This window comes from Populus euphratica, unplaced genomic scaffold, assembly GCF_000495115.2.
Source record: "Populus euphratica unplaced genomic scaffold, PopEup_1.0 scaffold379.1, whole genome shotgun sequence".
Lineage (NCBI taxonomy): Eukaryota > Viridiplantae > Streptophyta > Magnoliopsida > Malpighiales > Salicaceae > Populus > Populus euphratica.
Genome location: NW_011500147.1, coordinates 200594 through 266486, shown reverse-complemented (window position 1 = coordinate 266486; position 65893 = coordinate 200594). Strand labels below are relative to the sequence as shown.

Genomic DNA, 65893 nt, shown 5'->3' with positions numbered 1-65893 from the left:
TACCATGCAAAACCAAAACCCAATCGGCGCTTCGCAGATCAACTTCCTAGACTATCACCATTCGAAATGGACTTTAACACATTCAATATAAGAAAGTACTCACGTTACTTTTTTTTTTCATTTTTCTGGAATTTACATGCTTTTTTCAAGGTTATCTTTTATTTTTATATTTTTTTTAAAATTTTTTTATTATTTTTTTTTAATATTGAATTAATTGAAAATTTAATTCTGTATGTTTTTTTATAGATTATTATAATATTTCTTTACATGGTTTTTTTTATGAATTTTCTTCTTATGAATTTTCTTTTTTTTCCTTCTAAAATAGTTTTTGTTGATTTTTTTTTTATATATTTAACTAGTTGAGAATTTTATTTTGGAGTTTTTTTTAAAAAAAATATTCTAAATTATTACAATATTTCCTTAAATGATTTTTGTTTTGCTATAGTGTTTCCTCACATGTTTTTTTTTCAAAATTATCTTTGTTGATTTTTTTTAATATTGAGTTAGTTAAGAATTTAACTTTAACCTCCCCCACATCTTTTAGTTTCCTTTTTCCCCTTTTTTCCCCAAAATTATCTTCTTCTTTTTTCATTTTTTTTGTTTTTTTTCATAGATGTTTTGTCAAATTTATTTTTTTAATATTGAGCTGGTTGAGAATTTAGCTTTATAATTTTTTTCTTTAAAACACAATGAATTGTTACAGTATTTCCCCACATGATTTATTTTTTTATGTTTTTTTTTTAAATTATCTTTATAGATTTTATTATTTTTATTATTGAGCTGGTTGAGAATTACAACTATAGATTTCCTCATGAAACATTATAAATTGCTACGGTATTTCCCTGCATGGTTTTTTTTCCTTTTGTTTTTTTTGTTATATTTTTTCCAAAATTATCTTTGTTGATTTTAGTTTTTTTTTTTAATATTACACAGGTTGGGAATTTAGTTTTGTATTTTTTTCCTTGAAAATATTGTGGATTGCAATAATTTTTTTCCATATATTTTTTTTTTATTTTTTTATGATTTTTTCCAAACTCAAAGCAACGCATAAACATGCCACAAGCCCGTGGTATCGCAGGGGCATGACATCTAGTACTGTTGGCGCATAGTAAATGTTTTACTATCGAGGCATTATTTACTATTTTTTTATATAAATTTAACGAGAAAATATATAAGGTGAATATTGTATCGTTACACTGTTCACTTGCTTATGTTTTACTATAAACAATATTGTTTATTTTTTTAGCTTTATTATAAATTTAAGGGGAAAAATATTAAACTCCATTAAGTTGATAGATCGGGTTCACTCTAAAAAAACTAAAGAAAATTTAAAGGGAAAATAAAAAATTATTTTAATTAAAAAATTTAGCAAACATAACCACGTAAATGTTACGTCTTATGAATTTAACTATCATGATCTATACCTATCTTTTGATTTTTTTTTAGTTTTATTTTTAGTCATTATTTATGATTTGTTTTTACTTATTAACATACATAATTCTTAATTTGTTTGATTACATGTATAAGTTTTTTAATTCAAAAACATGTTAAAAGTTAAAAAAAGTCTATATATAATTTTTTTGTTAAGAAAAAAAATATCTAACCCATGGCAAAACACGAGTCAAATATTTAGTGAAAGCTAAGAATTGAAATCAAAATGGTAATCTTTTATGGGTTTTAAAAAAATTAAAAAGAGTGAATTAGAAGTGGTAAACTACTTTGCTTTTTTTTTTTTGTTAGGTTTTTTAATATTTTAATTAAACATAATTAAACAATTTCATAAATTGTGTCATATCCCAAAGGGTGGCAAAAAAATGAAGGGATTGTGGAAATCCCATAGGCGTAGCATGTCTACATTTGCACAAGTTTCTAGTACTACAAGAAAAACCCATTTGGGATTTTTGACGTAGATCCTTCAAGGATTGCTTGGTCAGAGGTTCTTTGTTCGTACCCACAAGTTACGGGTCAGTTGACCGGAGGGGGGGCGGGTAATTGGTTAGTGAAGTGCAATGATGCTGGTGTTAGGGTTTTGAGAGCAAAAGTTGAGGCCACCATGGATGAATGGCTAAGATCAGCTGATGATTCCAAGATAAAAGATTTAAAATAGTTTATATGTTTTGGATTGTTTTAATGTGTTGGTATTAAAAATAATTTTTATAAAATAAAAAAATATTATTAATATATATTTTAATATTAAAAAATTATTTAAGAAACAACCATTATCGTATTTTTAAATATATCCTTAACATTTTGAGAGGAAATTACCTAGGAACCTAGTACATGGTCACCCTTTCGAATTCGGGTTTTTTTTTCCCTGTGATTTTCTTACTTGCTGAAGTTTTCACTTGGGTTGCTCCGTTTCCGTGCCATGTCTCATTCGAATCTAAAAACCATGTTCTATGTAGGAATTGATGAACATTGTTTTTAAGGAAAAACAAATCTAAACACTTAGGCATGTGCTTGTTGATTTTTCACATACAATAACCTTTTACTTTTTTATAAATATAAAGTCATTCGATTTGATTAAATTAATCTAAATTATTAATTATTAAAATGATATTATTTTAAAAAAATTATTTGAGTTTTGATCTAGTTGTGAGTTAATTATCATTTAATTTTAAATTTTATTTGATATTGTGATGGTGATATTTTTTATAATATTTAATTTTAATTTTAGAAATGTATTAAAATAATATTTTTTTTAGATTTATTTTTGATATTAGAACATAAAAACGACTCAAAAATATTAAAAAAATAATTTTTTAAAAATAATTTTTTTGAAATGAAAAATAAAAAAGGAAAAAACTCTTAATCTACCGACAGTTGTAAAACAACTCAAGATTGGATTAACCTGCAACTTCTGCTAAGCTAGGTTATCTTCCTGGTTCTTGTTCGGATTTAGCATGCTGTCCTCCTTGAAAAATTATTAAATGAAACTGGTCCATTTAATTAGTTCATGCATTAATTATTGGTTAATGTAGAAGTAAATTCATACAACGTATGAGTCTGGTTTACATGAACAAGATACGTCAAATATATAGTTTAATTCTCCTATTTTTCACGTTTGATTTCATGTATATCTGCTTACCTCCAACTCTGGAGATGGCTTAAACTAATTTCTCACCTATGGATCTCCAGGTAAACGAATTTGAAGGAGGAGGTGTAGCTTTTGGGCTAAGTTGTTCACACATGAATCCAGACCCAACTTCCATAACTATACTCTTCAAATCCTGGATTGAGAGTCACCGCCAGGAGCCCATTGAGCACCCACCCCTGTTCAGCTCAACCACCCTCCATCACCAACAAGATCCTAATAATAGCACCAAACCACACAATTACTATGCAACTAAGGGCAGTGCAGAAACTCCCTCGGTGAAAATGGTCACAGACACGTTCAAGTTATCTGATTCAGCAATCAAGAAATGGCTTGACGAAGTGCATGATCAATGTGCTAAAGCTACTCCTTTTGAATTGCTAGCTGCACTTTATGGGACACGGGCTGCACATGGCTCCCTTTCTTTTTTTTTGTTTAATGATAAATTGTCCATGGCCATCTAAGATAGGATAGAGGAGTGAGTGAAAACACAGAAAAATCAATTATATTAAAAAAACCAGAAAAAAATAATTAAAAAATTAAACCATAAAAAAAAAATTTTAATTAATTTTTTTAAACTACACACCAGTTTGATTTTAATTTTATAAACCTAAAATAAAAATAATTAAACCAAACCCAACCTAAATCAGAAAAAACCAAGCCAAACAATTTAAACCAGTTTTTTTTCAATATAACTGAACCAAAACCGGTCACTTTAAATAGTTTTGATATTTTTATTTTGAAAAACCAATTTGGTTACTTTTTTTATAAAAACCAAACTGAAAATAATCACCTCCATGTCCTACATATTCAAACATTTCAGGTATGTCTGGGCAAGACAGAAATTTGCTGTCATTGAACCACCAACACTGGGCCATTATGAATACATATTGACTAAATACGGTGTGCCCATATGGCAAAGAATTGTGTGATTGCTTGCCTCCATGGACAAATATTTACTACCAAGTAAGTTATACAATAGCATCAAAGTCTGGAACAGAGTGTCAGCACATTGGAATCTCTCTTATACAACTTAATTGCTGCTTGCATACAGATCTATGCTACCCAATTGTAGGCGTGAATTTGATTGAACGTCTCTGGCAGCCAGAAATTGGAATCTGTCATGTTATAACTTGTTAGATCAACGATCACGAGGAACTAAAATGTGGAGTGCATGTAAATTGGTTTGGATCAACAGGATTTACCTGAAAGCGTTGCATGGGACACTATCTGAATTAATCTTAAATGATTTACGCTGAAAACGATCTTTGAACATCTGAGAAGTTTGTTTATCCAGAATACGCCAGCTAGAACCACCATCATGACTACCCTCGACAACCCTGTTAAGAAAACAACCAGAAATCATGAAAGCGAATAACATATAAATTTGCGACAAACATGTAGTTGTGAGAACTATGAAATAAATGCAGAGAGAAATCGTTCACATGGCGCCAGATGGTTGTTAATAGAATATTACCAGTCCATAGGGTCTCTCTCTGGGGCATCATTAGCTGACATTATATCATATGCCACTAGTTTGTGCATCTGGTTGTCTGATAGTTTATAAACAATCCAGCAACCTACGAGAGGCATTGTTAAAATACATCAGATATGTTCAACAGGATCATCAACATTAATCCAACATTTGTTTCATGCCAAGTACAAAGAAACAACTGAGAAATGCAAGAAAATTTAACTTGGGCATCTAGATTCCAGGCTTGATTTTTCAGATTCGTTCAACAGACCAAATCTGCAACCATGGTTACTCTGGCTTAAAGTCTATGATCGCCAACAAAACACGTGCCATTTTCATATTTTTTCAATTCAACAAGACAACACCAAGCACAGTACATTGAGAGCACAGAATGGAAGGATCTGTATCAAACATTAATAGTTCAACATCACAAGATTTTCTAATATGATGTACATTACCTCTCGCTCCATCTGGTTCTTCCCATTTAGACGTGCGAAGTCCATCAAATGCTGATGTGGCCTGAAATTGTGTTAAAAGTGGAATGATAAAGGAACTTTTGGGAGAATTCCTACATATGAGCAACGAAAGTAAACTTATGTATGACAATTAGAGAAACAGGATACTACTCACAATTCCAAAAGGAAGTTCCTCGCCACTTGCAAGAACAGAACCTGAATGGATCCTATTCAACTTTATTAGTGGCCAGGAAAGAGAAACTTTGCTTATGTTGTCAAAGTTGTTAAGAACATTGATCAAATCATCCAATGCATCCAACACAACAGGCAGTCCTAAACAGGTGGTGACAGGGTCAGCAGCCAAACAGATGTCCACTTTTCCATCAGTGTCAATCTCGCTCTTCAATGACAGAGCATTTATTAACTCCTCAAAATATGGCAGCAAATGAAGTATAAAAGGGTTTATGGAAGTTCGCCTGGTTTTATAGGACGAATTCCCAAGTTCGACCAAAATTCCTTTGAATATCTTCAGTATTTCAATAATTCTTGATTTGGGAAGAGATTGGTCAACACAAGAAGAAAGGAGAGGGGAAAATGCATTGTAGGTCTTTGTCACATGCTCATCTACGCATACACGAATGGGACATGAAGTATGACTCAAAGAACAATTATCATGAAAACCAATTTCTGATCTTGCAATGCGCCATTCCTTGTTCCCACTTTGTCTACCAGGCAAAGAGACTGAAGAATCATTAGTGGAACATAAAGATCTCTCAAGCTCTTCAGATTCAATCTTATCACGCTCTTCAAGTACAGAAAGAATTTGAGTTGTAAAGCTTCTTCTGCATTCTCGAGTCATGCTATGGAGAGTAGCCAACAAATCAGGCTCTGTGGTAATGTTTCGTCGGGATAGAACCTGCAAATTTAGAAATTCTTTTGGTCAAGAACTCAACATAAGAGAACATAACATTGTGCATGAAGAAATGGAAAAACCAACATGAAAGAATGGCATTTCAATAGTTAAAATTACCTCAACCCACTTCCTTGTGTAACGCTTAGTGACGTCATAAACTCCATCTTTTGCAATAGCAATGACATAGTTCAATTTCTTTTTCCACCTACGAGGAAAGAATGAAATCAGATGTATACAAAGTATGTTCCGAGCCAGAATAGACTAGTGAAGATCCTGAAGCAGGGCAGAAGAAAAATCATTCAGTAGGCACCCATGTGCATATATGTAGATCACATAGATTAAGTAAAAAATTACCCCTTCTCATATCGTAATGGTCTGTCAAACACTGGTGCACAAGGGTCAAGATGCATCCATCTGTATAATAACATCACAGAGTACATGTAAATGACGGTTACCATGACAAAGAGCCTGGTTTAGCTTAATCATTACTCTTCTGGTATGCTTCTGAAGAAAATAGAAGACATCATTTTTTTTTTAATGAAGCTTACCTGCCTAGTAATTCAGAAAAGCACTCGGTCCAAACATGATCAGTGAAATCCAGGATCTGATCAAACACAATATGGGAAATGGTCATATACTGACTTTCATCATGGCCAACTTCTTTCATAAAACAAAATTTGAAGCCCCCACAAATTCTTCCACATTATTACTGTGCATGAACACAAGCATGCCCATTAGAGGACTTCCAGAAAACAAGAGATTCCCAATAAAGGGGAACAACCTTTTCAAAGTATTTCATTTTAGTTCACGTTTCACAAGGTATTGTATGGGAAGCCATGATTTTGAGCCCAAATACATTCCAAGACACAAAAGGTAGTTTAGCTATCTTATAGTCCATTGAAAATGGATCAAGTTTTCACAGAATTTCTTTACTACATTCAGAACACGTTGAAAACAGACAAAGGTAGTGTCCCTATATTAAGCTACTTCAGATTTGTAATAATATAGAAAATAACAGAGAACTTTATTGTTCTTCACAGAACCCAGGTAGAACAAAGGTAGTGCTAATCTACTTTGGATTTGTAATAATATAGAAAAATAACAGAGAACTTTATTGTTCTTCACAGAACCCAGGTAGACTTCTATCATTGCGTTCAGTCTTTACATCAGAAAATATTGATCTAACAGAACATAGTCTGTCCAAAGTGAGATCGTGCCATTTGGGTGTTGTATTTGAATTACAGAAACTGACTTACCAGACGAGATTCATAGCCAAAAGCACGACAATAAAGAGTAAAGCAATTGGCCAGCCATTGGCACATATATGCAGTGTACATAAAAAGCACCAAACTTAACGATGCAAAAGATTCCAACCAACTTAAAAAATATATAGAGAGAGAGCTTTCTTTGGAAAATAAACAAAAAAGCGTCGAGCAAGAACAGCAACCATCCACTGCTTTCTTACTACTGAAAGCCTTCTCTTTTATAAGAAGTAAACTTTGTTGCAGAACCACTAAATACTTCCAAAAACTTCATATTTTGGAATCATTGATGCTTGTTTCCTCCTTGCTGAATACATCCTAAACTTCTAGCAAAAAAAGTCCATGGCCAAGAAATTAAGATCTTATCAATTTAATTAGACTTTCCTGACATCCTAAAGCAAACAAAGCAAATTCTATGTTTGCTCAAGAGTTTGTTGCATCAACAAGGCACCATCCTTTGGTGCTCCTCATAACATGACATATCTAGTCCTAAAAATGATCTTCCTATGAAAATAGTGTCATTCTATAAACATAACATACAAAAGAAAACAGTCTATTTACACAGAGTATAGTTCCTTACTCGGAGTGCTTACTTGTAAGTTGTGCAAGTATTTATTGCTGGGATATGTGACTATTTATTAAGCAGTATTTTGTTAATTTTAAGGGCAAATCCAACATAAAAACAGAAAAGGAATGAAAAACACCTGAATGATTGTTTGAACCAGAAAAGCAGCTGCAGCAGGAAAGCATGGTCTTGTTCGGTTTTTGATGGTTTAAAGTTCCCCTCCTAAAACAAATTTATAAAATTACCAATTACCATGGCATAGTAGCAGAGCAAACCCTAGAGGTGAAATTATTAAAACACCTTAAACCAGTTTGATCAACATGAACCACCTTTCTTATTTATTCCAATTATGACGTGGTTGCAATTCACATTGAAATACAAGAGCAGATAAGAAATTGCAGTTGAAAATAAAAAAATATATAAGAGGATAAAACTCGAATCAGCATTGCAAGACAATCATAAAACTAGCCAAGGTCTCCAAGTTCTCCATCCAACAAACTTGTCAATAAAAAACTACAACCACTAATATACTGCTGCCAATAGTTCTACTGAGCATCAAGATAACCACAAAGATGCGAGAAATCCTTTAAATATTATTTCCATTGCAGTCGGCCGCCCACCATGATTGATGCGTGTGAGAGAATTTTTTTTAATATACCATATTTATACCAAACTTCTGTCAAACTTAATTTGTTCTGTTCAACTGTAGTTCAACACAGGTCCAAATAGCTGTTCTAAATTGTTGTAATACAAAGATAGCACAATTAATCAAGTTCAGAGCCTACAGATTGTATTTGAGGTGTATTGGATTGGTAGTTAATGCATCTAATAATTAAATGTGAGATAAACTACACTGAGAATTTTGTTATGCTAAAAGCTGTCCAAGGGTATTTTAGTGATTTAATCAAACAGTGAAGGGTTTTATGTCAACTAACTGTTTTGACACCCTAATGCACTTTTATATATAATATTATAGATTAAGAAGTTGATGACATTAAGGTGAGTCTGAGTTCAGGTCCGCAAACAATATTCTATAACGGGAAAAAAAAACACAAGTGGTCACAACCAAAATAGTGGGACTTTAGCTGCATGATTATTATATAAAAGAGACTGAGCCTCTAATAAACGAGACTGAGCCTCTACAAGCAATGAGGGGACAAAAAAGATAGAGAACGAAAAAAAACCTCTACACTCATTGTGACACGTCTATCAAATTCCATTAGCATAATTTTTTTTTCCAAGTTGACCTTTTGTTGCTCATTATTCTGCATTTATTCTATAGCCAATGACTCAAATGTTTATTTTCCTCATCACTATAAAAATAAAAACAAAATCAAAAAGCCATTACCTTTGCCAGAGAAACCAAAGCTTTCTCCTCGAGCTCTTCTCTAGGAACCGTCTTCCGTGCTGCCTCCTGCCTCACTGGGTCTTCATACTATATCAATAACAGGCCAAGTACTAAATAAATACTCTCTTGGAAATTATCCCTATCTAGCGTGCGAGTGATTTAACAATCGATCATAAACAAAACAAAACAAAAAAAAATAGATTGCACATTATTTTCCTGTTGAATGAACAGATTGAAGAGAACACCTTTTTTACTTTTATTGGGAAGAACAAAATGAAACATTTTTAAACTCAAATCTCTTTTTCAGTAACCAAACAAATGAAGAAAAACAAAAAAGATAAACCTCAAAATTTGAAATTACCATTTGAACTTGACTGATATAGGGCCGTATTTGCCGCCCAAACTCTTCACTTTGTTCACTCACTGCAAACTCTTGCAACATAAGCGCTTCCTCCTCTGCCTAAACACAAACAGACCCTATAAACATAATGTTTAAATCACTCTCACAAACCGAAAATTGAAACACAAGCACAAAAAATTATAAAAAAACCTGTAACATGTGCGCAAGCTCCTCATCCGATTTCATCAGATCGGCAACAGTTAATTCTTTGAGTTCATTCGAAACATGAACGACATCAGAATCATCCGACACGTCATCTCCTCCAAGAATCTACACAACAAACCGTTTCAATACACAAATGCATAACAACAGCAGCCGCAGCAGCAAAATTCTGAATTAATTGCATAAAGAAAAAAAATTATAAGAAAAAAAACCCGGCACATCACGAATTGATTCCTCTTCATTTTGCCGCCCAACAACAGCAGCAATTAATTCTTGTACCTTGACTTCCTTCTCTTCCTCGTTGATTTTTATCAATTTGAGTTTGTTAGAAATGCCAGTGAGATCAGAATCGTCCGATACGACTCGATCATCATCTTCTCCGGTGATCTACAAAAAAAACACCAATAAAAAGAAATGCACACACACATGCAAGTGTTGATGACGAAGCAAACAAAACCACAAAAACCTGCTGGAGATGAGGAGGGATTGAAGTGAGAGAGATAAGCTGGATCTTAAGAACCTGCAATATTCGTCATAACAATGAAACAAACACTACTGTTGATAAAAATCGAGAGAATTGTGTTTTAGAGAGTGCGAGACTGACTTCGAGGCCGTCGTCGGTGTCATAATCGACGTCGAAGATGGAGTCATTGTGGCTGATGATGAATTTGCGGGCTACCATCTTTACTCTTTTTTTTTTCCTGTCTTTTCCCTTAGAGAGAGATTGAGAATTAAGAATTTTGTTTCGGTTTATTGAATTAATGTGATTTTTATTTTGCTTATTTCGGAGGGAAGGTACTGGATTCTTTTTTTACCGTACCGGTTGGACACAAGTCCTGCGTCATATTAGTTTAATTTGAATTATAAATAAATAAAAAACAAATTATCGTTCTCTTTTGGTATAAAGTATTACCTGTAATGTAAACGCGTGAAAAACGTGGGATGAACAGTGTCCAGCTGTATGTCACTATTGACGCGTAGTAAACGTTTTACGTTTTACTATTGAAGCATTATTTACTATTTTTTTTATATAAATTGAAGGAGAGAATGTGTAAAGTGAATATTGTATCATTATAGTGTTGTCTTGGTTATGTTTTACTTTAAACAATATTGATTATGTATATTATCTATCTCCGATATTATTTATTTTAAGTCTAAGTTTTCATGAATTTTTTTGATTTGAATTGACATATAGATATTATTGAAGAGACAAACTTGATTTTAAATTATTTTTAAAAAAGATTGTTTTTAATGAAATAAAATAAAATGAATAAAAGAAAATCGAGCAAATATTTTTGCACGGAGATCTTGAATGATAAAATATTATTAGTTTCAATTAATTACATCTTCATAAATGAAGATTAAAAAGATGTTTAAAGAGATTAATATTTTAGTTGAGAAACCTCAACAGTTGATTTTCTTATAAAAGTTTTTGTTTTGGAGTAACCAAAAAATACTTATTACCATACTAGTAAAACATGTTTCAATTAATGAACCAATCATTTTTATATATTTATATCAATTTGAGAAAATTATTTAAACAATTACAACAAATTAACACTACGAAAATATATATTTTATTCTCATTACAAATTTAATTTGCATATCTTAAATGACTGTAATCTTAGGGATGTGAGCTATCTTAGACCATAACTCCAGTTTTCTTCTTTTTCTTACAATAACTCCAGCAGCCAAAACTCTCCACCAACATCGCCATCAGCCTTTCTTTTTTTATGATCAGATCACCTCCAACCTCATTTCAGACTAGTGATAACATCTTCTTCTCCTCCATAAGGTTGCCTCTCACTTCATTCCACTGTTTGCGACTGTAAAGTTGCATGCAGTACGTAAACTTATTGTTTATGTTCTACAAATAATTCACTCACTTAGGCAAGCCTAGTTCTAAGTTAGCCTAAATAGCAAAGTCAGGTCCAGTCCGACTAAAAAAAATAAAACTAAATTCAAAAATCATTTAAAAAAATTATGATTTTCTTAGATATTTTTTTATTCATTTTGCATAATATCAAGATGTATTTTTACACTCTAAAATATAAATATGATATTAAAATACCCAATTTTCTCTAAAATATTTTTAAAAAAATTCAAAATATTTAAAAAAATCTCAAAAAAACTTTTAAATTAATTTTCCTTTTCAAAAAAAAAATATTTTGTTTTCATGCATACGACCAAATCCTAAAATATTTTCAAATATGTTTTCATTAAAAAAATTGCAACTTTCTTATATTTTGAAAATTCAAAAAATAGATATTATAACTAGTTTATAATTATCAATTAGGCTAAAATGTCAAAAATCTTTTTTCAATATTTGTTCTAGGGTCTAAATATAGACTTTAATATATGTGGGGTGTAAAATTATACAATAAAATACACACTTAGATATTAAAGATATAAGATGTATAAGTACGATGCTGAAATTTATACTTTAGAATGATTAAAATTTAACTTAATAAGATATAAGATATAGCAAATAAAGGCCATATCCAAGAAATTAAGATCCTATCAATTTAATCACACTTTCCTGCCATCATAAAGCAAAAAAAGCAAATTCCATGTTTGCTCAAGAGTTTGTTACATCAACGAGGAACCATCCTCTGGTGCTACTCATAACATGAGATATCTAGTCCTAAAAATGATCTTCCTATGAAAATAGTGTCATTCTATAAACATAACATACACAAGAAAACAGTCTATTTACACAGAGTATAGTTCCTTACTCGGAGTACTTACTTGTAAGTTGTGCAAGTAATTATTGCTGGGAGATGTGACTATTTATTAAGCAGTATTTTGTTAATTTTAAGGGCAAATCCAACGTAAAAACAGAAAAGGAATGAAAAACACCTGAATGATTGTTGGAACCAGAAAAGCAGCTGCAGCAGGAAAGCATGGTCTTGTTCGGTTTTTGATGGTTTAAAGTTCCCCTCCTAAAACAAATTTATAAAATTACCAATTACCATGGCATATTAGCAGAGCAAACTCTAGAGGTGAAATTATTAAAACAGCTTAAACCAGTTTGATCAACATGAACCACCTTTCTTATTTATTCCAATTATGACGTGGTTGCAATTCACATTGAAATATAAGAGTAGATAAGAAATTGCAGTTGAAAACAAAAAAAAAAATACGAGGATAAAACACGAGTCAGCATTGCAAGACAATCATAAAACTAGCCAAGGTCTCCAAGTTTTCCATCCAACAAACCTGTAAATAAAAAACTACGACCACTAATATACTGCTCCCAATAGTTCTACTGAGCATCAAGATAACCACAACGATGCGAGAAATCCTTTAAATATTATTTCCATTGCAGTCGGCCGCCCACCATGAGTGATGCGTGTGAGAGAATGTTTTTGAATATACCATATTTATACCAAACTTCTGTCCAACTTAATTTGTTCTGTTCAACTGTAGTTCAACACAGGTCCAAATAGCTGTTCTAAATTGTTTTGATACTAAGATAGCACAATTAATCAAGTTTACAGCCTATAGATTGTATTTGAGGTGTATTTGATTGGATAGTTAATGCATGTAATAATGAAATGTGAGACAAACTACACTGAGAATTTTATTATGCTAAAAGCTGTCCAAGGGTATTTTAATGATTTAATCAAACAGTGAAGGGTTTTATGTCAACTAACTGTTTTGACACCCTAATGCACTTTTATATATAATATTATAGGTTAAGAAGGTGATGAAATCAAGGTGAGTCTGAGTTCAGGTTCATAAATAATATTTTATAATAGAAAAAACAAAATATAAAAAACACAAGTGGTCGACAACCAAAACAGAGGGATTGTTAAGGTTCTAGGCGTGGGGATGCGCCAATGAAAGCATATTGTCTAGAATTCAGCAGCGATGGACAGTGACAGCCTTGCATAGGCAAAAACAAATTCGGCAAGCAGCATGCAATGATCTATGCGAGTCGTTGAGCTTGCGACTTGGTATGGACGTGAGGGCTTAGATGATGGACCTTCTAAGTTAGCAGCTGACGCAGTAGAATAGGCAGGTGAGACTGCCATGCGGATAGGCAGAATATGGCTGTATCATGGGGGCAAAATGTGAGGAAGTGACAGCTGAGTGGGGAAGGAAGTGCTCCACTATGTAAGCCACTAAGTTAATGGGAGAGCAAGTGCTCCACTATGCCTCGAAAATGAGGGATCATGGAGATCATGGGAAGTAAGTGCCCCATTATGGCCTGAAAAATAGGGATTATGGGTGAGCCTAACAACTCATACTTGTCTATAAATAGGCTGTCAAGTCTCTGCTATGTAGCATGCGATTTTGTGCATAGCACACACACTTGTATTGTGTAATCCTTTGTTAATGAAATAAATAAAGGTTGAAAGGTATTTTTGTAAACTTGCATGCTTGCTTGTGTTTGTTCCTTTTATACGACTTGGTAATTATGAGAATTTTGTTGGGTGAGCGAAACACATAATTGTAGGAAACACGAGCGAAAAGAGAAGACAAGGCTAAGTTTAGTTGGAACTAAATTAGAACATTAAGTTGAATTTTATTGTAAAAAATTTAACCCCGTGACAGGGACTTTAGCTGCATGATTATTATATAAAAGAGACTGAGCCTATAATAAAAGAGACTGAGCCTCGACAAGCAATGAGGGACCAAAAAGATAGAGAACGAAACAAAACCTCTACACTCATTGTGACATGTCTATCAAATGCCATTAGCATTATTCTGCATTTATTCTATAGCCAATGACTCAAATGTTTAGCTTCCTCATCACTATAAAAATAAAAACAAAAACAAAAAGCCATACAAAATAAAAAAACCTTTGCCAGAGAAACCAAAGCTTTCTCCTAGAGCTCTTCTCTAGGAACCGTCTTCCGTGCTGCCTCCTGCCTCACTGGGTCTTCATACTGTATCAACAACAGGCCAAGTACTAAATAAATACTCTCTCTTGGAAATTATCCCTATCTAGTGTGCGAGTGATTTAACAATCGATCATAAACAAACAAATAAATAAAAATAGATTGCACGCTATTTTCCTGTTGAATGAACAGATTGAAAAAAATACCTTTTTTAATTTTATTGGGAAGAATAAAATGAAACATTTTGAAACTCAAATCTCTTTTTCAGTAACCAAACAAATGAAGAAAAACAAAAAGATAAACCTCAAAATTTGAAATTACCATTTGAACTCGACTGATATAGGGCCGTATTTTCCGCCCAAACTCTTCACTTTGTCTACTAACTGCAAGCTCTTGTACCTTGACTTCCTTCTCTTCCTCGTTGATTTTTATCAATTTGAGTTTGTTAGAAATGCCAGTGAGATCAGAATCGTCCGATACGACCCGATCATCATCCTCTCCGGTGATCTGCAAAAAAAAACACCAATAAAAAGAAAAGCACACACACGCAAGTGTTGATGACGACGCAAACAAAAGAACAAAAACCTTCTGGAGATGAGGAGGGATTGAAGTGAGATAGAAAAGCTGCTTCTTAAAATCCTGCAATATTAGTCATAACAATCAAACAAACACTACTGTTGATTTAAATTGAGAGAATTGTGTTTTCGAGAGTGAGAGACTGACTTCAAGGCCGTCGTCGGTGTCATAATCGACGTCGAAGATGGAGTCGTTGTGGCTGATGATGAATTGGCGAGCTACCATCTTTACTGTTTTTTTTTTCCGCTCACTTTTCTCTTTGAGAGAGGGATTAAGAATTAAGAATTTTGTATCGGTTTATTGAATTAATGGGTTTTTTTTTTTGTTTACTTCGGAGGGAAGGTACTAGATTCTTTTTTCACCGTACCGGTTCGACACAACTAATAATACGATCGATGAAGAAGCTTTCTCCGGCAAGGAAAAAGAAGTTCGATTCAAAAGCAGACTTTAGACTAGCATGTGCTGTCTCGTGCTTAGTCTCGCTCAGGAGGTACACGCTTATTTGGATTGAAAGTGACTAATCAAAAGCATAGCATCTGTAACTGAGGTACATGAGGGCCTATTCTCATTCTGATCAGTGAAACGAAGGACCCAAGGAAGGGGGTCCTGAAAGCATAGCTAGGAATAAAAAAAAGAGGTTCTATTCGTAGAAAAGGAAAAGCAGCAAGAGCTAGCCTACTAGTAAAGGGCTTTTTAGGAAGAAAGAAGTAGAAGCAACCCTTCTGCTAATGACAACCTAAATAAAGAACCATTGGTGCGTAAGGAATTGGAATCCTAAAGAAGAAGGAAGCGACAAGAACCAATCCTAGAAGTAGTGCTTTAGCAGGACGAAGAAGAGTTCGCGGAGCAACTCTCTTTAACCAAGGACCAAACCTTAACACCACACCGGTTGAACATCTAGCAGAGAAAGAAGACTGAGATCCTGGATGAACTAAGAGAAGGTCGCGAGAAGTGAGGTGAAGGTAGAAAAAAAATACGACTTAAAGTTAGTGTTCCACTTGTTAAGAAGTATTAAACAATCCCTGGCTTCGACTTAGTAAGAGAAGAGGAGTATTTATCAGGAAAGCCTAGGGCCAGTTGTTGAGAGGCAGCACTCAAGGTAAGTATAGGATTGAGCTTCAGAACAATCCAATCCCGCCCGGATTCCATATTCCATTCTCTTTGCTTTCGTTCCTTTCAGTCGAGCTCAATTACATCGACCCTCTAGGAAGTCCTCGATTGAGTTGAGGAAGGAAACTTCTCTTGTAGTTCTAGACTAGGAATCCGGAAACTTAGGAAGAGAAAAGTAAAATGATAAGATGCCAGTTTAAAAGGTCCGTTATTTCGTGCCCCATTTTTGGATCAGTGAAGAATGTATTAGAAATTCGGTGTCCAAGTGAAGTGAAACGACGCCATCAGAAGCACAACAATGATCTCTCGAGTCGGGATGATGGCTATTCATTGAGATAATCTGATGCAGACTGGCAGATTTAATGGAGCTAGCGGTAGTAAGATTTGGTATATTTATTGGCTTTAGTAGGCGCAGGAATTACATGATCTACAGATACAGAGTTTGCTTCATCTGATGGCATTTCAACAATTGGCACTGCCTCATATTCAAGGAGTATGCGCGGGAGTAGACATATAGAAATCGACATTGAAAGTCAACGGGTACTCGTCAGGTAGTATTCCCAAACCTCGCATTGGAAGCTCAGATTGGGTTCAGGAAGCTAGGCAGGAGCCCGGCGCCATCTCAAACGCCTTCTCTCCATCCTCAGAAGGAAAGTCAACTCCCAGGAGCGACGGGTACATCTGAAATAGGTTATGATGAGAGAGGGGGTGAGCGATGGATAGCTTTCATTGAAGATACCGGTTCTTTATTCCTAGATGGCGAGAATCAGCCCTTTTCAGCGCTCTGGGTATAGCATATATGTTGGTGAGAGAATGGATTTTAGAATCAGAATTCTCTATTTCTAAGTAAAGAAATCCAGCACTCGAACTAAAGAGATGCATGAATACATTTCTTTCTCGATGCGGATCACGGCCTGGTTTCGTAGCCCGGGAGGGCCGAATAGAAGTCTTCCTCCTCACGCTTTCTACTAGTCGGATAGGTAGCTTCTGCCTATAGGATAGGATAGGCCCGCCTTTAAGTTTAGGCTGGATACATTCCTTTCAAAACAAAGCCATTGATTTAAATTATAGAAAGCCCTTGGTATGACCTTATCTTCTCCTGGTGCAACCTCTCTCTTTCTTCGGCATAGCGATCCCTATTCTCCATTGAGTGTTTCGTACTTACCATTGGAACCCGCACTTGCGACTTCTTCAAAGTGATTGTATTCGGCGGCATAATTGTATTGATAACGACTTTCTCACTTAAAAGATTGGATTTTAGCCCAGAAGCTGCACGAGGAGATAACGGATTTTTGGATCCACGATTTTGCTTTAATTTAAGGATTTCTTGTCATCAAAAAGGCATGATTCTCTTTCTTGGTAATAGGCGGAAGTCAGCCAGGGAAGAAGGGCATTCGATAGCAGCTACTTTTGTGCTTCACATCTTTCCCGTTCGTATCTTAAGAATTTCATTGCCTTCCCCATTCTTTCACTAGGCTCAGTCCGAGTACGGGAAGGGTATCCATTTTATTTTAAGAGAGTATACAAGGGTAGACCTCTTTGGTAACGGTATCAAGTGATACATGATTTGATTGGATTTTTTTTCCGTGGAGAGATATTTTCCTCACTTCATGCTTGCAGGGAGGGGTTAGGACCTGACCTGCTCTTTTAGAATCGCTTCTCCGTTCCAGGGCTCGCCTTCGCTTTGATTATTATGCTACCTAACTATAGCGGTGGAGCCACTACGGGATCCTTTCCATAGTCAGGTTCCCCAGGCGCTGCTTTCCTTGTTTTTACCTTCCTGGTTGTTTTGAGTTGGAATGTAAGTCCCTGGGATTTCTTCAGTCTTCCCTGCGGTTCACGTGGAAGTCTCAGTAGTTGCATTACCGTTGCTTCACGATCCAGTGGGAGAGCCCTTTCTTTACAGTTGGAATTTCCTTTTAGCCAATTGCAGCTCTAATCTAAGGCAAGCAAGAGGAGAGGTTCGAGGCCTCTAGCCAAGAGTACCTTTTAAGCGCAAGCAGCGGGCTATAAAAGCAAGTGGAGTTGCGGTGATAAGCTAACCCCATGGACCAGTTAGACTTGTGTCACACAAGTCTTCCGTCGTATTATTTTAATTTGAATTAAAAATAAATAAAAAAACAAATTATCATCTTCTTTTGGTATAAAGGATTACCTGTTATCAACGCTGTTAAAATTATGAGTTTATTTTTAAAATTATATGATTTTACAGGTTAATATATATATATATATATATATATATATATATTAAATCAAGTCAAAATTCAGTTAAATTTGATAAAATTTAATTAAAATCAAACTAATTTTACAAGTTTAACTGATTTCAAATGTTAATCCACAAAAATTAAAACATTATTATGAAAGGATCGAAACCATGAAAAGACAGAGATAAATAATGAGGAATCAAAAAAATATAATATAATAAAAGATAAAAATACTTATATAGAGAGGAATACTGTGTTTTAAACTAACCATTCGTTAACTATAAAGAGAGACAAAGAAAGACGACAAGGATTCATAGAGAACTTGAAATACATGTCTTGCTTGATGGGATATTTGTACATTATTTCTAGGATTTGTTACTAACATGAAAAAGGTGGAAGGTGAGGTGGCATGAAATTAAATTGATGTTATTTTGTATGTTTTTGCTCTCATTGTCACGGGTTTACTGTATTGGTCTTTATTAATTTCTTTTTGAAGTTGGTGACATACCTTAGAATGTTGTATTATCTTACTAGTTGCATGCAGTATGTTTCAGGACTTGTCCTTAATAAAATGTTCTCAAACTCTATCAACAAAATATATTTGTTTAATTTTTTTTTTGCTTTTTGTATTTTTAAGTTATTTAAACCATGTATAAATTTTTATTTGAATTATATATTTTAAGGTGTTTGGACATTTGTATTAATTATTTCACTTTTATTTTAATTGTATTATATTATTATTTACTACTTGACTGAAATTGTCAATATATAAATAGTTCAAATATTTTTTTTGTAATTTTATAATCCAAATTTATATTATATATTTCATGTTGTGTCAAAAAAGTATTTTTAACAACCTTGCCTGTAATAATGTAAATGTGTGGAAAAATTTGGAATGAATATTGTCCAGCTGTGTTGCACTATTGACACATAATAAACATTTCACTATTAAGGTGTTATTTATTATTTTTTTATATATAAATTTAATGAGAAATTATGTTTTACTATAAACAATATTGTTTTTTTTTAGCTTTGTTATAAATTTCAGGGGATATTAAACTCCATTAAATTCATATATTGAGTTAACTCTGAAACAACTAAAGCATGTACAGTGAATACCAGGGTTGATCATTTTCGGTTTGGTTCAGTTTTTATTAGAAAAATAACCAAACTAAATTTTAAAAAAAAAACAACCAAAACCAGGTCAAACCGACCGGTTTTGGTTCGATTTGTTTTTCAAGGCAAAAACCAGTTCAAACTGGTTTGGCTCGATTTTTTTCGATTTTGGTTCGGTTTGGTTTTTTTAGTTTTTTGCTTATAAAATCAAAACTGAACCGACTTGACCAGTTTTTTCAAAACAATTTTAATCGGTTTAATTAGTTTTTTTGTTTGATTTTTTCCATTATTTTTTTTCAGTTTTCTCAATTTAATCGATTTTTCAGTTTTTTTACTCACCCCTACTGAATACTATACAAACATATTGTTAACTCTTTTATATTTTATTGTTGACTATATTACCCATGGGAAAGTACTGTAGCTTTTTCTATTTTTTTTTTGGATTTTACATTTTTTTTCTCAAGATTGTCTTTTTCTTTTTTTATTCTTTTTTTGTTTTTGTGTTTTTTTATTTAATTGGTTTAGAATTTAATTCTGTAGTTTTTTATTTCTTTAAAACATTATGGATTACAAAAATGTTTCTCTACAAGGTTTTTTTTTATGAATTTTTTTTTCTAAAATGATCTTTGTCGATTTTATTTTTTTCATATTAAACTGGTTGAGAATTTTACTTTGTAATTTTTTCAAAAAAAATACCGTGAATTGTTACAATGTTTTCCCTATTTTTTTTAAAAAAAATATTCTAAATTATTACAATATTTCCTTAAATGATTTTTGTTTTGCTATAGTGTTTCCTCACATGTTTTTTTTTCAAAATTATCTTTGTTGATTTTTTTTAATATTGAGTTAGTTAAGAATTTAACTTTAACCTCCCCCACATCTTTTAGTTTCCTTTTTCCCCTTTTTTCCCCAAAATTATCTTCTTCTTTTTTCATTTTTTTTGTTTTTTTTCATAAATGTTTTGTCAAATTTTTTTTTTTAATATTGAGCTGGTTGAGAATTTAGCTTTATAATTTTTTTCTTTAAAACACAATGGATTGTTACAGTATTTCCCCACATGATTTATTTTTTTATGATTTTTTTTTAAATTATCTTTATAGATTTTATTATTTTTAATATTGAGCTGGTTGAGAATTACAACTATAGATTTCCTCATGAAACATTATAAATTGCTACGGTATTTCCCTGCATGGTTTTTTTTCCTTTTGTTTTTTTTGTTATATTTTTTCCAAAATTATCTTTGTTGATTTTAGTTTTTTTTTTTAATATTACACAGGTTGGGAATTTAGTTTTGTATTTTTTTCCTTGAAAATATTGTGGATTGCAATAATTTTTTTCCATATATTTTTTTTTTATTTTTTTATGATTTTTTCCACAAACTCACAGCAACGCATAAACATGCCACAAGCCCGTGGTATCGCAGGGGCATGACATCTAGTACTGTTGGCGCATAGTAAATGTTTTACTATCGAGGCATTATTTACTATTTTTTTATATAAATTTAACGAGAAAATATATAAGGTGAATATTGTATCGTTACACTGTTCACTTGCTTATGTTTTACTATAAACAATATTGTTTATTTTTTTAGCTTTATTATAAATTTAAGGGGAAAAATATTAAACTCCATTAAGTTGATAGATCGGGTTCACTCTAAAAAAACTAAAGAAAATTTAAAGGGAAAATAAAAAATTATTTTAATTAAAAAATTTAGCAAACATAACCACGTAAATGTTACGTCTTATGAATTTAACTATCATGATCTATACCTATCTTTTGATTTTTTTTTAGTTTTATTTTTAGTCATTATTTATGATTTGTTTTTACTTATTAACATACATAATTCTTAATTTGTTTGATTACATGTATAAGTTTTTTAATTCAAAAACATGTTAAAAGTTAAAAAAAGTCTATATATAATTTTTTTGTTAAGAAAAAAAATATCTAACCCATGGCAAAACACGAGTCAAATATTTAGTGAAAAACTAAGAATTGAAATCAAAATGGTAATCTTTTATGGGTTTTAAAAAAATTAAAAAGAGTGAATTAGAAGTGGTAAACTACTTTGCTTTTTTTTTTGTTAGGTTTTTTAATGTTTTAATTAAACATAATTAAACAATTTCATATATTGTGTCATATCCCAAAGGGTGGCAAAAAAATGAAGGGATTGTGGAAATCACATAGGCGTAGCATGTCTACATTTGCACAAGCTTCTAGTACTACAAGAAAAACCCATTTGGGATTTTTGACGTAGATCCTTCAAGGATTGCTTGGTCAGAGGTTCTTTGTTCGTACCCACAAGTTACGGGTCAGTTGACCGGAGGGGGGGCGGGTAATTGGTTAGTGAAGTGCAATGATGCTGGTGTTAGAGTTTTGAGAGCAAAAGTTGAGGCCACCATGGATGAATGGCTGAGATCAGCTGATGATTCCGAAGAAAAAGATTTAATATGATTTATATGTTTGGATCAATGGCTGAGATCAGCTGATGATTCAAAATTTTTTTTTTAATATGATTTATATGTTTTGGATTGTTTTGATATGTTGATGTTAAAAATAATTTTTAAAAAATAAAAAAATATTATTAATAAATATTTTAATATAAAAAATTATTTATTATTTTATTTTTAAATATATCCTTAACATTTAACATTTTGAGAGGAAATTACCTAGGAACCTAGTACATGGTCACCCTTTCGAATTCGGGTTTTTTTTTCCCTGTGATTTTCTTACTTGCTGAAGTTTTCACTTGGGTTGCTCCGTTTCCGTGCCATGTCTCATTCGAATCTAAAAACCATGTTCTATGTAGGAATTGATGAACATTGTTTTTAAGGAAAAACAAATCTAAACACTTAGGCATGTGCTTGTTGATTTTTCACATACAATAACCTTTTACTTTTTTATAAATATAAAGTCATTCGATTTGATTAAATTAATCTAAATTATTAATTATTAAAATGATATTATTTTAAAAAAATTATTTGAGTTTTGATCTAGTTGTGAGTTAATTATCATTTAATTTTAAATTTTATTTGATATTGTGATGGTGATATTTTTTATAATATTTAATTTTAATTTTAGAAATGTATTAAAATAATATTTTTTTTAGATTTATTTTTGATATTAGAACATAAAAACGACTCAAAAATATTAAAAAAATAATTTTTAAAAAAAATATTTTTGAAATGAAAAATAAAAAAGGAAAAAACTCTTAATCTACCGACAGTTGTAAAACAACTCAAGATTGGATTAACCTGCAACTTCTGCTAAGCTAGGTTATCTTCCTGGTTCTTGTTCGGATTTAGCATGCTGTCCTCCTTGAAAAATTATTAAATGAAACTGGTCCATTTAATTAGTTCATGCATTAATTATTGGTTAATGTAGAAGTAAATTCATACAACGTATGAGTCTGGTTTACATGAACAAGATACGTCAAATATATAGTTTAATTCTCCTATTTTTCACGTTTGATTTCATGTATATCTGCTTACCTCCAACTCTGGAGATGGCTTAAACTAATTTCTCACCTATGGATCTCCAGGTAAACGAATTTGAAGGAGGAGGTGTAGCTTTTGGGCTAAGTTGTTCACACATGAATCCAGACCCAACTTCCATAACTATACTCTTCAAATCCTGGATTGAGAGTCACCGCCAGGAGCCCATTGAGCACCCACCCCTGTTCAGCTCAACCACCCTCCATCACCAACAAGATCCTAATAATAGCACCAAACCACACAATTACTATGCAACTAAGGGCAGTGCAGAAACTCCCTCGGTGAAAATGGTCACAGACACGTTCAAGTTATCTGATTCAGCAATCAAGAAATGGCTTGACGAAGTGCATGATCAATGAGCTAAAGCTACTCCTTTTGAATTGCTAGCTGCACTTTATGGGACACGGGCTGCACATGGCTCCCTTTCTTTTTTTTTGTTTAATGATAAATTGTCCATGGCCATCTAAGATAGGATAGAGGAGTGAGTGAAAACACAGAAAAATCAATTATATTAAAAAAACCAGAAAAAAATAATTAAAAAATCAAACCATAAAAAAAAAATTTTAATTAAATTTTTTAAACTACACACCAGTTTGATTTTAATTTTATAAACCTAAAATAAAAATAATTAAACCAAACCCAACCTAAATCAGAAAAAACCAAGCCAAACAATTTAAACCAGTTTTTTTTCAATATAACTGAACCAAAACCGGTCACTTTAAATAATTTTGATATTTTTATTTTGAAAAACCACTTTGGTTACTTTTTTTATAAAAACCAAACTGAAAATAATCACCTCCATATCCTACATATTCAAACATTTCAGGTATGTCTGGGCAAGACAGAAATTTGCTGTCATTGAACCACCAACACTGGGCCATTATGAATACATATTGACTAAATACGGTGTGCCCATATGGCAAAGAATTGTGTGATTGCTTGCCTCCATGGACAAATATTTACTACCAAGTAAGTTATACAATAGCATCAAAGTCTGGAACAGAGCGTCAGCACATTGGAATCTCTCTTATACAACTTAATTGCTGCTTGCATACAGATCTATGCTACCCAATTGTAGGCGTGAATTTGATTGAACGTCTCTGGCAGCCAGAAATTGGAATCTGTCATGTTATAACTTGTTAGATCAACGATCACGAGGAACTAAAATGTGGAGTGCATGTAAATTGGTTTGGATCAACAGGATTTACCTGAAAGCGTTGCATGGGACACTATCTGAATTAATCTTAAATGATTTACGCTGAAAACGATCTTTGAACATCTGAGAAGTTTGTTTATCCAGAATACGCCAGCTAGAACCACCATCATGACTACCCTCGACAACCCTGTTAAGAAAACAACCAGAAATCATGAAAGCGAATAACATATAAATTTGCGACAAACATGTAGTTGTGAGAACTATGAAATAAATGCAGAGAGAAATCGTTCACATGGCGCCAGATGGTTGTTAATAGAATATTACCAGTCCATAGGGTCTCTCTCTGGGGCATCATTAGCTGACATTATATCATATGCCACTAGTTTGTGCATCTGCTTGTCTGATAGTTTATAAACAATCCAGCAACCTACGAGAGGCATTGTTAAAATACATCAGATATGTTCAACAGGATCATCAACATTAATCCAACATTTGTTTCATGCCAAGTACAAAGAAACAACTGAGAAATGCAAGAAAATTTAACTTAGGCGTCTATATTCCAAGCTTGATTTTTCAGAAGCGTTCAACAGACCAAATCTGCAACCATGGTTACTCGGGCTTAAAGTCTATGATCACCAACAAAACACGTGCCATTTTCATATTTTTTCAATTCAACAAGACAACACCAAGCACAGTACATTGAGAGCACAGAATGGAAGGATCTGTATCAAACATTAATAGTTCAACATCACAAGATTTTCTAATATAATGTACATTACCTCTCGCTCCATCTGGTTCTTCCCATTTAGACGTGCGAAGTCCATCAAATGCTGATGTGGCCTGAAATTGTGTTAAAAGTGGAATGATAAAGGAACTTTTGGGAGAATTCCTACATATGAGCAACGAAAGTAAACTTATGTATGACAATTAGAGAAACAGGATACTACTCACAATTCCAAAAGGAAGTTCCTCGCCACTTGCAAGAACAGAACCTGAATGGATCCTATTCAACTTTATTAGTGGCCAGGAAAGAGAAACTTTGCTTATGTTGTCAAAGTTGTTAAGAACATTGATCAAATCATCCAATGCATCCAACACAACAGGCAGTCCTAAACAGGTGGTGACAGGGTCAGCAGCCAAACAGATGTCCACTTTTCCATCAGTGTCAATCTCGCTCTTCAATGACAGAGCATTTATTAACTCCTCAAAATATGGCAGCAAATGAAGTATAAAAGGGTTTATGGAAGTTCGCCTGGTTTTATAGGACGAATTCCCAAGTTCGACCAAAATTCCTTTGAATATCTTCAGTATTTCAACAATTCTTGATTTGGGAAGAGAGTGGTCAACACAACGAGAAAGGAGAGGGGAAAATGCATTGTAAGTCTTTGTCACATGCTCATCTACGCATACACGAATGGGACATGAAGTATGACTCAAAGAACAATTATCATGAAAACCAATTTCTGATCTTGCAATGCGCCATTCCTTGTTCCCACTTTGTCTACCAGGCAAAGAGACTGAAGAATCATTAGTGGAACATAAAGATCTCTCAAGCTCTTCAGATTCAATCTTATCACGCTCTTCAAGTACAGAAAGAATTTGAGTTGTAAAGCTTCTTCTGCATTCTCGAGTCATGCTATGGAGAGTAGCCAACAAATCAGGCTCTGTGGTAATGTTTCGTCGGGATAGAACCTGCAAATTTAGAAATTCTTTTGGTCAAGAACTCAACATAAGAGAACATAACATTGTGCATGAAGAAATGGAAAAACCAACATGAAAGAATGGCATTTCAATAGTTAAAATTACCTCAACCCACTTCCTTGTGTAACGCTTAGTGACGTCATAAACTCCATCTTTTGCAATAGCAATGACATAGTTCAATTTCTTTTTCCACCTACGAGGAAAGAATGAAATCAGATGTATACAAAGTATGTTCCGAGCCAGAATAGACTAGTGAAGATCCTGAAGCAGGGCAGAAGAAAAATCATTCAGTAGGCACCCATGTGCATATATGTAGATCACATAGATTAAGTAAAAAATTACCCCTTCTCATATAGTAATGGTCTGTCAAACACTCCTTCACAAGGGTCAAGATGCATCCATCTGCATAATAACATCACAGAGTACATGTAAATGACGGTTACCATGACAAAGAGCCTGGTTTAGCTTAATCATTACTCTTCTGGTATGCTTCTGAAGAAAATAGAAGACATCATTTTTTTTTTAATGAAGCTTACCTGCCTAGTAATTCAGAAAAGCACTCGGTCCAAACATGATCAGTGAAATCCAGGATCTGATCAAACACAAAATGGGAAATGGTCATATACTGACTTTCATCATGGCCAAGTTCTTTCATAAAACAAAATTTGAAGCCCCCTCAAATTCTTCCACATTATTACTGTGCATGAACACAAGCATGCCCATTAGAGGACTTCCAGAAAACAAGAGATTCCCAATAAAGGGGAACAACCTTTTCAAAGTATTTCATTTTAGTTCACCTTTCACAAGGTATTGTATGGGAAGCCATGATTTTGAGCCCAAATACATTCCAAGACACAAAAGGTAGTTTAGCTATCTTATAGTCCATTGAAAATGGATCAAGTTTTCACAGAATTTCTTTACTACATTCAGAACACGTTGAAAACAGACAAAGGTAGTGTCCCTATATTAAGCTACTTCAGATTTGTAATAATATAGAAAATAACAGAGAACTTTATTGTTCTTCACAGAACCCAGGTAGAACAAAGGTAGTGCTAATCTACTTTGGATTTGTAATAATATAGAAAAATAACAGAGAACTTTATTGTTCTTCACAGAACCCAGGTAGACTTCTATCATTGCGTTCAGTCTTTACATCAGAAAATATTGATCTAACAGAACATAGTCTGTCCAAAGTAAGATTGTGTCATTTGGCGGTTGTATTTGAATTAAAGAAACTGACTTACCAGACGAGATTCATAGCCAAAAGCACGACAATAAAGAGTAAAGCAATTGGCCCATTCCCCACAGCGACCCCTTCGAGTTTCCACGAGCTACATGGTTAAAGAGGAGAAAGAAGAATAAGACAACAGCGAAGCAGATTATGAAATATAAACTTGTCAATTGGCTTAAGTAAAAATACCTTTAATGGATCATTGTAGCGTGGGAAACGGGTAATTCTTGAACAAGAATTGCAGCTGAGATATTCCCATGACAGAAAAAAAAAAAAGTGAGGGGTGATGAACATGAGAACATATGCTTCTGTGCAGAGAAGGAAACGAAAACCAAATAATCATGCCAAACCAATCTACCCATGACTGCTATTCATCATCAGAACAAAGATGTGTGTTGCACACACTTCTCTGTTTAGTATCACACATCTCAGCTAGCTATTTAGTTTCGATTTTATTCCAGAATCAATAAAGCAGATTGGACCACCAGATCCTCACTAGAACACTATTTACAAAATATGAGCAAGAAGGGGGGAAATCTTTTCAAATAAAAAACAGCCATATATCATGTGACCATGTTGATACAGGTAGGGATGGGACCGAGTTTAATTTTCTGGTCAATTATAAACAATGGGTGAGGGGGCAAAAAGAAGAAGAAAGGTCTGGCCAAAGTGCAGACTTTCCCCTTGATATGCAACATCAATTTCGAGAGCTGTACCGTTTAAAATTTTTGAAATTCCCATATATGAATGACTACCATATAAACTGTTATCAATACACACAGCACCGATCAAGTAAACAGCTGGCTATAAAAGTGAGTAACTTGTCATGAGATCATTTGATACAATAAATATCACTAAGAATAAAATACATGTTCAAACTTACAAACCAAAGGTATGAAATACAAGACCTGAAGATTAAAAAGAAAACAAAATCAAATTCCAAAAAATATGAAAAAACCCAAAAATAACGAAAAATATAGACGTGGTGCATACCGGTAAAGTTCAACTCGAGCTGCTCCATATTGAGTTTCTGAAGGAAGCGCAGCATCCATTCCTTGATTAACGGTATCATTGCCACAGCCATCACAAGGAGGTTCATTAACCCACCTACAATATCAGAAGAAGACAATCATACATTGGCAACATTTTTAATTCTGCTGGCAACCTGTTGTAAGAAACAAGAAAAGAAAAATTTTTGATTGAAAATTAAACACTAATTATTCAGTTTGTGGTCGGAAAACAAATACATTCACATAACTATTCCATGGAAACATTTTAAAACCTTTAGATGAGGAAAGCATCTCTGGTACTTACTGTGGTTCAAAACCATTTTGGAAAACTTGGAGAGAGAATCAAGATTTCTAGACATATAAAGCCACTGGCACATATATGCAGTGTACATAACAAGCACCAAACTTAACGATGCAAAAGATTCCAACCAACTTAAAAAATATATAGAGAGAGAGCTTTCTTTGGAAAATAAACAAAAAAGTGTCGAGCAAGAACAGCAACCATCCACTGCTTTCTTACTCCTGAAAGCCTTCTCTTTTATAAGAAGTAAACTTTGTTGCAGAACTTTGAAGCAGAACCACTAAATACTTCCAAAAACTTCATATTTTGGAATCATTGATGCTTGTTTCCTCCTTGCTGAATACATCCTAAACTTCTAGCAAATAAAGGCCATGTCCAAGAAATTAAGATCCTATCAATTTAATCACACTTTCCTGACATCATAAAGCAAAAAAAGCAAATTAACTTCTAGCAAATAAAGGCCATGGCCAAGAAATTAAGATCTTATCAATTTAATTAGACTTTCCTGACATCCTAAAGCAAAAAAAGCAAATTCTATGTTTGCTCAAGAGTTTGTTGCATCAACGAGGCACCATCCTTTGGTGCCACTCATAACATGACATATCTAGTCCTAAAAATGATCTTCCTATGAAAATAGTGTCATTCTATAAACATAACATACAAAAGAAAACAGTCTATTTACACAGAGTATAGTTCCTTACTCGGAGTACTTACTTGTAAGTTGTGCAAGTAATTATTGCTGGGATATGTGACTATTTATTAAGCAGTATTTTGTTAATTTTAAGGGCAAATCCAACATAAAAACAGAAAAGGAATGAAAAACACCTGAATGATTGTTTGAACCAGAAAAGCAGCTGCAGCAGGAAAGCATGGTCTTGTTCGGTTTTTGATGGTTTAAAGTTCCCCTCCTAAAACAAATTTATAAAATTACCAATTACCATGGTATAGTAGCAGAGCAAACCCTAGAGGTGAAATTATTAAAACACCTTAAACCAGTTTGATCAACATGAACCACCTTTCTTATTTATTCCAATTATGACGTGGTTGCAATTCACATTGAAATACAAGAGCAGATAAGAAATTGCAGTTGAAAATAAAAAAATATATAAGAGGATAAAACTCGAATCAGCATTGCAAGACAATCATAAAACTAGCCAAGGTCTCGAAGTTCTCCATCCAACAAACCTGCCAATAAAAAACTACAACCACTAATATACTGCTGCCAATAGTTCTACTGAGCATCAAGATAACCACAAAGATGCGAGAAATCCTTTAAATATTATTTCCATTGCAGTCGGCCGCCCACCATGATTGATGCGTGTGAGAGAATTTTTTTTAATATACCATATTCATACCAAACTTCTGTCAAACTTAATTTGTTCTGTTCAACTGTAGTTCAACACAGGTCCAAATAGCTGTTCTAAATTGTTGTAATACAAAGATAGCACAATTAATCAAGTTCAGAGCCTACAGATTGTATTTGAGGTGTATTGGATTGGTAGTTAATGCATCTAATAATTAAATGTGAGATAAACTACACTGAGAATTTTGTTATGCTAAAAGCTGTCCAAGGGTATTTTAGTGATTTAATCAAACAGTGAAGGGTTTTATGTCAACTAACTGTTTTGACACCCTAATGCACTTTTATATATAATATTATAGATTAAGAAGTTGATGACATTAAGGTGAGTCTGAGTTCAGGTCCATAAACAATATTCTATAACGGGAAAAAAAAACATAAAAAACACAAGTGGTCACAACCAAAATAGTAGGACTTTAGCTGCATGATTATTATATAAAAGAGACTGAGCCTATAATAAAAGAGACTGAGCCTCTACAAGCATAAGGGGACAAAAAAGATAGAGAACGAAAAAAAACCTCTACACTCATTGTGACACGTCTATCAAATTCCATTAGCATAATTTTTTTTTCCAAGTTGACCTTTTGTTGCTCATTATTCTGCATTTATTCTATAGCCAATGACTCAAATGTTTATTTTCCTCATCACTATAAAAATAAAAACAAAATCAAAAAGCCATTACCTTTGCCAGAGAAACCAAAGCTTTCTCCTCAAGCTCTTCTCTAGGAACCGTCTTCCGTGCTGCCTCCTGCCTCACGGGGTCTTCATACTATATCAATAACAGGCCAAGTACAAAATAAATACTCTCTTGGAAATTATCCCTATCTAGCGTGCGAGTGATTTAACAATCGATCATAAACAAAACAAAAAAAAAAATAGATTGCACATTATTTTCCTGTTGAATGAACAGATTGAAGAAAACACCTTTTTTACTTTTATTGGGAAGAACAAAATGAAACATTTTGAAACTCAAATCTCTTTTTCAGTAACCAAACAAATGAAGAAAAACAAAAAAGATAAACCTCAAAATTTGAAATTACCATTTGAACTTGACTGATATAGGGCCGTATTTTCTGCCCAAACTCTTCACTTTGTTCTCTAACTGCAAACTCTTGCAACATAAGCGCTTCCTCCTCTGCCTAAACACAAACAGACCCTATAAACATAATGTTTAAATCACTCTCACAAACCGAAAATTGAAACACAAGCACAAAAAATTATAAAAAAACCTGTAACATCTGCGCAAGCTCCTCATCCGATTTCATCAGATCGGCAACAGTTAATTCTTTGAGTTCATTCGAAACATGAACGACATCAGAATCATCCGACACGTCATCTCCTCCAAGAATCTACACAACAAACCGTTTTAATACACAAATGCATAACAACAGCAGCAGCAGCAGCAGCAAAATTCTGAATTAATTGCATAAAGAAATAAAATTATAAGTAAAAAACCCGGCACATCACGAATTGATTCCTCTTCATTTTGCTGCACAACAACAGCGGCAATTGATTCTTGTACCTTGACTTCCTTCTCTTCCTCGTTGATTTTTATCAATTTGAGTTTGTTAGAAATGCCAGTGAGATTAGAATCGTCCGATACGACTCGATCATCATCTTCTCCGGTGATCTACAAAAAAAACACCAATAAAAAGAAATGCACACACACACGCAAGTGTTGATGACGAAGCAAACAAAATAACAAAAACCTGCTGGAGATGAGGAGGGATTGAAGTGAGAGAGAAAAGCTGGATCTTAAGAACCTGCAATATTAGTCATAACAATCAAACAAACACTACTGTTGATAAAAATCGAGAGAATTGTGTTTTAGAGAGTGCGAGACTGACTTCGAGGCCGTCGTCGGTGTCATAATCGACGTCGAAGATGGAGTCATTGTGGCTGATTATGAATTTGCGGGCTACCATCTTTACTTTTTCTTTTTCTTTTTTTCCTGTCTTTTCTCTTTGAGAGAGAGATTGAGAATTAAGAAGTTTGTTTCGGTTTATTGAATTAATGTGGTTTTTATTTTGCTTATTTCCGAGGGAAGGTACTGGATTCTTTTTTTACCGTACCGGTTGGGCACAAGTCCTGCGTCATATTATTTTAATTTGAATTATAAATAAATAAAAAAACAAATTATCATTTTCTTTTGGTATAAAGTTATTACCTGTAATGTAAACGCGTGGAAAAACGTGGGATGAATAGTGTGCAGCTGTATGTCACTATTGACTCATAGTAAACGTTTTACTATTGAAGCATTATTTACTATTTTTTTATATAAATTCAAGGAGAGAATGTGTAAAGTGAATATTGTATCATTATAGTGTTCTCTTGCTTATGTTTTACTATAAACAATATTGGCTCTTTTTTTTTTGTTATAAATTTTAGGGGAATATTAAACTCTATTAAGTTTATCCATCGGATTCACTTTAAAAAAATTAAAGTGTGTGCAGTACTATACAAATATATTGCTAACTTCTTTATATTTTATTATTGATTATATTATGTATGCAAAAAATACTATAATCTTTTTTTACATGTATTTTTTTTAAGATTTTTTTATGTTATTTATTGAATTGATTGAAAATCTAGTTCAATAGTTTTTTTAAAAAAAAATATTATGAATTACTATAATATTTCTCTACATGGTTTTTTTATTTTTTATGAATTTTTTTTTCAAAATGGTATTTGTTAATTTTATTTTTTTATATTAAACTAATTAAAAAATTTTCTTCGTAGTTTAAAAAAATTGTGTATTGCTATAATGTTTTTCCATATTGTTTTTATTTTGCTGCAGTGTTTCCTCGCATGTTTTTTTTAATTTTCATTTTACTACAGTGTTTGCTCACATGTTTTTTTTCAAAATTATCTTTGTTAATTTTTTTTAATATTGAGCTGGTTAATAATTTAGTTTTAACTTTTTTCCACGTGTTTTAGTTCCCAGTTTCTGCTTCTCTTTCAAAATTATATTCCTTTTTTTCATTTTTTTGTTTTTTCAGAATTTTTTTGTTGATTTTATTTTTTTAATATTGAGCTGGTTGAGAATTTAGATTTGTAGTTTTTTCTTTAAAAAAATATGGATTGCTTAGTATTTTTCTATATGATTTTTTTCAAAATTATCTTCATCGATTTTATTATTTTTAATATTGAGCTGGTTGAGAATTACAACTTTAGTTTTCCTCATGAAACAATATTGCTATAGTGTTTCCCTATATTTTTTTTCCTTTTTTTATATTTTTTTCAAAATTATCTTTGTCAATTTTAGTTTTTTTAATATTAAGCAAGTTGAGAATTTAGTTTTGTAGTTTTTTCTTTGAAAATATTATGGATTGTAACTGTTTCTCTTCATATATATTTTTTTATTTTTTTATGATTTTTTTCACAAACTCACGACAATATGCAAGCATGCTTTACTATCAAGGCATTATTTACTATTTTTTTATATATAAATTTAAGGAGAAAATGTGTAAGGTGAATATTGTATCGTTACACTATTCACTTGCTTATGTTTTACTATAAACAATATTGTTTATTTTTTTAGCTTTTTTTACCTTCTTTTCGAGTGCATCTTTAAACCCTTGACCCCCTCAGACAGTGTGTTTTGTAACATTATCTCTTTTCAAGTGTATCTTTGAGCCCTCAACCACTTTAGATAATGTGTTTTTTAACTCTACCTCCTTTTAAGTGTGCCTTTGAGCCCTTAACCGCTTTAGGTAATGCGTTTTCTAATCCTACCTCCTTTTAAGTGTGTCTTTGAGCTCTCATCTTTAGTGTAGTTTGTTTTCTAACCCTATCTCTTTTTGAATGTGTCTTTCAATCATCGCTCCCCTTTAGATCCTATCTCTTTCCGAACACTCATTTGAGCTCCCATCTCTTGAATAGTGCACTTTCGAGTCCTATCATGTCATCTCTTTAAGATAGTTTATTTTTTCGCTTGGGTAGGTCACCCATCACAATAAGACCTTTTTGAAAACTCATTTTCATCGTTCATTTAGAGCGGTTGCCCATTATAATGAAATCATTCTAAGAAAACTTCATAATGCTCACCACTTTAAAAAATCTTGGTATTTTTCACCACTTTGAAAAATATTTATATTTTTCAAAACCTTCAAAACCTTTTACCTTGACAGGCCGTCCATTATAACAAGACTATTTTGAAAATCTCTGCATTTTACGCCACTTCGAAAAATCTCTGTATTTTTTACCTCTTTGAAAAATCTTTGTATTTTTCATTTGGGTAGGTCACCTTTGACAATTCAACTATTTTAAAATTTCTGAATTTTTAAAAGAAAAATCTTTAAGTTTTTACTCTGAGTATGCTTTCTAGTCCTCAAAAGGATTCATCATTTCTTAATATGATGAATCCATCATCTCTAATTCTTCTTTTTCTTCTTTACAATGCTTACTACCTAAAATTTCTTACGAGACTTTCTAGCATAAGCATAGTAAAAAGGGGGTAACTGTCATAACTCAATTCTGGTTATTCCTAAAAAATCAATTTTTTAAAATAAAAATCAAAAAATAATAATAAAGGCTAGCAACGTGGAGAAAGCAAACCAGGGAATCAATGTGCAATTTTGAAGGAAATTCAAGGCCTAATTGTACTCTATTATGCCCAAAAATAGAGAAAAAATGCAAATTCAAGGTTAAATTAAATGATTATTGGATGAATTTGCATAAAAATTAAGTTTGATGACATAATTAAATTTCTAATAGGCCAACTTATTTTAATTATGAGCCAAATTAAATTTTAATTATGTTTAAGAATTAATTTGGATCTAATTGAAGGATCTAATTATGTGTAAAGACTTAATTATACTTTAAAATAGTAAAATTAATTTTATTTGAGGCTTAATTGGTGGAAAATTAAGTTTAGGAGCCTAATTTAGGCTTAAATAAGAAGATTGAAATTTTAAGAGATCAAATTTAATTTTTACCATGTTAATTGATTAAAATTAGAGGCCAAATTGTAAGAAAATTGAAAGTTTAATGATCAATGAGGGGTTAAATTGCATAAATCCGAGACCAAGGACTATAATGTAAGAGGCACGTAAATTCGAGGCTTAAACAGTAATTCATTAGGGGTTTAATTGCAAAAGTTTAGGGTTAATTAGAGATTCTATTGAAAACAATTGAAAAATAAAGGACTGAAATGAACTTTAGCTAAAAAAACTAAGAAATGTTCATTATCTTCTTTATTTTTTTCTAAAAAAGTTGATCCGGTTATCTACTTTGCAGCAGCATTTAATGTACCAAGCGTCTATCAAATTTACCAAAACTGATACGAAACTAATCACCAAACATCCCTCTACATCAGGGTATGGTCATCACTGGCTCACTAACAAATAAATTGATATGGTACCACCCCAAAAAGGCCAACTCAAGCAATCTGCAGCTGCAAATTTGATAGTGCACCATGCCTACTTTGAACCAGTGGTTAAGATCCTTCTCAACTGAATCCAGGACTGAAATTTTTATCAAGTATAGACAAGATTATCCTCTTTCACCTTCTATAAATAGAGGTGGATTTCAGGCTCTTAGGGAGGAGAAAAAGGGGTCCAAAGTTAGCCAAAAAATTAGCTTTTCCGATTTCTGCATATTTTTTCTCTTTTTCTCTCCACGTGTCTTCAGCCGTTAAATAACCCATAGAAACCTTTCTTCTCCACTAACAAACGGCTGCTCAACCTCCCCACAAACCCAAATCCTCACCAGCAATAGGGGCAGCCACCGCGAGATGCTCCCTCTCCCCGTTGTAGATTTTGTTCTTTTACTTCTTTTTTTTTCTTTCTCCATCACAGGAAACCAACACTGTCACTATTTTTTCTTCCATTTTTGTCTTGAGCAACCAGCACTACCAACTTCACCACAGGAAGCCACTAAACGACCACCAAGAGCCACTGTGAACCTTTCTCTCTCCTCTGGAAACCGGTTTCTTCTTTCTCCTATAGCAACTCCAGCAGTCAAAACTCTCCACCAACGTCGCCATTCGCCTCTCTTTTTCCACGACCAAACCACCTCCAACATCACTCCAGGCTAGTGATTGCGGCTTCTTCTTCTCTGCAAGGTTGCCTCCCACTTCACTCCACTTCACTTACCGTTCACGTTCTGCAAATAATTCACTCATTTGGGCAAGCCCAATTTTGGGCTAGCCTAAATGGCAGGGTCGGGTCTGGCCCGGTTCAAAAAAAAATAAAACTAATTTCAAAAATCATTTAAAAAATTATGATTTTCTCAAATATTTTTCTATCCATTTTGCATAATATCAGGTTGTATATTTACACTCTAAAATAATAATATGATATTAAAATACCCAATTTTCTGTGAAATATTTCAATAAAAAGTCAAAACATTTAAAAAACTCTAAAAAAACTTTTAAATTAATTTCCCTTTTCAAAACAAAATATATTTTGTTTTCATGCATACGATCAAATCCTAAAATATTTTCAAGTATGTTTTCATTAAAAAAATTGCAACTTTCTCATATTTTGAAAATCCAAAAAATTGATATCATAACTAATTTATAATTATCTGTTAGGATTTGGCTAAAATAAAAAAATATTTTTCCAACATTTTTCTAGGATCCAAATATAGACTTTAATATCTGTGGGGTGTAAAATTATACAATAAAATACACACTCAGGTATTAAAGATACAAGATGTATAAGTGCGATGCTGAAATTCATACTTTAGAATGGTTAGGATTTAACCTAATAAGATAAAGACTCCTTTATGAACAAATATTTGTCTTGAATCTTAGAAAAGACCAATAGATAGAAACCTGACATAAAAAATCAATCAAACAACAATGTAACTTACCTTAGGTAGGGTGCACTGAGGGTGATATGTCTTTACCTTGCACAATCAGTCCCTTATTCAAATTCTCGCAGACCATAGGTTCCTAGTGACCATAATATTAGATAATAACTTCTAAACATTAATCATAATTTTATGATTAAATCCGGAAACTCTTTCCAACACACAACACCTCATACAAGAGGCACGATAAAAAGTCTTTGCCACACCAGATGACATTGTGTCAACCCACTCCCTACAACATGTGAGGTAAACACTATACAACCATACTATTCACCCTCTCATATTTTACCATGAACAATATTTTTTTAGGCTGGATGATTATTTTTAATTATATAATTAACTTTTGAGGAGGTTCTTCTAATTAATTTATATTTATTAAAATCTTTTGTATAGATGAACTTTATTTTTTAAAAATAAAAATAAATTTAGTTTTAAATAATATTTCTAATATATACAGCCTTACATATTATTTTTTCTATTTATTTTATTTAATCAAATTAATACATATCTAATTTTATTATCATTTGTTTAAATAAAAAAATTATTTTAATTAAAAAATTTAGCAAGCATAACCGCGTAAATGTCATATCTTATGAATTTAAATATCATGATCTACACCTATTTTTATTTTTATTTTTAGTTATCGTTTATGATTCGTTTTGACTTATTAATAGACACAATTCTCAATTTGTTTGATTACATGTATATATAATTTTTTTATTTTTTACTTAGGGGTTTTTTAACTTAAAAACATGTTGAAAACAAGTGTGTGTATAATATAAAAAAAAATATCTAAATCGGGATGAAATGCGAGTTTAAATATACAGTGAAAAACTAAAAATTGAAATCAAAATGGTAATCTTTTCATGGGTGTTTTTCATTATTAAAAAGAGTGAATTAGAAGTGGCAAAGTTTTTTTTTGTTAGGTTTTTTAATATTTTAATTAAACATGATTAAACAAATTCATAATTTGTGTTGGTAAAATTAAAATTTTAATAACAAAATTAAACATAACACTATCAATTATGTTTTTCAAGAAAATGCATAGGAACCTTTTTGAAGATTGCTGAGAGTAGCAAAATTATTTGATTACGTGAGATTCTTGTAGACAAATGAAACGAGTGAATTCTAGATGGTGGCTAGAGTTTCAAATGTGATAAAGAGGAGAAGAGTTCTTTTAGTGGAGATTTTGTTATTTTAAAGCACTAGAGATTTTTTACTCATTAAATTAAGTACAATAACAAACTTATAAATAATTTAATATTTTCAGTTGTTTTTGTTATCATGTATGGTATTATAAACTTATAAAATACAAGATGTTTATGTATTTTAACTCATGATGGATGCAAAACATAAAATAGAAAATGCTAAAAAGGATAATTTCATTCTAGTTAGTTGACAATATGAATTATTAATTAATGAAGTCTTGGTTTAGTAATTAAAACACTCCTATATCTTTATAAAAATGAAATTATAAGTTTGATTTTTAAAAAGTACATTTATTGAAAAGGACAATTATAAACCCTAAATAAAACTAATCTTATCCTTTAAAAAGAATATAAAAATATCCAAAAAAAAAATTACAACTTCCTCAACATTTCTCAATTTCTACCGTAACTGAATTAATAAATAGATTAAATCATAACTAATTTTGATTACATATGATAAATTGTATTAACAAAAAATCTATAACATTTAGTAAAAACATTTTAGAAAACAAGGCGCACATACTCTGTTTTTACTATTTGCTGCTACAGTATATTGACAGTTGCACTCTTCTTATAAAGAAACAATTAGATGGCCATGATTAAGGGTATTATAGTCTTTTCACACAAAAGATCATGGTTTAGAGGAAAAATATATTCAAATAATTGAATTGTATAAAAAAATTTCACAGAAAATGCGAAATAAATGCACATGAACGTATGTGCCTATAGCAAACCCAAAAGATTTTTATGAAATGGTTGTAAATAAAAAAGGAAATATTATTAAGAAATAGTAAGCAAAATGGGCTGGCTTATCTTCTTCTTAGTTTGAACCATTGGCCTGGCAAGACCGCAAGACCAGTACTCAAGGCCCAACAAGATTGTCAGGCTGGTTTTGCTTAAAAATGGACAGTGACTTGGCAGCCTAAGCTTGGCTGGATGACGACACTCAGTAGATGTTTTTCAAATATTTACGCGCCAATAATAATTCCAGCACGAGAAAATAGTCATAATTTTGGTACCGTTTAGAACGCTTAGGGCTCCTACATTGTCATATTTGTTTCGGGATTAACCTTTAAAAGAGTATGGATAACTATCTATTGATTATAAATTAATTATTTTTATTAAATTAATAATGTTTAACTAAAGTTTTAAACCTGTTCCAGTCCAATGTCTAGGTTTTGAGTTTTGACAGATCGCTCGGATCAATTCTGATTTTGTTTAAATCTAAATGATATTGTTTAAAAAAAATAAAAATTAACAAATTGTAACTGGATCTTGCTGAGTCATCAGGTTACCCTAAATTTAAATTTTTTCTATTTTTTTTAAAATTTGGTCTTGCTCCAACTTCGAATCAGCTACATCTCGGATCAATTTATCAGACCAAATTGGATTTTAAAATTATAATTTTAACTAATTTGGTTGAGTTTAATAGAATTGGAATTTAGATGGAATTAATCATAAATTTTATTAATATTAATTTTGGTTTTGAATCCTAAATTTTCTAATCAACTTATAGACTTAACCGAGTTTAATATTAATATTTATTTGCAATAGTTCCAATTTTATGCATAAGGGGGACTCGTAGTGGAAATTAATTTTAGAACCAACTTAACCTAATGATTAAAACAACACTATCCAAGATATTTGCAATAGTTTAGCAGGCACCTGTGGTCTATGGTATTCACGTACATACATTTTATTATTATTTTTACTTATGATTTATTTTTTTATTTAATTTAAAATTAAAAAAATATAATTTTATTATTTATTATCAATGATTTATTTTTGCTATATCGATCATTTTTCACGTGCTATCATGTTTGTTAAATATATTTGATACAAAAAATAATTATAAGCACTTTATTCTTATATAAATCTATTAAATAAAGAATAATTTATAAAATAAAAAAGTTAATTTTCATTTAAAATTTGATTAGTTAAATCAAATTAATTTTAAATTATTATATTTATATAAAATGTTAATTTTAAGAAAATACTAGATGATTACTTTTGTTATGTTAAAATATTATCAATAGAATTTTAATAGATTTTTTTGACAATATGATAATGTTAAAAAATAATCTAGATAATTAAAAAATATATAATTTAATTAAAAAATTTTAAATTAATATTATTTTTTAATAATAAAATAAAAATATATCAAATCAACTCACATCAATCTATTTGAGTCAATATTATCTACCTGTGTTAACATCATATCTTGATCAATCCATTTGTGCTAATATCATCAACTTGTGTTAATATCATATCCTGAGACACCTTAATAACACATAAGAACAAATAAAAAAATAAATGTGTCCTGGCCTGTGGACTTAATTATAAATGATTTTTTTCCTACCGCCGACAAAACGGGCCACCTTGTCTTAAATGTAAGCCAACAAGAACCGGTTCCTCCTCTTAAATTCTGATGACAGAGCCAAAGCTGTCCAATCAATATATATATATATTTGATTGTTGTGTAATTTACTTCAATAAATTTTAGTTAATTGGGAAGGGTTATCTCTAAAATCTCGTAAATCCAAGACTAAACGGAGCCCCGAAAAGCCATACAAACAAAACGACTTCTTCAACTCTTTAGCACGCATAGACGTGTATATATACCCCCCACCCTCCCACCCACACATGCACTGCCTTCTTATCTCTGAACATCCTGTCCAGGTTTTGTTCTTTGCCTCTTTCAGTGAAAAAATGGTGAGAAAAAATAGCAGGGTTAGTGTCCGCTCAATGTTAACGGCAATATCCAGTAAGCCAGTCGGGTCGGGTAAAACTCATCCATTATCAGTACTTGATCATGCAATGGGTCTCCATACGGTACATGTAGTTTTTTACTACAAGAATAACCCATTTGGGATTTTTGACGTAGATCCTTTAAGGATTGCTTTGTCAGAGGTTCTTTGTTTGTACCCACAAGTTACGGGTCGGTTGACCCGAGGGGAGTCGGGTAATTGGTTAGTGAAGTGTCATGATGCTGGTGTTAGAGTTTTGAGAGCAAAAGTTGAGGCCACCATGGATGAATGGCTGAGATCGGCTGATGGTTCAGAGGAGAAAGATTTAACATTTTGGGAGGAAATTCCCGAGGAACCTAGTACATGGTCACCCTTTCGAGTTCAGGTTTTTTTTTTTTTTTGTTTCCCTGTGATTTTCTTGCTTTCTGAAGTTTTCACTTGGGTTGCTCCATTTCCGTGCTATGTCTCATTCGAATCTAAAAACCATATTCTATGTAGAAATTGATGAAGATTGTTTGCAAGGAAAAACAAATCTAAACCCTTAGGCATGTACTTGTTGATTTTTCACCGTACAATATCCTTTAACTTTTTATAAATATGAAAGTTATTTGATTTGATTTAAAATTTGAATTATGAATCTATTAAGTTAATTTAAATTAATTATTAAAAAAATTATTTGAGTTTTGATGTAGCTGTGAGTTAATTATTATTAGATCTAAAAGTATGTTTGAATTTATAGTGGTTTTTATTTTTTTAAGTATTTTTTAAATATATTAAAATATCTAAAAACGAAAAAAATTATTTAAAGTAAAATATTTGTTTTTATTTTTTTAAAAAAATACTTAAAAAAACTGTATTGAGTTTACTAATTTAAACCAAATCAATTTTTTTGCCTTTTACTTTAAACCTAAACAGATCAGGTTTTATAATTATAAATATACAGCAATTTTATTCTTAACAACTAACAAATAATGAAAAGAAAATCCGAAGTACTCGAAAACAAAGAAGTGGTGTTTTCTAAAACATTATAAACTTTCTTTCCAATAATCTAGAATTGTGATCCTTAACATTGCATTTAGTATGTGTTTTTTAAATTATTTTTTTATTGAAAAAACATTAAATTAATATTTTTAAAGTATTTTTTATATGTTTAATAAATGATATTAAAAATAAAAATATTAAAAAAAGTTATTTTAATATATTTTTAATTAAAAATCACTTTTGAAAAACAAACGGTTATATCATAAAAGCTTTTATTTATTTAATTACTTATGACAAAGGGATAAGCATCCCAAAAGTAAGGAGAGTGATGTTTGCTAACATAATTGAAGGTTGCAGTGAGTAGAAAGGTATTCTCAAAGCCATGTTGTGCAAATAGATTTTGATAGGAAGAATCATCACATAGTATAGACAACAAGTGAGCAAAGTCTCACTGATTTATTTGAAGTGTGGGGGCTTGGGCAGCCTTTAAGACAGGGAGGGCTGAGCAGAATTCGTGTAGATATAAAATCGGTCATGCATTACATTAATGATATCGGCAACTTGGTAGCTGGACGGACGGTCTCTTCTTGCTTTGGTAGCCTGTGGGCAGCTAGTTTATATATATGCATACATGGCGGTAATCCATTTTTTTTCTTAAAAGTAAACCTGCAACTTCTGCTACGCTAGGTTATCTTCCTAGTTTTCTTGTTCAGGTTTAGCATGCTGTCCTCCTTGAAAAATTATTATATGAACCTGGTCCATTTAATTAGTTCATGCATTAATTACTGGTTAATGTAGTAGTAAATTCATACAACGTATGAGTCTGGTTTACATGAACAAGGTTACGTCTGATATATAGTTTAATTCTCCTAGTTTTCACGTTTGATTTCATGTATATATGCTTACCTCCAACTCTGGAGATGGGTTAAACTAATTTCTGACCTATGGTTCTCCAGGTAAATGAATTTGAAGGAGGAGGTGTAGCTTTTGGGCTAAGTTGTACACATATGAATGCAGACCCAACTTCCATAACTCTACTCTTCAAATCCTGGATTGAGTGTCACCGCCAGGAGCCCCTTGAGCACCCACCCCTGTTCAGCTCAACCACTCTCCATCACCAACAAGTTCCTAATACTAGCACCAAACCAGACAATTACTATGCAACTAAGGGCAATGCAGAAACTCCCTCGGTGAAAATGGTCACAGCCACGTTCAAGTTCTCTGGTTCAGCAATCAAGAAATGGCTTGACGAAGTGCATGATCAATGTGCTAAAGCTACTCCTTTTGAATTGCTAGCTGCACTCTTTTGGACACGTGTTGCACATCTAAAGGCTCCAAAAAATGACAACAAACACTCCCTCTCAATTTGCTTGGACTTTAGAAGGCTAGTGCAGCCACCAATTTCTCTTGGTTACTTTGGCAATGCATTGCATTTTTCACTGCTGACACTAGATGAGGAAGAAATGGACTACGGTAAGTTGGGACATGTGGTGAACATGGTGCATCGCCATATTTCAAATGTAGGGGAAGAGGAGGTTTGGTCTGTTGTAGATTGGTTTGAATCACAGAAGGAAGAGGGAGGGAAGTATGCACAACCTTTCAGAATGTATGGTCCTGAGCTAACTTGTGTCAGCATGGAACACATGATAATAGGGCATAAATCGTTGATGTTCCCAGCAAGTTTCAAGAGTGATGAAAAACCAGTTCACGTTTCATGTCATGTTGGAAATGTGAGGGGTGAAGGTCTGATTGTGGTGCTGCCTTCAGTAGAAGAAGGGCTTGCAAGGACAGTGATGGTAACCTTGCCAGAGGAGGAGATGCCTAAATTATGTGAGGATCAAGCTATCCAGTGTCTACAACCAACAATGCTGATAGGTGGAAGATAATAAGCTTCGTTTGTTTCAAGATGTTGAGCAAGGATAGCATGGCCTCCGAGTCCTTTGCTTTAATTTTCATGCATAATATATCTATGTGCTAATTATCCCTTAAAGGCATGCAGATGCCAAACCCTGCCATGTGTTGGGTGGAGCAAGAGCTGTTGCTAGCACCTCAAATTGCAAGCTTATATTATATCTATGTTCTGTACCACGTGATAAAAGCGACGGCAGAATAACTGTTTCAAGTTTCAGTCGCATTTGCAATGTTGATTTCTCTCTCTACCCCTCAAGTACTGGAAAAAAAAAAGATAAAAAGAGAAAAGTTGCAGGTAAAAATAGTTTTTCAATGAAGTTTGAAATCAGACAGCATCCTCCTAGCCAACATTTGGTCAAACATCAAACAAAAGGCATGTTACAAAAACAGCCATGCAAGTTCTTACTATCCATTGAGTACCATATTGCAATGATACAGAAGTTATTGCTCAATTATCCATAAATGTAAGATCCCAGTACAGTGGAATTAACGGCTTTAAGTTGAAACCTTGCTATCTCTTGGAGGAGTGTTGGCAAACTTCCATGACGAAGCCGCATGCCCTCATAGGTACTATCACCTGCTACCTTTTCAATGGGTGCAACAACAGGAATTTCTCTCAGTTCCTCTTCTGCAGGTTTCACCTTCAAGGAGCCACTGTTCTTATCTAGATTTTTTATCAAAGTGGTCCCTGGGAAAAGTCAAAATCATACAGCAATGTCTTAACTGTGGCATTTAATAATTTCTGTTGTAGATGAAAACAATGCCCAACAGGCTGATGAACTGGCAACTGGCAACTGCAGAAACTTCTTTACGGGAGGGTTCTGAATTCATTCAATGCAGTGTACGTAGCTATGGTTTTTTCAGTATTTCTTAAAGCTAAAACTATCATGCCACCAAGATGTTCCAGTGACCAACCAAACTCCCACGCTAGTTTGTCAGGCTCCGTGTCTTCAAACTATATCCAGAGTTTTGATATTTCTATGATTTTACTTACGATTAAGTCTGTCAATTAATTTTGAATTTACATAAATATCATGAATATAGACTATGATATTAATTAAAATTTTATCATGATTTTCAATTATTTCACCTTTTGTTTCTGTATCATTAATTCGCTATTTAATTGCATTTTACTTGCTAATTGTCAAATTTATCCACTTATCTTTGTGTTAATCACAACCTGTCTTTACAACAAGCAGTTCTTACAGAACTAAACACGGGTTTTTAGAACTCTTTGAAAGGATTTTTCAAAATGAAATTGGAATCCAAAAGGCATTTATTTTTGAAACAATCAGATTGATGTAAAGAAAGGCTGCATTTTCAGTGTAAATGGTCAACAACTCCAGGTACCTTTCGACCTCCTTTGTCCACTTAAATTGAATGATTTTTTGGAAACATTTAAAGCTAAAAATACAGCTGTAGCCTGTAGGGAATCTTCTATTTTGGTGGGGACCTTAAATATTTGAGTTGACTTGAACATGGATTTTAATTCATACGTTTCCCATTTGGCAGGACAGTAGTTATTGTTTTTTAAAATACATTTTATTTAGAATTATATTAAAATAACATATATATATATATATATGTATGTATGTATATATTAAACCTCAGAGAAAACATACAAGTCATGTTTAAGGAGTATCATAGAGTAACCATGAAATTAAACAAAGACCAAAAAAAAGTTTCCCGGTAATATGTTCAGGTGAAAATACACTCACACGGGACATTAGGAATGCCTTAAACAGATCATAAGATTGCTGGTTTCTACAAAACATTAAACATGTATATAAAATAACAACTTAAAAAAAAAAAAACTTGCAATACTTGTTGACAAAAAAAATAGGCTTGATGAAGTAGATTGCGACAAAAATAAATTCTTTGACTTTAAAATAATTTATTATTTGTTTTCTGGTGCTAGTAATGTGGTTGTAATGTTGTTTTTCATGTTTACTCAATCTTTATACTTAGTAGCACAACTAGGAATAACCAACAAATAAAAATTTGTATGTCATTCTCTGTAAAAATCTTGATTGAAGGAATGTAAAAGATAAAGAGTCTTAAAAAACCTAAATGTTTTCTCCATTTTCAAAACCATGTTAGGATTTTTTTTTAATAGGCAAATTTGATAGTTAATTTTAACAAAACTTTTAATACCAAAGTGATGCAATTTTCTAGTTTTAAAGTACACAACTACATTTTAAGTAGAGTTTTAACATATATAATAATATTTTAGCAAAAAAATATGTCATTAATCTTAAAAAAATCCATTACCTGATTTGTGGGTTTGACATGTTGACTTGAAAATTGCTTGATTAAAATAAAAATATAAAATAGACGTAGAAATAGAGAGTAACAACAAAATATTATTGAATCAAATAAGGTAGCTTTTAGTCTTGAACCTTTCCTAGTGAGAACTATTGGATTCACTTGGCTAACCAATGAATATGATATCTTGAACTTTTTAATTTTTTATGTGAAATTAGAAAACAAAGATCAAACAATTCCTTTTCTTATAATTTTGATTCTCACAGTTGTATTCATTCTGACCTTGAACACATTCTAATTTCAAAAAATACGTTAGAGAATTTAATTTTTTTCAATTATAGTACAACTGGCCTCGTTTCACATTTATATAGGTGATTGTTATATAAAGTACACTACAATACCCCACTTGAATTTATCAAACTATACAAATCATTAAAAGCTTACTTTATCATGTTTTTGTTATAGATAGCACCTTTTATCATAAAAATAGATAAGAGTGTTATTACTAAATTGACATGAGATTCAGTTATCTCTTTGAACATAGAACTTGGAATCTTTAGTCAACTAGGTTAGGTTGCCATCACAACAATTATTTGAATGTAGACTATAAACTCATTCTCCTAGATAATTTATTGGCTTGGACTCCTGTTAAGCATTGTATGAATAGATTTATAATCTTATCTTTTTATTTTACAAAGTTAATAATGATAATCTCATTTGAGAGCAAATATCTTATGGTATTGTATTTTTTATAATTGTATCAAAACTTATTGTTATATATAGTATTTTGTGTTTTATCATTATATATTGACTATTACAATTTGTACAAATTATTGATATAAAATTTTGAAAAACTTGGAATATTCTTAATAAAGTTTTTGAAGCAACTCTATTTTTTTTTTATTTTTATGTAAGACTATAAATTCAGACTCCTTTATAGATCTGGATATGCATGTTTATTTAAATAGATTTTTAAGAGACTATATCTCTTCTAATAATAAAAATAAATTTATTTATGAATTTAAACTATTTAGTATCGAATATCTAATTAATTAATATCGCTAAATCATTCAAGTATAATTGCATATCTTATATAATGCAATCCATATCTTTTTACTTTCTTCGGTGGAGCAACCATAACTTTAGCTAGATACCCTTTGCTTACATGTATTTGTATATAAAGATTTTTAACTATTCTTTCACTTATATGGTGTCTTGTCTAATTTGTTTTATAAGATATTATATTTAGAATATAATTTGTTAATAAAATAGTTTTCCCTATAAGTTCTAAGATAATCTTAATTTATTAACATAACATCATTAATCAATTCTTATGATATTTGGTTCTTACATTTAATAATATTATTCTCAATTGCTTTTTATCACCTTTATCTTCTTAATTTTCAGCCATTCTTTTAAAAAAAATTTAACATTTTTAAAGCACCATCTTTGCTTTTTAATAAATTAACATAACAATATCTTATGTATTTATGAATGAAAATAATTAAATACTTTTTATTTCCCTATAATTTATATAAATTTTAAATTACAAATATTAAAGTAAATTAAATCTAGAAGTTCGCTACTTCTGCTTATAAAATAAATTAAAAGACTTAATCATATAAATAAAAAATTAATATTTATTATTTTTTTTTACTTTCTACTATAATAGTCATTATATTGAAATTAAATAACCTATTACATAAATATGGCTCGCTCATATAAATCTCATTCTTGGTAAGTACAAACTTTTCAGCACAAAAAACCATCCTAAGCCTGGTTTTGCTCAACAATGAGCCAAAAACCCAATTCTTTCAAATATCAAAAGCATTAACCACCTTTTTTAGAGTCTGTTCTTTTGCAGATATCATCTTTAACATTACCTTTTCGTGGTCCAGGACTTTGCACATTGAAGAAATCGTCTATGAATAACTATCCTCCATCAACAGTTGCTACATGCTCAGGAAACTATTCATGTCAGAACATGCATGAAATGTAGCATTTTTTATTTTTCATATGAATAACACATATGAACATATATCCATCAACAGAATTGTACTTCTACCTGTCTTTTTATTTTTCTGCAGAATGCATTTTTTTTTATGAAGTTCAAATGAGGTGCATTATATATAATATAATTATGCAGCGAAATTGTTTTCATTGTTCAACAATTAGTGAGGGCAGAAACTGTCAGCTATTGCCTATATAATCCGTGTATGCATTATTCAATGGGAAGAATGCAGACAACGGAACTCCTAAGTGCTCAACAGAAGACCTTTTTTTGTCTTTCAATACTAACAGAGGCAAAAGCAAATAATTGCAGAGGATACAGAAGTTGATAAACACAGACAAATTTAGTGGACTTGAAAATAAACTAGGTAAGGTGCCCAGCAACTTCTTTATTTTTAATGAACTTAACAGATAACACTACCATTTCTCTTAACAGGTAACAGATATACATACCCTACATTTTCAACTTGAGTAAAACACCAGTGTATATGTCCTTTCATTTTCATACAAAGAAAAGCAACAGAAGCAAAGAAACGGTAACGATATGCACTCTATTTTCCTTCAGAATGCAATATTTCAAGAGAGACTCCACTGAACTCAAGAAAAATAAAAAACATAAAATTATATATAAGTCTACCCTTTCCAGCATGATTTCATAAAGATATTTTTTCACCCATATTTACTGGACCATATCATGCATTGTACAAGCAAGTTAAATGGTTTTAGGGCGCTTTAAAAGTGCTTTTAAAAAAAATTATTATTTTTATTTTGAATTAATATGTTTTTAATATTTTCAAAACATTTTAATGTGTTAATTTTAAAAATAATTTTTAAAAAATAAAAAATATTATTGACATATTATTTTTGAGTGAAAAACACTTTAAAAAATAATCAGACTCCCAAACACATACATAGTTGCAGCACTTTAAATACTTTATAAGATTGTTGTTCCTTTTTAATTTGATGATCTAGTTTCTACAAAACATAAAACATGCATGTAAATTAACAACCGAAAGAAAAATCAACTTACAGTACTTATTGAGAGAAAATAGACTTGAAGAGATAGATTAAGGTAAGGATTAATCCTCTAGCCTTAAAATAGTTTATTGTATGCTCTTTGGTGTTAGTAGTATAATTGCAATATTCTTTCTAAGGCTTACTCGTTTTTTTATTCTCAGGAACACAACCAAGAATAAACAGCGAATCAAAATTTATATGCTCCTCTTCATAAAAATTTTAACTGAAAAAATATAAAAGAAAAAAGTATTAGAAGGACTATAAGTTTTCTCATCATCAAAACCATGCGAGAATTGTCTTTTTTATAGGCAATGAGAATTGTCTTTTTTATAGGCAATTCTAACAGTTAATTTTAACTTAACTTCTAAAACAAAATGATACAAATTCTGGATTAGAAGTACACAACTCTATCTTGAATGGAAATTTAACATCCACAACTTTTTATTCACACCTTCACAAAATCAGCATGCTATTTGCAGGCAAACTTTCCACAATAGCTTTACCGGCCGGCAAAAAAGCCACGACCTAGAGGACTATATGGAACTATTCCAATCCCAAGCTCCCTGCATTCTTAAATACAACAAGACAGCAGTCTACGATAATGAACAACAAGCAGACTATCTAATCTCAGAATTCTTATGATTGCAAAAACTGTCATTATGAATTTCTTAGTGAAGGGGAATATTCTACAAAAACCAATTTCACCAACGACTTGGACTGGATTCAAACCTGCAAAGTGGAACAATCTATTCCTCAATATCGCGAGTCCAAAGAGTCCACTCCATTTGAACAGCTGTGATGGGATGAACATCATGTGCTCTCCTTATTGTGTCCGGACTGGCTTCTGATAGCCCAGTGTACTTGATTTTTCCCTCTTCCACCAGTTTTTTAAGCTCACTCATCTATATTCAAGGAAAAACATAGTTATTATACATTTTGAATACCAGAGCCTAATCTCACACTACAGGGATATTTAACATGCAGAAGCCAGGAATTTATATATTTAAGTACATCATGGAAGACCATAAAGAAAGCTGTCTACTATAAAGAGGATTAGAATCACCTTACTGTTTCCTCTATGGGTACTGATGTGTCCACTCGATGCTGATAATACAGATCAATGTAATCCACACCAAGGCGCTTCAAGCTGCCCTCACAACATGAACGAACATACTCAGGGGTACCTTTTCACTGTCACACGAGGTTCCGCTTTCATGATACCAGACATAGTCGCTATCTGAACTCTCTCTCTTGGTAACTGCTTCAAAGCCTGAGAGGTATAAACCTTTTGACGTTAACAATATGAAGCTTTTGCATAAATTATGTTACGGCCTCAATTTACTCATAACCATGAAAAAGATATCAGTAAAAACATGTCTCTTAGTATTAATTTTGAATCTTTAATGAATAAGAGCGTCCAAGTTTTAAAGCAAAATATAAATCATCAACTTGATAATTCACAAGCATAAACATTTACCTTTCCAACAAGAATTTCATTAGCATTGGCTCCATATACATCTGCTGTGTCAAAAAAGGTGATTCACTTTTCGAATGCATCCTTCAATATTGAGATCCCATCCTCATCAGAGAGAGGAGAATTGTAAACTCAGTTAGACCCATGTAAAACCCAACTTAGAGACCTGTTAGCGTACCAACTTAGAAAAACCACAAATAACGAGGAAGAACACCAAGATAGAGTGCGCAATACTCATTCATAAAGAAAAAGGCTTAGAATTTCGGCGGCGTCCCTTTTCTTTTGATGAAGTTGATGATATTTTTGACGAAGAAAGACAATTCCCAGCTCGTATTTAATCAATTTTTTGTTACCTACATGCAAATAGCCATGATTCTATCCTCAAATTTGCACTTACATTTCTTTTTAATCAGACATAAACAGTGTGATTAAATGACAAGGGAATTGACTTCAAAATCGAACAAGCACATACGCACTGAGCATTTTGTGTTTACAAATTTTATCAAGTCAACTCAAACTGTCAGATAATATAAAGTAGGCTACAAATTCTTTGAAGATTATTGTCGAAACCCAGTTAGTTTTTGCAAGCATGTGTGCTTTCTGAGCATAAAGTTTGTGTCTTTCTAGAAAATTCACATTTCAAACCATAGAAGGCAATGCATACATCTTAGAGTTCTCCATACTACCATCACCATGGTCTCCAAAATCATGGGACAAGATCACCAAGTCTCGTGAACTTAATCACTCTCTAATCATATAAATACATTTGCAAACCAGAACTCGTTGTTTATATGGAAATGGGAGATTTTACCTCGAGCCCTTGGCTACCGAGTTTCACTCTTGGAATGTCTTCTTCTCCTCTGCCATTTTTTTTATCCGTAGTGTTCTTTTGCGAAAGGTTCTCGTCAGTGGAAGTGGTCGGTGAGGTGGGATGGAGCTCAGGGGACGATTTTGGGTATATATAACTCAAAATGACATCATGGTTGCTGGTTTGGTCTTAACTTTGTAGAAAGGATTGATTGATATTTGACGATGGAAGGACAAAGAAGAAAGAAAAAACAAAGCCTTACCGTGGCAAGGTACTACTATTCTACCACCAGACCATTGGTGCCTTGTTGGCAAACCTGCGAAGTAATTATATATGTTTATTTTACAATAAAATACTTGGCTAATATTAAAATTCTAGGATAGTTTCCTAAAATGTGTTAGATTAATTTATGAACATTTGTTTTTGTGTATGAAAAGCTGTGTTTAAATACATTTTAAAAATATATTTAGCTTGAAAAATATTAAATTGATAAACTTTTTATATATTAATATAAAAAATATTTTAATATATTTTTAAACAATTTTCTTTAAAAAAAAACAATGTATATCATAATATCAAACATATTATTAATTGCATTGAGTGAAATTGTAGAAGGTTAGATCAAATTATCATTATTTAGTATATGATATAAATGAAAACAATTTAACTCATTAGTATCTTGTTTCTCTTATTTAATTTAAATAATTGAATTTAAAATTAATGATAAAAATTAGGATAATTTTTTTTATTTTCTTAGCCATATTGTTAGTTATGTTATGGTAAGTCTGTTGCTATTTAAAAATAAATTAGCTATACTCCACTGTTGGCCAATTTTTCGTTTTTTTATAAAAGAAATGAATATCCAGACATTTGCAATTCTTTTTTTATATATAAATAATATCAAGTATACATAACCAAAAAATTTATGCAAGCATCTAATTAAATAAATTGATAATAAATAAATAAATTATTAATAATAACTAAATATATATTTGAAAAAGTTAAGAAATAAATATAAATTAAGATACTTGATATCGCAGCACAATTCATTCACCTAATTCTGTTTAATAACTATTTATTAAAAATATTTTTTATTTAATAGAATAAAAATAAAAATAAATGCACACATAAAATTAATTAAATAAAATTAAAGGAGAAAAATTATTTTATAAGGCTGCACTTATTAACAATATTATAAAAAAAATATTTTTCATCTTTAAAATTAAATCTTAATTATATAAAACATAAAAAAAATATAGATGAATTATAATAACTTCTTTAAAAATCAAATATAAACAAAAATAATTAAAAAAACCTCTTTTTAAAAAAAAGCTAAATACTAAAAAAAAAAAAAGAGAATAGAAATTAATTTCAATACAAATTAAGAAATTATTTTTAAAAAATACATTTAACAAAAACCATGATTTTTTAAAAGGAAATTGGTTTTTTTTAAAAAAGAAAAAGAAGAAGAAAAAGAGAAAAGGTCCAAGCTAATACCTGGCTTATTTAAAAAGGGTTTGCGTGAATTTTTAAAAAACTTTATTTAAGTGAATGAAAAATATTTTCTAAAAAAATGTTTCAGACAATGCCTCGCCATATTATTTTTAAGATACTAGGCACTGTAGTGAATAAAAAAACTTGATCTATATCTTTTACTAAAAAATTCATTTGTAACCCAATTTTAACCCTAAACATCTTGAAAAAAAAGCCATAAATAGACTTTAAAAAAAATCTGAAATCAACTTAAACAAAGACTCTTCTATGCCAAAGATCTAGTTTTTATTTAAGGTGAAAAAACATTTGATTCTTTCTCTACTATTAATAATTAATAGTGCTATTTCACTTTGTTCCTCCATTTTTTAATAAATTTGATTCAAATATATATATATATATATATATATATATAGCAATCATACAAAGTAAAAATCTAAAGACCAAAATGAAAAACAATTTTAAAAAATAAATCCATAGTAAAATGTAAGGAAGCGAACCGTGTACACGAGCACAACGTTTACATCACATCGTCTAAAGTTTTTGTAACAGTAAGCTTGTAGCTGATACGGTTTCTCATCCTCCATGCTGGTTCTACAATATGTTACTTCATGGACTCTTTTAGGGCAACACAACAACAATCTTCAAAGACTTTCAGCAGCTTTTATAAAATTTCCAGGAAGTTGTCTACACAAAGGTACCAGAAATGCTGTGTTTAGTTTGTCCAAGATTCGCACAGGAAGTTGTTTACACTAGGGTATGGCACCACATTATTTTGTTACTTTTTCACCGTGATAAAACTTGTCCCAGATGGAATTTATTTAACAAGCCGAAATAAAACCTAGCAACAACCCTTTGCTCTCACGTGCATATCAAGTTCAGGCTTGGCTGTTTTTAGGTTGTGGTGTGTCAGCGAACTTCCATGTAAGGTGGAACTGCGCAGATCTTACTCCAGCCACCTCATTGATGGGAACGGCGTCAGAGATTTCCTTTAAATCTTGTTTTGTCAGCTTAACTTGCAATGATCTAATATTGTCATGCAGATTTTTAATCTTAGTGGTTCCTAGAGATATTTGAAGAACAGATTAGCAATCTACAAGTTGTGGGGTTTGATACCGTAATCAAAATTTTGTAGCTTGAATCAGAGAACTAAACACGAATAAACAAAAGCTGACTCACCAGGGATAGGCACCACATCATCCCCTTGATTGATAACCCAAGCAAGGGCAAGCTGAGCAGGAGTACAGCCATGCTTTGCCGCCAGTTTTTCTATTCGAGAATAAAACACCTTGTTCTTCTCCATATTTTCTTCCGTGAACCTAGGATGTGATTTCTAAAACAACGCAAGAAGGCCACATGTTACCAGGCATGTTAAGTCAAATAAGCAACAAGACAGAAATATTAGAGCACAAAATTAAATTGGGTTAATGATGTTCAAGTTTCAGTAGTTTTCTTTAAGCACAAAAGGAAGTATTAAAAGATTGAATTGCAGTAACTTGATACGGTTTTCTTTTTAACTCATTATGCGAGGGTGTGTGTGGAGCTTCATACCAGTAGTGTCTCCGAAGGCAAACTTTCCATTACTGCTCTGCCACCAAAAAAACCGCGACCGATAGGGCTGTATGGAACTACTGCAATTCCAAGTTCCCTGCACAACTTCAACAACTAAAAGGTTAAAAAGGCAACAAACTTAAAAACAAAAAAATAAATTTTACAAATGAATCGAAGAAAAAGATTAATAACTTAATTTGCGAAGACCTTGATAAGAAGTTTTAAATTACAGAAAGTGTCCATCATAAATGATCAACTTGAAATGAAAATCCCATTGATATGGATACCTGCAAAGTGGGATTATTTCTTCTTCAATGTCACGAGACCAAAGTGACCATTCCATTTGTACTGCACTAATGGGATGGACTGCATGTGCCCTCTTTATTGTGTCGGGACTTGCTTCAGATAATCCAATATACTTAACTTTTCCCTCTTCCACTAACTTCTTAAGCTCTCCCATCTGCCAACACAAAGTAATTGGATTAGAAATTAAATAGTGCACGCAGTTAGTTTGAACTATTCCGTAGTGAAAGAAAGGAAAAGACCATACAGTTTCCTCTATTGGAACGGAAGTGTCGGTACGGTGCTGATAGTAGAGATCAATGTACTCCAGATCGAGACGCTTCAGGCTAGCATCGCAACATGCACGGATGTATTCAGGACTGCCATTGATTGCACAATTTTTAAAATAAGAACCGTTTGGAACAATGCCAAATTTTGTCGCCAACTGGATCTTTTCTCTAGGCAAATGCTTTAATGCCTGCAAGATGCAAGTCTTGGCGATAAATAAACAAAGAAAAATACCACCTGATGCTATATCAGAAATTCCTCTTATCCCAAAAGCTCTTTTAGGGGAGGAGAGACAAATGCCATTTGAAACAAAGACTCATTGGCCAACTGTTCATTAAATATATTAGGCATGATCTTCATATGTTAATTGCTCGCTTCAGCGACATATTTTTTGTTTTGGGAGTCCATTCTTGGACATGCTAGCTTCTCATTTACAAACACTGTTTCAATTCTTCAAATGATGACGACCGTATACCCTTTTAATCCTTAAGCTTTTCAAGCCATGACCACTCCTTTGCAGGGAATTACTTAGCTGGTGATTTGATGGGTAGGGAAAACCTTTTATTGCAAAACATAAAACCACTTAAGTACCCCAGAGTTCGAGAAACTCAAGCATGTCCAAGAATTGGTGAAATGATAGTGACACATAGCCCTACAAATGCAATATATTTATGGCCTGCAACAACTAGAACATTTATCAGAAATAATAGCATGAAAAGAAAGTCATATCCGTCTAAAGAATTGCATCAGTTCCATGCCAAAATGACATATAAATGGAAAAACAGAAAGGGACCGGCTTCATCAGGAGAGTCCACATATTTTCAATTATGATGCTGAGGCAAATATAAGGAAAGAAATAAGGTCCGATTGTAGATGGAACTTTGCAGGCAAGAACTTCACTACCATCAAAACTATATACCAGCCAACTAGTTTGTGATTGCGGCTTGGTTGTTATTATTATTATTATTATAAAAAAACTAGATACCATATCATACTGGCCAATTCTTTTACATGAAAGCATGTTATGAAAGAACCTTAGAAAAAACATTTCGACACTTACCTTCCCAGCCAAGATTTCATTAGTGTGCGGTCCATAAACATCTGCTGTATCAAAAAAAGTAATCCCCTTGCTATAAGCTTCCTTGATGATTGAAATGCCAACCTCTTCAGGGAGTGGGGCATTGTAGATTCCAGAAAGCCCCATGCATCCAAAGCCCAACTTTGAGACCTAAAAGTCGAAAAATATCACGCAGAAAAATCAAGAGACAATAACATCTTTCCTTTTTTAGCACATACAAAATATTATCTCCCTACAAAAGGGTTTCTTTTACAGTAACCAATTATTCTCCCATTTTTGCAACATTTCAATCAAGAATCTCTGAGGCGTTGAGGCTATGAATATGATAAGGGTTATGCCTCGAGTCCTTGAATCCCAAATCTGATCCCTAATTTTGCCCTGTTTTGTTTTCATCAATATATCAAATCCATAAATGATCTGTTGATAGAATGGTGGGTTAATAAGAGTACACATACAGATGTTGCTTTTAAGTTTACCAATTGATCAGTGCAATGATTCATAATGATTTTTGCTCATAGTCTTAATCTTCATTATTACTCATTAGCTCAAACTACAACTATTAATTAATCATAAGGATTAAAAACAAAGAAGTATTTAATTAATCACAAAGGAGAGGAATATCATATTTCATACAATGCCATGTAAGTCTTAAAAATTGTACTTTTACAAGACATCTATCTAATAGAGAAACGGATATTCATAGAGAGAGAGAGAATGGTGAAAAGGGGTTCTACCTCTAATCCTTGGTTACCCAGTTTCACTCTTGGAATGATAACTTTCTGCTCCTCGGCCATCGTTTTCAATTGTTCTCCTTTGTGTTATTGCTATGGAAGTGAGGCAGTAACGGCAAAGAGAGTAGGGGAGTGAGTGTGTCAAGAGCTCTCGCCAACTCTTTATGTAATAGAGCCGTGGCAAGGTAGATTGCTAGTAGCTGCTGTCAGTTGACTACAAAAGGCAAATAGCGACGCATGATCTTACGTATGGATATCAACTGACGCATGATCATATGTCACTGGAGTAGACTGCGATCAATTCTCCTTTCCATTTTGGACAACATTTTATATTAAGTAAAAAGCGCTACTATGAAATTATCTATTAATCCTTAAATGGAGAAAAAAAAAGTATTAAAAGCGAGGGTGCTTTTATCTTTTACGCTTGTTAATTTGTTATTAGTTATTAAGAGATTATTTGGTGTTTTTTTTTTAAAACAAATATTGTTTTACTTTCAGAATCAACAAAATATATTGATTTGAGATTTTTTTAACTTGTTATAAACTTTTAAATAATAAAAATATTTCTTCAATCCAAGTTTAAAAAATTATTAAGATGTTGGATAAGGATAGTTTTAGCTTTTTTCATTAATCATAAGTATATTTTTGCAAAAGATAAAAAATAAGGTTTGTATTTAGATGTGTTTTTGTATTTTCACATTGGTTTTTAGAATTATTATTAGGGTCATAAGAGATATTTTGATATTTTTCACATTATATATTTAATTTTTAAATAAAAAAGCTGGTGGTGCATACTCAATACATGTTAGTGAGCAAGTGACATCTATACTATTTAAACACTGCGTGTAACATTATATGGTAACCAAACTTGACCTTTTATTATCTCTTTAAATGTGTTACTATATCTTTTTTTATATGATGTGATGTGTGATGGTGGTCAAATTATTATCAAATATTATTTTTTTTCTTTTCTCTTTCTTACGGGTAAAATGCATAATTATTTTTTTTTTCAATTTCAATCATTATTCTTTAGTTTCTTGTTCCTTTGTTATTCTTTTTATAAAAGTGTTATGTTTTTTTAAATTAGTCTTTCAATTACAATTTCTCATATGTTTTGTTTTTCATTTTGATCTTTATTCTCTTGATTCTTAATTTTTTTTCTTGATTCTTCTGTTAAAAGTTTTTTAGCTTTCAATTTCATTATTCAATTAAAATTTTTGTTGTTTTATTTTTTTGATTTGACTCTTGTTCTTTTGATTTATTTTTTCTTTTATTAAAGTTATTTTTCATTTCAATTTAACCCTCCAATTAAGAATCTTTGTTTGCCTTGATTGATTTTTTTATTTTTATGATTTCATCTTTTGATATTTGATTTGTTTAGGATTCATCTTCATGTGATCTTATAGTTTTGCATTAGTTTTTTTAAATATTATTTTTATGATTTTTTTAATTTTTTTATATGAGATTATCTCAGTCTCATTATCTAAGTCTTGCGTTTTGCATGCCTTTTTATAATATAAGTTTTTTTAAATTGTTTTGTTTGTGTTTAATTTTTCAAGATATTATTCTAATTTATCTATAATTTTTTTGGTTTTATACAAGTGAATTTTATTTTTCAAGATAAAGAATATTATTTTTTCAAAATAATATTTTTTATGCATTCGGCTTTGCATGAATATTTTTTAGGTTATGAGTTTGTTCAGTCATTTCATTTGTGTTTATCTTTAAGGTTATATTTTTTTACATTGTGAATTTATCTTTTATTAATTTAAATAAATAAATTCAGTGAACATAGTCGGACAAACGTCTCATTTTATGTGATTGAATATCTTAATTTATATTTATCTCTCATTTTTTTTTATTTCTTTTTTGGTTATTGCTTACTATTTTTTTCTGTTTATTTACATAAATGATTATCAATCTATTTAATTAGATACTTATATATATAGACTTTTTAATTTATATTTTGACTTTTTTATATGAAAAAACATATCTAAGTATCTTGCATATCCGATACATTAATGTTGTGCCGTGAATGATTCAAAAATCGGCAACAATGAATCTGACGAAAATGGATGAAGGATGGGTCTGGTTGTATTGTCTTTCTTCTGGTGTTTAGGCTAGATTATAGTATTTTTAAGGTAAATAAAAATGGAGGATAAACTAGAGTGATACTTTGATAAGTCGATCTGGACGCCACAAAGATCAATTTAGGATTTTGACGCCACACTCTTTGTGATTGAAGAGTGATAAGTCAGTAGGGTTCTTCACAAATCAATTTGGAAGAATAACTCTTAATTCTCGGAATTAAGTTCAAATATTGGCCAAAAGTTGTTTATTACATATTCTGATGCCATATTTATAATGGAACATCCCTCCACACTTAGGAAAATTCAACATGACAGAAATCAAGCCCAAAACTTGGACTTTGACAAAGTAACCAGACAAATTACACTAGCACACATTTTCTGACTTTAATTGAAACATAAACAGACCGAATTTAAAATGGCTATAACTTCTTGCACAAAAGTCCAATGCAATCATGGTTGGACAATCTGGAAAGATCACGTTCTGAACTTGAAATCCACCTAGATTAGTCTTGTTTTCACATGCAATGGATGACTTCAAATTCGGGTTCAAATTTATCTACTGTTCTGACGTAAACAGCATCAATTTCTTAACTTATTTGCATTATCAACCCAAATTCAAGTAGTCCAGCATCAAAAGAACCATTAAGGGCTCTTCCCATCTTTAAGCTCCAATTGTAGGCAAATAAGCACCCTTGAACCAATTTGAAACTGATTGCCAAATTTTAACTCCGACGCAGCTTCAATCGTTCCAATCTGACTCGTCAAGGTCCTTTGTAGTTGTTTCGCTCTCGCTCTTGTCATTGGACCATCTGAATCCTCTTGCATATTTGATTTACCTTTACGAGATGGATTATCATTCCCATGATGCACATCATCAACCCCGGGTTGATAATGATTTGTCCATTCCCATGATGCACATCAGTATCTTGCATATCCGATACATTTTGGAAAGAAATGAATAACTCGCGGTAAAGTACAGGTTAGATAGCTAATGCATTTATAATTTCTTAAGGAATTTTTTCTAAATAATATTATATATGTGAGTGTTTGGAAGTGAAGTGTCGTCATCATCCAAGTATGGAGTCAAGTCTTTCACATTAAAAGTAGCTGATACATTGTAATCACCAGGAAGATCTACCTTATACGCATTATCATTCACCTTCTCTATAATCCGAAATGGACCATCAGCTCTTGGCATCAACTTGGACTTGCGTTTGCTTGGAAATCTGCCCTTACTAAGATGAATCCAAACAAGATCACCAGGTTCAAACCTAACCATTTTCCGCCCCTTGTTAGCTTGTTTAGCATACTTTGTTGTTTTCTCCTCAATATGTAATTGAACCTGCTCATGTAGTTTCTTCATCAATTCTGCCTTTCTAATTCCATCCATAGATGTCCTCTCATCAATTGGAATATGAACAAGATCAATAGGAACACAAGGATTAAAGCCATACACGACCTCAAATGGTGAAAATTTTGTAGCCCCATGCACACTACGATTATATGCAAACTCCACAATAGGCAAACAAGTATCCCAACTCTTCAAATTCTTATGTATAACAGCTCGTAACAAAGAAGATAAAGTTCGGTTTACTACCTCAGTTTGTCCATCAGTTTGTGGATGACATGCCGTACTGAAAAGTAACTTCGTTCCTAGCTTCCTCCAAAGAGTCTTCCAAAAGTAGCTTAAGAACTTTGTATCACGATCAGAGACAATGCTTTTAGGAACTCCATGCAAACGAACAATCTCTTGAAAGAACAAATCAGCTACATGTACAGCATCGTCAGTTTTGTTGCAAGGAATGAAATGGGACATTTTGGAGAATCGATCAACCACAACCATTATTGAATCCTTTCCACGCTGTGTTCTCGGTAACCCCAGTACAAAGTCCATGCTAACATCCATCCACGGTTGCTCTGGAATAGGCAACGGCATATACAGCCCATATGCATTCTCTTTACCCTTAGCTTTCTTGCAAATAGCACATCTCTCAATCACCTTGTGCACATCCCGTAACGTGCTAGGCCAAAAGAAATGTTCTTTCAGCAACTCATAAGTGTTCTTCTCCCCAAAATGGCCAAAAGAAATGTTCTTTCAGCAACTCATAAGTCTTCTTCTCCCCAAAATGACCACTAAGACCACCACCATGAGCCTCTCGCACAAGCAACTCCCGTAATGAACCTGAAGGAATACACATTCTGCCCATTTTGAACAAGTAACCTTCATGCATAAAGAACCCATCACAAGCTCCCTTTGCACATTCGGTAACCACATTAGCAAAGTAGGAATCATTAGCGTATTGATCCTTCACTTGTTCAAAACCCATCAGCCTTGCATTCAACATAGAGATCAGTGCATACCTCCTAGAAAGAGCATCAGCAACCACATTAACTTGCCCTTTCTTGTACTTTATGACATAAGGAAATGACTCCATAAACTCCACCCATTTAGCATGTCTTCGATTCAGCTTGCTTTGCCCCTTAAGATACTTCAAGGATTCATGATCAGTATGAATAACGAATTCTTTTGGCAACAAGTAGTGCTGCCATACCTCCAGAGCTCGAATCAAAGCATAGAACACCTTGTCATAAATAGAGTAGTTCAAACGTGCTCCATTTAACTTTTCACTGAAGAATGCAATCGGCCTCTTTTCTTGCATCAAAACAGCCCCAATTCCAACTCCGGAAGCATCACACTCTATTTCAAATGTTTTAGCAAAGTCTGGAAGTGCTAAAACTGGAGCAGTACACAACTTTTCTTTAATTAGCTCAAAAGCTTTCTGAGCATCTGCACTCCATCTAAACTCGTTTCCTTTTTTCAAGCATTCTGTCATAGGAGCAACAATAGAGCTGAAATCTTTCACAAATCGCCTGTAGAAAGAAGCTAAACCATGAAAACTCCTCACATCAGCGATACTAGCAGGTTTTGGCCAGTCCCGAATTGCCTCAATTTTCTCCTCATCAACCTTAACTCCCTTGCTAGAGATAATATATCCAAGAAACACGACACTTTCTTTACAGAAGTAACACTTTGTGAGTTTCCCATACAACTTAGAATCTCGCAAAGTTTCAAACACAACTCTAAGATGCTTCACATGATCATCAAAGGTCTTGCTATACACTAGGATATCGTCAAAATATACTACAACAAACAGCCCAATATACTTCCTCAAAACATGATTCATAAGCCTCATAAATGTACTAGGCGCATTAGATAACCCAAACGGCATTACCATCCATTCATATAACCCCTGTTTAGTTTTAAATGCTGTTTTCCATTCATCTCCCTCTTTCATTCTAATTTGGTGATAACCACTCATCAAATCGACTTTAGAAAACAATGCAGCACCATGCAACTCATCAAGCAAATCATCAAGTCTGGGTGTAGGAAATCGATACTTAACTGTTATTTTGTTGATAGCACGGCTGTCCATACACATCCTCATGGTACCATCTTTCTTTGGTACAAGCAAAGTAGGTACGGAACATGGACTAAGTGATTCTCGAACATAGCCCTTCTCTACAAGCTCACCAACCTGCCTTTGAATCTCTTTTGCTTCCGCTGGATTACATCTGTATGCTGGTCTATTAGGAAGTGAAGCTCCCGGCACCAAATCAATTTGATGCTCAATTCCACGAATAGGCGGTAACCCTTTAGGTAATTCATCTGGAAACACATCTTTAAATTCTTCTAGCAATTCCTTAATCTGTGTTGGTAAGTCCAGTCCTTCTACTTGTAGCAATTGCTTTGCCCAGATCATGAAAACAACCCCCTTCGAAGCTAATGCCTGTTTGATATCGCCTTTTTTGGCTAACAACAGCCCCTTACGTGATTGCACCTCCTTTTGTTGGCTTCGTAACTGATCCTCTCTAACCTGTTGAGAACTCAATGGTAACAAGTTCACCTTCTTTCCATTCAGCATGAAAGAATAAGTGTTCTTTCGTCCATTGTAGGTCACATCCTTATCAAACTGCCATGGACGACCCAGTAACAAATGGCTAGCTGACATCGGCGCAACGTCACACAAAACCTCGTCATGATAGGTTTTAATGGAAAAGGGCTCAAGAACTTGCTTTGTCACCCGAATCTCCCCATTCTCATTCAGCCATCGCAAACTATACGGTCTGGGATGCGGAATGGTAGTTAAGCCCAATTTCTCCACCAAGGTAGTTGACGCAACCTTAGTGCAACTTCCATTATCAATGATCATCCCACACACCTTATCTCGAATCTGACATTGAGTATGAAAGATGTTCTCACGTTGCTCAGCACTAACATCAACTTGTGCATTTAGAACCCGTTGCACAACCAACAAATCTCCCTTCACTGGTTCGAAATCCTCTTCCTGTTCCATTTGTGCCTCATCTTCATCTTCAGTTTCAGCCTCATCTCCACTGATCAGCTCTCCATGATCCCCATGCAATATCATTACCCTTTTATTTGGACATTCTGAAGCAATGTGCCCATGTCCTAAGCACTTGAAGCACTTGATGTCTCGTGACCTCCTTGGATGTGGAGGTTCTGTCACCTTCTCCTTTCCCTTTAAAGAATCAGAACTGGTATTCCCCTTGCTGACCTCCACCTTCTCATCTCGTTTAGGTGTGCTCCATGTTCGAGTAGGCGTAGATCTGTCCCTTGTCGTACTTGACGTAGTTACACTAGTTCGGACACCTCCTCGTTTCTGCTGCCTCTCTACACGACTTGCAAGCTTTATAACATCCTCAAGGAAGATGTACAGTTGCAATTCAACCACATTAGCTATATCCTTCCTCAACCCTCCAAGAAATCTAGCTATTGTTTGCTCTTGGGGTTCCATCAATTCACATCGAATTTGGAGCAACTCAAACTCTTTCACATACTCTTCCACGTTTAAAGATCCTTGTCGCAAAGTCTGAAGTCTGATGTATAACTCTTGTTTATAGTAATCAGGAACAAATCTCTTCTTCATCACTCTTTTCATAGTTGCCCACGTTCTAATCTCCTCTTCTCCATCCCTTCTCCTCTGAATCTTTAAGTTTTCCCACCATAAAAGAGCATAATCTGTAAACTCAAGTGTTGCCACCTTGCACTTCCTTTCTTCAGAATATTCATACCATTCGAACACCTTTTCAACCTTCTGAATCCATTCCAAGTATTCCTCAGGTGAACTACTTCCTCGAAACGGTGGAATCTTAAGTTTGAGACCACTAGGAGGATTATTATTCTGTCTTCTTGGTCTGCCCCTGTCATCAGCCTCATCATCCCCATTTGGATCTCCATCAGCTTCTACAAAATCATTTCGTGGCACCCTAAGTGCTTGCCTCTGTTGGGGTTGCAAATTATTTCTTTGCATCATTTGCATAAGGGTTTGCAACTGTTCACGAATTCCAGTCATTTCATCTCGAAGCTCAGCATGAGATCGTTGTAAGCCCATAACCTGTGCTTGTTCTAAACTTAACCCTCTTGGCACATCTTCTTTATCTCCAGCCATAATTAAGTTTATGAACCGCAATTCCAGCAAGCCTTTCTTTTGTTTCTAGCTCTTGCCTTAGATCGCAACTGATGCTCTGATACCAGATGTTGTGCCGTGAATGATTCAAAAATCGGCAACAATGAATCTGACGAAAATGGATGAAGGATGGGTCTGGTTGTATTGTCTTTCTTCTGGTGTTTAGGCTAGATTATAGTATTTTTAAGGTAAATAAAAATGGAGGATAAACTAGAGTGATACTTTGATAAGTCGATCTGGACGCCACAAAGATCAATCTAGGATTTTGACGCCACACTCTTTGTGATTGAAGAGTGATAAGTCAGTAGGGTTCTTCACAAATCAATTTGGAAGAATAACTCTTAATTCTCGGAATTAAGTTCAAATATTGGCCAAAAGTTGTTTATTACATATTCTGATGCCATATTTATAATGGAACATCCCTCCACACTTAGGAAAATTCAACATGACAGAAATCAAGCCCAAAACTTGGACTTTGACAAAGTAACCAGACAAATTACACTAGCACACATTTTCTGACTTTAATTGAAACATAAACAGACCGAATTTAAAATGGCTATAACTTCTTGCACAAAAGTCCAATGCAATCATGGTTGGACAATCTGGAAAGATCACGTTCTGAACTTGAAATCCACCTAGATTAGTCTTGTTTTCACATGCAATGGATGACTTCAAATTCGGGTTCAAATTTATCTACTGTTCTGACGTAAACAGCATCAATTTCTTAACTTATTTGCATTATCAACCCAAATTCAAGTAGTCCAGCATCAAAAGAACCATTAAGGGCTCTTCCCATCTTTAAGCTCCAATTGTAGGCAAATAAGCACCCTTGAACCAATTTGAAACTGATTGCCAAATTTTAACTCCGACGCAGCTTCAATCGTTCCAATCTGACTCGTCAAGGTCCTTTGTAGTTGTTTCGCTCTCGCTCTTGTCATTGGACCATCTGAATCCTCTTGCATATTTGATTTACCTTTACGAGATGGATTATCATTCCCATGATGCACATCAGTATCTTGCATATCCGATACATTTTGGAAAGAAATGAATAACTCGCGGTAAAGTACAGGTTAGATAGCTAATGCATTTATAATTTCTTAAGGAATTTTTTCTAAATAATATTATATATGTGAGTGTTTGGAAGTGAAGTGGTAGTTGTTTTTGAAAATATTTTTTACTTAAAAATATATTAAAATTATTTTTTATTTTTTAAAAATATTTTTGACATCAGGATATCAAAACAATCTAAAAACTTAAAAAAAAATCAATTTTAAACAAAATAATTTAAATTTTCATAAAATACTGTTTGCAATGTAAGCCAATGTCTTTTCTTCTCTCTTTAGCAAGTTGTGGTAGGGACCCCAGCCTTGTGAAATCGTTAATTCATGGAAAATGTTAAGTTGTCAATTATAAATCAATTTACAATAATAATTTAATATATACGTGCATGAAGAATGAAAATCAAATAATTAGCACAAAAGTACGTGATTTTTAAAATAAATAATAAATTAAAGTGAAGATACTTTAACCATTTAAAACTAAATTACTTGATTTTATAATTGAGATTGTGTTATGCTGCAAAATTTCAATCTAAAAACAAATACTTGAAGGAATAATAAAAAAAAGAAGAATCAAAGAGCTGGGAAATTTAAAATACTTTAATTAGTTAAGTTATTGTTTTTTCTTGGAACTTATACATAGAAAACACGATATTCTTCTTGACAAAAGATCTAAATATATTTGAAAGATGTAAGACCTGGATATATATTTATATTTAGCAGATGATAAACATATATACACTTTTAAAGGAATGTGTTGATTCTATGCAAGGTAAAGATGGGATATCAATTAATAATAACCTCCTAAGTGCTTATATATAT

General features: G+C 32.4%; 4 protein-coding genes and 1 pseudogene across 9 annotated transcripts; 1 reads left to right on the top strand and 4 right to left on the bottom strand.

The window, feature by feature from the left end:
• Positions 1-3905: 3905 nt before the first annotated feature.
• LOC105110816 (peptide-N(4)-(N-acetyl-beta-glucosaminyl)asparagine amidase-like) lies at positions 3906-15651 on the bottom strand. Its single transcript, XM_011005980.1, has 20 exons — positions 15244-15651; positions 15106-15159; positions 14842-15027; positions 14516-14568; positions 10278-10482; positions 10140-10193; positions 9893-10060; positions 9662-9781; positions 9473-9571; positions 9112-9198; positions 7831-7985; positions 7193-7286; positions 6485-6540; positions 6291-6350; positions 6054-6141; positions 5199-5939; positions 5027-5087; positions 4572-4674; positions 4300-4434; positions 3906-4212 (listed from the first exon to the last, which is right to left on the bottom strand). The coding sequence occupies exons 1-20, from the start codon at positions 15319-15321 to the stop codon at positions 4128-4130; spliced, it is 2682 nt and encodes an 893-aa protein (XP_011004282.1). The 5' UTR covers positions 15322-15651; the 3' UTR covers positions 3906-4127.
• Positions 15652-23846: 8195 nt separating this feature from the next.
• Positions 23847-31786, bottom strand: LOC105110809 (peptide-N(4)-(N-acetyl-beta-glucosaminyl)asparagine amidase-like). 4 transcript variants are annotated; one of them, XM_011005971.1, is made up of 18 exons: positions 31624-31786; positions 31486-31539; positions 31233-31406; positions 31006-31125; positions 30817-30915; positions 30459-30545; positions 29242-29324; positions 28099-28212; positions 27295-27349; positions 27119-27205; positions 26411-26466; positions 26217-26276; positions 25980-26067; positions 25125-25865; positions 24953-25013; positions 24498-24600; positions 24226-24360; positions 23847-24138 (listed from the first exon to the last, which is right to left on the bottom strand). In XM_011005971.1, the coding sequence occupies exons 1-18, from the start codon at positions 31699-31701 to the stop codon at positions 24054-24056; spliced, it is 2280 nt and encodes a 759-aa protein (XP_011004273.1). In that variant the 5' UTR covers positions 31702-31786; the 3' UTR covers positions 23847-24053. The 4 variants fall into 4 exon arrangements, with proteins under 4 accessions (XP_011004273.1, XP_011004274.1, XP_011004275.1 ...); XM_011005972.1 differs by having other exon boundaries at positions 31239-31406; XM_011005973.1 differs by having other exon boundaries at positions 31299-31406.
• An 8645-nt stretch (positions 31787-40431) lies between these two features.
• Positions 40432-43656, top strand: LOC105110805 (protein ECERIFERUM 26-like). 2 transcript variants are annotated; one of them, XM_011005968.1, is made up of 3 exons: positions 40432-40932; positions 42485-43441; positions 43524-43656. In XM_011005968.1, the coding sequence occupies exons 1-2, from the start codon at positions 40444-40446 to the stop codon at positions 43412-43414; spliced, it is 1419 nt and encodes a 472-aa protein (XP_011004270.1). In that variant the 5' UTR covers positions 40432-40443; the 3' UTR covers positions 43415-43441; positions 43524-43656. The 2 variants fall into 2 exon arrangements, with proteins under 2 accessions (XP_011004270.1, XP_011004269.1); XM_011005967.1 differs by having other exon boundaries at positions 42485-43656.
• A 5481-nt stretch (positions 43657-49137) lies between these two features.
• LOC105110815 (probable aldo-keto reductase 1) lies at positions 49138-53091 on the bottom strand (annotated as a pseudogene).
• LOC105110804 (probable aldo-keto reductase 1) lies at positions 52957-56580 on the bottom strand. Of its 2 annotated transcripts, XM_011005966.1 has the most exons (7): positions 56438-56575; positions 55686-55853; positions 54606-54815; positions 54343-54515; positions 54056-54152; positions 53684-53837; positions 52957-53567 (listed from the first exon to the last, which is right to left on the bottom strand). In XM_011005966.1, the coding sequence occupies exons 1-7, from the start codon at positions 56495-56497 to the stop codon at positions 53383-53385; spliced, it is 1047 nt and encodes a 348-aa protein (XP_011004268.1). In that variant the 5' UTR covers positions 56498-56575; the 3' UTR covers positions 52957-53382. The 2 variants fall into 2 exon arrangements, with proteins under 2 accessions (XP_011004268.1, XP_011004267.1); XM_011005965.1 differs by having other exon boundaries at positions 54343-54815; positions 56438-56580.
• Between the last annotated feature and the right edge of the window lie 9313 nt (positions 56581-65893).

Excerpts from the sequence above, each read along its gene's own strand:
- LOC105110804 (XM_011005965.1), bottom strand. The coding sequence starts at position 56,497 with ATGGCCGAGGAGCAGAAAGTTATCATTCCAAGAGTGAAACTGGGTAAC. Across the intron at positions 55,854-56,437 it reads TGGGTAACCAAGGATTAGAG|GTCTCAAAGTTGGGCTTTGG; the intron begins GTAGAACCCCTT and ends TTCGACTTTTAG. Across the intron at positions 53,568-53,683 it reads TGATGTGGTGCCTATCCCTG|GAACCACTAAGATTAAAAAT; the intron begins GTGAGTCAGCTT and ends AAATATCTCTAG.
- LOC105110805 (XM_011005968.1), top strand. The coding sequence starts at position 40,444 with ATGCACTGCCTTCTTATCTCTGAACATCCTGTCCAGGTTTTGTTCTTT. Across the intron at positions 40,933-42,484 it reads GGTCACCCTTTCGAGTTCAG|GTAAATGAATTTGAAGGAGG; the intron begins GTTTTTTTTTTT and ends ATGGTTCTCCAG.
- LOC105110809 (XM_011005971.1), bottom strand. The coding sequence starts at position 31,701 with ATGGTAGCCCGCAAATTCATAATCAGCCACAATGACTCCATCTTCGAC. Across the intron at positions 27,206-27,294 it reads GCTACAATGATCCATTAAAG|CTCGTGGAAACTCGAAGGGG; the intron begins GTATTTTTACTT and ends TTAACCATGTAG. Across the intron at positions 24,139-24,225 it reads GTCCCATGCAACGCTTTCAG|ATTCCAATTTCTGGCTGCCA; the intron begins GTAAATCCTGTT and ends ATAACATGACAG.
- LOC105110816 (XM_011005980.1), bottom strand. The coding sequence starts at position 15,321 with ATGGTAGCTCGCCAATTCATCATCAGCCACAACGACTCCATCTTCGAC. Across the intron at positions 10,483-14,515 it reads AAGACGGTTCCTAGAGAAGA|AAAGAATCCAGTACCTTCCC; the intron begins GCTCTAGGAGAA and ends GGTACGGTAAAA. Across the intron at positions 10,194-10,277 it reads ACACCGACGACGGCCTCGAA|GTTCTTAAGATCCAGCTTAT; the intron begins GTCAGTCTCGCA and ends CGAATATTGCAG.